We start from the raw sequence: 61372 nt of genomic DNA on the forward strand, positions 1-61372 counted from the left end.
ATCTGTTTGGTAGTTCATGAGATATTTTACTAATATATGGTAAGAAAAATGAGCACACACACACAGGCAATTATATGGGCTCCAATCTTTCACGGCAGTGGGAAATAAAAATAAAGTCCCCTGGTTTAAGCAAAGAATGATGTCAGTGTTTTGAAAAATTCAACTTTACTGACGGTTCTCATTTAGATGTCCTCATTAGGAGGAAACAGAATTGCCTAATGTAGTATGTCTACTCACAATGTGCTTTCAAAGGGTTAGGATTTTCTGTTTTATGACCAGGCTGGTGGCCTTATCTTTGTCTTACTGATAACCTTTTGTTAAAAAGTCTCTCTCTGACCGTCTTAGGTTAAACAGATCCTGCCAGTTGCAACTGTGGAATCCCTGAGTTTTTCTGCTTGACATTTCTTTTGTAATAAATTCAGCAAATTGGATCTTTCTGTCTCCCTTAGAATTTCTGCCACAACAGTCAGAAGAGAGGCAGGAAGAATAACAGACAAAAGACTCAGTTGATTAATGTTGACTATTTTCACCTGTGGTCCCCGCAGTTAACAGCTTTGTTCAGTTGATGAAATAGTGACAATGTAATAAAATGTTGCACAAAAAGTTATATTGTGTAAAAAGTCTGAATACAGCACAGTTTTGTGTTTCACATTTTTGTGAAATGGTAGAAAAATTCTCTGGTTAGTTTGACTCCCTATAAGTCGTCAAGCTAGGGATCTGCCTGACTGCTTTTTATTGTAGGTAAGATACTCATTATGATTATGGTAATCCCACTTGAAAAAAGAGCAGTTCCTTTAAGGCACTTCCACATTGGCTTCACTTTTCGAACCTTCAAGTCTTTTATTTGCACTCGTCGCTTCCTGCCAGCTCTTTAACAATCCATGGGCTGCTGCTTTTGGGCTCCTTGCCTTCGGGATTCTGATTGCCTGCTATGATTTGCTTTCATGACTTTCTGAACCATGGAGTTTAGTTTTGTTAATGAGTTGATAAAAGCTGAGCCAAAATCTGTTTTACTGACCAATTATTACACAAGAAAAAACTTCAAAAGGGTAACTTGATGAACGCAAACAAGAATGTTGTTCTCTGAATTCTTGCAAATCACTGCATTATGAAAAGAAGGGGGGGCTTACCTTTTTTCTACAAATCATTACTCAGATCATGTTTTTAATTCAATAAAATCTTAATATGAGCAGATTTTCTTTCTTATGAGGTGCAGGTTGTGGGCAATGTGAATTATAAAGAGCATGAATGTTCATTTGGTGAAGAAAAACAACAGTTCTTATGTCAAATAGTATAACTTAACCTGGACTTTAGAATGCCACCATAGCAACATTTGTATCAACTTTTTGTCCTGTGATGTTTTGTACTGGGTGGAGGGGGAATTACCATATATTTTTTAAAATCTAGACAAGATACCTTAAAAAATATAACCAGGATGATTTAATTGAAAGGAAGATGATTTAAATTACACTTTTTAAAGATAGTCACATGACTGACATGTATGGATTGCGTCAACATAATCTTTAAAGTCTGATCTAACTTAAACTGGCATAAACATTATTGCCTGCCAAAGACGTGTGTGTGTGTGTGTGTGTGTGTGTGTGTGTGTGTGTGTGTGTGTTTCTATGTCTGACTGTGAGCAAAATATTTCACAAACCACTGAACACATTCAGTATAACTTTAAATGTACATCTACAACTAATAACCTTCTGGACTCAAACCAATTCAAGATGGCCACCACAGCTAATCAACTGCATCAAATACAAAATAGATACAACTCAGTCAATTTTACAGATACTGAGTTAAAAGGCTGGTAATAGCTGAAAGTCAACACACTCTGACCGCTATCAGATTGTGCAAGATCTTTGTTTTAAAATTTTGCTAAAAAATAACTGGAGTCCACTTTGTCTGTCTGTTAGAAAATTATCTCATAATCTACTGGATGGATTTTAATAAAACTCAGAGAGTAATCTTTGGATCTACAACTGATTAGCCACCATAGCACAGCAAAACTTAACTAAACTTACAATTTAGCCAGTTTTAAAAATATTGAGCTAAAATTTGTTGTGGTAGTAGCTGAGAACCATTCACAACACATACTCTAAGCATAGGATCTTGCAATTTCCCATGAGATCAAGCACGTTTCTTATGACGTTTGATCAAAACAGCATTAAAACTCCATAATTTTTAATGTAGCAATAAAGAACCCCCTTTTTCAAGTCCTCTGAATTACCAGCATCTTTCAGCAACTGTTCTGTCAAAAAGTCATTCCACCCTGATTGATTCTTGGTATAAATAAGTGTTTACATACCGATGCTTTAACACTATTGGTTGTCTAATCAACAGTCATAAAAAACATGAATTATGCAGAAATGAAATCAGTTCATTTGATTGTGAAACCTTTTGAAATGTAAAAAAAATGAATGTTGGTAATTTTTGTGTATATTTATCGAATAAGAAGTTTGTCAAATGGTTTGACCAACTTTATTCCTTTCATTTCATTATAGGAGACAGTTCAGTGACAGAACCTCTGAACAGAAAAGGCTAAGTTTGTCTGTGCAAACCTCAAAGTTGCTGAGGGTGTCAAGAATCCTAGGGTCAAACTATGTTGTGACATCTCATTTTGATAACAACTGGAAAGAGAACTTGGCTTCTATCATTTTTGTTTCAGCTCGTTTTAGTGTCTGTCTCCATGTGCTGATTTAGTTAACCTAAGTCTAAAATGTATATTTAGTCTAGCTTTTTTTCCAGTAAACTAAAAAAGAAAAGCAAAGAATCTAACAAATCTTAAGAAGAATCATTTATAACTTAATAGATAAGTTCAGTTACAGAACCTGCATGCCGTGTCATCTTCTAACTTCTGGTTTCATCAGCTTAAAGCTCCAAACCTAATTTTCATTTCATTTCATTTCATTTCAATTCAATCCAATTCAATTCAATTCAATTCAATTCAATTCAATTCAATTCAATTCAATTCAATTCAATTCATAGTGCCAAGTCACAACAAAAGTCATATCAGGGCTCAATACAGAAACCTTCATAAACATTATAAAAGTTACTTCACAACCTCAGATAACGTTGGACAAAACACTGAACACTAACCATCAGTAAATTTTGGCCCCAACTTGCCTCCTGGCTGTGGAACTGCAGAGGTCTGATCAACCTCTGGAGTGCCCCAAGACCTCGATCTGGTAAGGCACATGAAGAGAAAAACAATTTCAGCCTGGTTATGACCTTTAAGTTGATAAACAAGTACTCGTTTCTAATTTGATATAAAAGTGAAACTATTTATCAAAATAGTCTAAACTGTCCAAATTCTTGCATGTATAATTCCTACCATATATCCTAATTCCAAATATCCTGTTCAAAAGATTCCTGTATTTTAGATAAACTTATAATTAGTCTTCTTTAGATTGTAAAGGGTTAATTTGTGCTTCAGAGTGGTATCTTCAATAAATCTTTAAAGATAACTGTTTAAATCAGGTTCAGAGTAATTACTTGATTCTAAAATTCAGAACATTATTACCAAATTCTTAGTGTTAGTTTTATTTTTTTTTGTATTGATTTAATTGTTTGTTGCTGATCTTATTTTGATTTCATTTATTGTTTCTTCTTTTGGTAACTGTCATGATCTGACGTTAAGGCAAAGGAGACGAACCCAGATTGCAGACTCATTTTAACCCAAAGAAACTAATTTATTAAACTAAGGAATATCCAAAACAAAGAGCTGACGAGGCAGCAAAAACTAGACCTAACAAAATCCAAAACACAGAGGAGCAAACAGGAGGCGAGACATGAAGCAACAAAGGCGTGACGAGGAAGTGACAATGAACCGGCAGAGAGGTGGGGAACGTGACCGGGTTTTAAACACAGAGGGTAACGAGGTAAATGGGCACAGGTGAGTGATGACGATTGCAGGCAGGTGAAGTTGGGCATGGCAGGAGAACGAGAGACTGACTGAGGAGGAGGGAATGTAGTACAGATACGAGGAACAAAGACGGAACCAAGACCAGGATAAACAAAGATGACAGACAAGAACGAACTCAAAATGAAACAAGACAAATACAAAAACACAAGGAAAACCCAAATCCTGACAGTAACATATTATGAATGAAGATTTCCTGTAATGAATAGATTCAGGCCTCAGCTGTTGAGATCTGATAAAAAATAAGGAAGAATAAATCAAGTAATGTAAATGTTGTTGATCAATAAAGTAAATCTGGTGCCCCCTTATAACAAGAGCTTAAAAATAGCAAAGTATTACCCTTATTTTTTCTTTCTATCCATCCATCCATTTTCTCAGGATGAGAAGCCATTGTCTGGCTTTGGGTGTTGAGAGGACAGGAATAAGATTCAGTCAGACAAACCCAAAGATTTCAACAGCGTATTTGTCTTGAACACAAAGGAAAACCCCTGGGTAGTGGATCAAACTTGACAAACTGTCTTAAGCTACAGAAAATTGTTTTTATTTTTATTATGTTCCTGCTTCTTTTACTTTTGTATGTTGTGTCGTATGATACCTTGTCATTTCTGTGTAATAGTGTTTCAGGTAACTGTTTTAGTTTTTCTTGTTTGTCCTTTCCTTCTTGCTTTACAAGAACTTGTACTTCCTGGTTTATACTTTAACCCATGTTACACCGCAGGGTTTGATTTGCTGGTTGGAAATATCTTAGGTGTTGACTTGTTTAACCCTGATAAAATACTGGAATATATACAATTATACTGCTGAAGTACAGCCTTACTGGACATGAAAAACACAAGTAGGACATTTCTTATAAAAACATTGATCCATTTTTTGCACAATGGAAAAAGCTGCACATTCCAATGTTTGAATAGGCTAAATATAGAACAGTAGTCATCAATCAGTAACAAGACCCATGGTCTAAATCTGTTCTACCACTCATAAAACCCCATGCAGATAATCTAATAACTGAGCTGCCATGTTGAGAAAGATCCAAAAGATCAAAGAAAAGACCTGCATGAGCTTTAGCCCCACCCACTGACTTTTACTGGGCAGACATTTAAATTCAAGATAATCCGGAGCCACGAACTAATGAAATAAATGATACAACAACAACATATTTCAGTTTAAATGAATCAGTGGAATATTTGAAATGTTTTATTCTTGTTACGTTTGCTTCTAATTTTAATTGAAGACATTAAAAAGACTATTTCATGACCTATTTATTGCTTAGCTTTCATTTCATTTGTTGGTGGCGGGTGATCGTGTAATTGTGTGTATGAGTGCGTGTGTGTCTGTCTATCTGTCAGTTAAATATTTCATGAACTACCAGACAAATTTTAATAAAACTCTTAGTTTGGGCGTGCATGTACAAGTGATTAACTTTTGTAGTCAATCCTGTTTGTCTCTTAGCAAAATATCCCATGAACAAATGGATGGATTTTAACGAAACCTTCAGAAAGTTATCATTGAATCTACATCTAGACTTGATTAGTTTTTGGAGTGGAACCAGTTCAAGATGGCTGCCATAGCTATTTTATATTAGCTATGGCAGCCAAAGATGGCTACAACTCAGTCAGTTTTACAAATATTGAGCTGAAAATTCAGGTGGTAGTAGCTGAGTCAGTTACATCTTGTGATCTTGTATGAGATTGTGCATAATGGGTTTTTTTCACCAAAGCTATTATGCTAAGCCTTTCATTACTAAATTGTTTTTTGTTTTTTCCTGAAGCTGAAGTTTGCTCCTCTGTCTGAAGTTTGTTGTTAATTTTAGAACTAAAATGGTTTCTTCGTGTTTCTTCCTCCTTGAACAAAAGACACGAGGACCTCTTTGTTTTCAGCAGCTTCTCCTAAATTTGTGTGGAAGGTAAGAATGCTTTGTGCTGTCAGTGCTGCAGGGGAAAGCTCCGACAGAGCGCAGACTGTTGAGCGCTTTCACACAAAAATTACATTTATTGATAGCAGGACGAATGAATCAAACGGTCTCACGCGAAGACAGTTCCTCCAGATCGGTGGTGTCGAATTCTGGACCTGGAAGTGCCACCATTTTGCGTGTTTTAGGTGTTTCCCTGCTTTGACACACCTGACTGGAATGACTGACTGATTAACAGGCTTCTGCAGAACTTTAAGACACGCTGAAGAGCAGGGAAACAACTAAAACATGCAGGTTAGTGGACCTTGAAGGCTGGGATTGGACACCACTGCTCTAGATAAAAGACATCCAGAGTCAAAGTGTTTACATCATGCATAAGAGAGCTTTGACATGTGTCTCTGTAAACACACAGTAATGGGATGGTGCAGCCTGCACCGATGAGGACCTGTCTGTCTCCAAACCTTTTAATGCATCTTTTATTGGCAATATGACAACTTGTAATGTAACATGCCCCTGCACACTGTTCCATCGACACATGTCGTTATGTTGTCTGAGTCCCACTAATGCTCTGCTCATTTTGTTGACAAAAGCTCCAACCCTAACAAGTTAGCTTGTGAGCCAAAAATAAATCTTTTATTGTTTCAGCTCCATGTCTTGCAGAATCGATGCAACCTGGGATTGTCTCACATGTCATTTAATGTTTTACCAACGTGGTCACGGGCCAGGAGGGCTGTGGTAAAAAATCATTGCAGACGTTTACAGTCCCTATAAAAAGTATGAATGGTTTATGTTTCATTGCATAAGTCAGATGTGGCCAGTATACATTTGGCCTTGTTGACAAAAACAAACAAACAGCAACAACAACAAAAAAACTTCTTAAATGTCAATGTGAAATCAAATTTCTACAGAATAATGCCAATTAATACACACACACACACACATATATAATGTTATATAAGTGACTGCATAAATCCCCCAACCCTTTAAAGACTGTCCTCAGACTCAGAGAAAAGATTACTGAAAAGTACAAGGCAGGGGATGAATGCAAAAGGATTTCCAAAGTCCTAAACATCCCCAGGATTTCTGTTAAATCCATTATCAAGAAATGGAAGGAATATGGGACATGTAAATCTATCAAGACCAGGTCGTCCTCACAGACTGAGTGAGCGTGAACTTTTCTACTTTATTTTCAAAAAGGCATATTTATATTGACCATGACTGATTTATGACAGTAATAAAGGGGTAAAACGTCCAAGAGGGTGAATACATTTTATAGGCACTGTATAAAAAGCAAGCAACAACAGTTATTGATAAGAAAGCAGCTCATTATCATCAGTGTTTGAAACTGAAACATTGTTTGTTTGAAAAATTATCATTGGGTTGGGAAAGCATTCTTATCAACCGGCACCATAAAAGATGGGGGCTCATGCAAATTCCTGTATCTGTGTTTGTTGGTAAAATGTCTCATGAACCACAGGATAGATTTTAATGAAGCTCTGAGAAAGCAATCAGTGGATGCACATCTACAACTGATTAACTGATGGAGTCAAGTTGATTTAAGATGGCTGCCACAGCGAAATTACTTCAGCAAACAAAACTGCCTTTAACAGACATTCTTAGAGATATAGACATATAGATATAATTATTATTTTAAATTATTATCATAATTATTATTATGATTTTTAAAATTTTTTTGGCTGCTCCCTTCTTCAGGGGTCACCACAGCGAATGAACATACACGAACGATTTGGCCGGATGTCCTTCCTGGCGCAACCTGGGCTTGAACCCACAGCCTCAAGATTATCAGACAGCAACACTTGACTAGCCCTTTAACTTATTCATGTAAGAAATGTATTTACGTAGGAAATTTTTGGGTGGAGTTGTCATTTCTAATTCTTTTAGAACTTGATTATTTTATGTAATTTCTCTATTTGATGTTATAATGTTATAATTGTTTTAGTTTTAGAGTAATGCTGTAAACACCTTGTAGGAACCGATAATGTAATAACGTTCAATAACGTAATATCTACCAACAGCGTATTAATGGCCCTTTTAAATACAATGATGTTTGTAATATTTTGCCAATAATGTAATAACATTTTGAGCCTATACTGTAATATAATTTTGCCTAAAATAATTTAGTGTTCATTGTGTATTTTGAAGGACTCGAAAGTAATCATTGACCAGAGTGAGATGTTTAACTGTTTTAACAGACACTTCATTTCTGTGGGCATCATCTCAAACTTTGTTGGTGTTTCACAAACCGCCCCACCTGTTTGTTTAGACGGTCATGTGACAGTAACATGCCCCTTTGATTATAATCAAGTAATGGTTACAGAGGTGCACAATGCCATTAGAGTTTTAGATTCCAAGAAGTCAGCCGGTCCTGACCATTTGGAACCTTAGTTTTTAAAGTTGGCAGCTGATTGCATTGCACCACCTCTAACTTAGCTGTTTAATCTCTCCCAGAACATTGGTGAAATTACTTTATTATGGACATCTGCTTATGTGCTCCCCTTGTACAAAAGAGGCAACCAGACAGAAATAAACAAATGCAGGCTCATTTCTAAACTGTCTGCACTGGCCAAGGTTCTGGAAACCTTGGCATGTGAACGATTGAAATATTTTTCTATTTATTTCTTTTTTAAAGCAAATAACACTTTGTCAAATTCTCAGTCTGGTTTTAGGAAAATGCACAGCACTACAACAGCAGCCTTAAAAGTACTTAATGATATTATTGGCATTTTAGATTAAAACACTGTCCGGCACTTTTATGGCTCTGTCAAATACCTTTGATACTACTTTGATACTATAATATTATGACACAGAGGCTGGTTGGTTTGAAAATTCCTTGATAAACAGATCTCAGTGTGTTCAAGTTGAAGGTTTAACTTCCACTTCCCTTCGCATAATTAAAGGGGTGTCTCAAAGATTGGTTTTGGGTCCATTACTTTTTATTTTTTACATTGACTGTTTGGATTATAAAGTACTATATGCAACATTTAAACTTTACATTGATGCCACTGTTATTTATTGTGCTGCTTCAACACAGAGTAAAGCATTCAGTCTTCAACAATTAGCCTTTAACACCACCCAGAGCAATTTCATCAGCCTTAGACAAAACCAAGCTAATAATGTTCTTTAACTCAAAGGCTAAGGCATCTTATTTCCAAGCAGTTATTACATTTTAAGGTATTCCTATAAAACATGTTTTTCAGTATAGATACTAGTATATTACACTTGATGCTGTTCTCTCCTTTGCACTACATTTTAAATATCTAGTTAAAAGGCTAAAGTTAAAACTTGTTTTTTACTGACTTTCTTTCTTTGCAAAAGAATGCAATTTGTTGCTGCTGCTTTTATATCAGTTCTAGTCTATAGTAATGTTTCATACATGCATGTGTCTTCTTAGAGTTTAAGGTCACTTTTGTTTTATTATCAATCTTAAAACCTTGACTCTTCCCTTTGTGTTGCACACCTGGGCTGGATGATCCTCTTTGTCCATCCGCAGGCTAAATCATTGGTATGTTCTTATATATAAAGCTTTCCTAGGACTATTACTTATTGTCTATATCTAAAGTCAGGGAGAAAAGTTCTTTCAGTTTGCTGCTCCGTTGACCTCGAATCAACTTCAATCTAGTGTAAAAATGAGGGAAATTAGTTTGAAAAGATTTAGAGAATGTTTTATCCGATATGAATGGATATTTTTGGTCATATTCAGATGCACTCTATTTTAAGGAAGTAATTTTATGGTTCAGGTTTATGGTTATTTCATAGCTAACTGTTTAAGTTTCCTTTATGAAACTTTTGCCAGTTTTGGCCAGGACACTTGTAAATGAGATTTTTAATCTCAATAAGTTTTTGTCTGGTAAAATAATGGAATGAGTTACCTTATTGGCCTAGTATTAAAAAAAATCCTTTCATTATGTAATAACTGCAGCCAATAATGTATTAATACATAAATAGGACTACATTTCTTGCCCCAGTCTATTTACTTTAATCTTTAGTCTTCACCACCCTGCACTCAACCATTGTGCTTCATGCCCTGTCCTTCATGTTTCCTTGCATTTTGTTATTTTCTACCTTCTGCTATCATACCAGCCTTTTGTTTTGTATCATTTTTGTAATAATTAAACTTTTTAGTTTTCATTTGAGCTCCTCATGTTGGTCTGCATTCCTGGGTCCAACCTCTCTTGTAACCATGACACAAAATCTTGCTTTATAGTGTTGTTTATTTGCTTTGATATGTAAATTCATAATTTCATGACAGAATTTACGCTGGATGTTGCACTGTCAAAATAATTTACCTCATTTTTTCTTTTCTTGGTAAACATGTCATTAAAGTTTTTTTTTTTCAAACATTTCTCAAAGCAACAGTCCTCACTCAAAATTGCATTTAATTAACTGGGGTGATACTATAAAAGCACCTAAATCCAGTATACAGTAATGAACATGAACAGTCATTCACAAATGTAAGAAAAACAAAACAAAACAGAAATAGCTAAAGAGAGTTGAACTAAGAGGAAAACATCAACATAAAATTGCCATTACTTTTAGACATTTCTCAAGGAAACTGTTCAAACCCATTCAGTCCTCACTTAACCCATGCGTATTACTATGGACATTTTTGTCCACTGGACTTGAAATTTCACATTAGCCATAACCTCATCTATGTTGTTTTATATGGTAAGATCTTTTGTAAGAAGGTTATTTTTTTCAAAGAATTTTGAACTCCTCTTTACTTTTTTTGAATGGGTTATTAAAACACGCAAAAAAAATTTACTACCCCTACAGGTCGCTTGAGAATAAAAATGTCCACTTCTGAAAAATGCTATAAAAATATTACAGATTATTATTTTGTTCACTTTTTGGGGCTCAATCATTCAGTCAACTTTATCTATCAATTCATTTTCTTTACCTGCTTCTCCTTCCCCGGATTGTGGGGGGAGCCGGTGCCTATCTCCAGCTATCACTGTGTGAGGGGCAGGGAACACCCTGGACACTTCTCCAGTCCATCACAGGGACACATAGAGATAAATGAGACAAACAACCACTCACACTTTATCTCTTAGGGACAATTTAGAGTAACCAATGAACCTAACATGCATGTTTTTGGGCTGTGAGAGAAAACCGCAGTACCCAGGAAAAAAAAACATGCGTTCATGGGGAAAACATGTGAACTCCACCCACAGTCCAAGTCAAAACTACCAAACATGATCAAAGTTTCATTATTTCTAACCCTTTATATGCCAGTTTGATTCATGATGTCAGTGTCTTTATGACAAATAAACTAAAAAAAAAACTTTTTTTTAATGTTTTTGTTTTAATACTATTTGACTTTGTCTAATCAAACTGGCTTGAAAGGGGTTAAGTAATGAAACTTACTCAATGTTTCTTCTCAGTAATGTAGCTTTATGGAATTTTGGAGGGAATGTTGTCCATTCCTGTCTGATGTAAGATTCTAGCTGTTCAACAGTGCTGGGTGTTTCCTGAGTTTATTGCTGGATTGAAACACATGTTCAAAAACCTGTAGATGCTTATCTGTCGTAATGTTGCCTTTCCAGATATGTAAGCTTCCCATACCAGAAGCATTGATGCACCCCCATATCATCAGAGAGGCAGGTTTTTGAACTGTGTGTCGATAACAGGCTGGATGGTCCCTCTTCTCTTTTGGTTCTCAAAAACAATTTGAAATATTGATCCGTCTGACCACAGAACAGTTTTCCACTTTGCCTCAGTCCATTTGAAATTAGATCTGGCCCAGAAAAGATGGTGGTTTCTGGATCACATCTGGCTCCTTCTTTGCTTTATAGAACTTCAACCAGCATTAGTGGGTGGCACGGAGAGTTGTGTTTACAGACAAAGATTTGTGGAAGTGTTCCTGTTCAATTGTTGTTGTTTTTTTTTATGTGCTGCTGCCATAAAATTCAAAATCACTTTTATTTTTAAGGTACAATTTCTTAGTTTTATATGTTTCCTACGTTCAACTGTTTATAAGATTTGTAAATCATTGCATTCTGTTTTCATTAACATTGTCCACAATGTGCCCACTTTTTTGTAGCTGGGCTTGTAGAAATGTCAACGTTTTTGGAAAGTGGGAAAAAAGACTTTAAAATTAAGCAGAGTAGTGTAGATGGGGCTGAAAAACAGCCCTGTGGCTAACTCTGGCACATTTACAGTAAAGCTTACTAGTACGCATAGCATTTTATTTATTTATTTATTTATTTATAATTGTTTTAATGATTTAACAAACTTCAACACAAAAAGAGCGAGTCCTTTTTTAGCACGGTGGTTTCTCTTGGAAGTAGGCCTACCAAAACTAAAACAAGTGTTGGGTTATTTCTCATTACCAAACCAATGGGTCTGAAACATGCACCGTGAAACTGTGTCTAGAAAGCAGCCTTTGTTACAGAAAAAAAGGGGAAAAAAACGCTCTTTTATTCAATTCCTGTCCAAACTTAGTTAAGAAGTCAGGTGACGGATGGTGTGTTTCTGCTGTTTGTTTATAAAAGCCTTCATGGCCGTGGTGACACACACTTTGATTCACTCAGATGCTGAGTCATCTGTCCTGCGCGTTCATCTGGCGCACAGGTTTTTGTTATAAAACCGGCCTGTTTTTTTTTTTTCCATTCTTCATTGTATCATAATAAATAAGCAATAGTTTCTGATGTGATACCGAACCTCCCTTTTGGGCTTTTTCTCCGGGGACGGCCAGTCTGGAGAACGTCGCTCAGATGATGATGATGATGATGATGATGATGAGCAGAGAGTTGATGAGTTGCTGGCGGCGGCTCGTCATGAGGGCGGCTCTCTGGGTGCCTGTTTTACGCACCATTATAAAGCTTTAAGTCCCTTCCTCTTCCTGCAGCGCTCAGAGTCTGGAGCTATGCTGCAGACTGCAGACGGGGCTGTCTCACAGCCTCAAGGTTGCACCAATTGAGATTATAAATGTTATTATGTTTTAATTATTTTATTTCATTTCTATTTTTTATTGGTCGCTGTCCGTCTCCTCAGGGCTCTTTTCTCCTCTGCTTGGATACCGCTGATTTAGGCATTAGATATGTGCACACAGGAGGATGAGAACCCCTTTTCTCTCCGTAGAAGTAAAATAAAATAGGCTTTCACACACACTGGATTTACTCCTGCCATTCCATATGAAGAAGTCAAAAGTAAGTAACCACTTTCTGTTTTTTTCTCCGCGTATTTTTATTATATTCTTCATTGCTCTTGCGGGGATAAACAGCTCGGCGGAAGCAGCTACTCCTGCTGCGCTCAAAATCTCCGTTGAAATTTGTTACTTTTTTTCCCCCACAACTCCCAAACCAGGAGAGACTGAGCGCTTTTGCACGCGACTTGCGCGGAGAAGTGAAAGCGCGAGCGGGTCCAAACTTCATCGGCGTGCTTTGAGAGGAAGCAATGCGGTGTCATGAGGAGGAGAGGGGAGTGGGTGGGGGTTATGTGGCACACCTGCTTTCACCGACGTGTCCGAGAACATGTAAATCCCGTGATTTTCAACCTGTCCGAAAACTCGGCGCGAGCCCGCCCTTGTTATTTTCAGCCGTCACGTTTTATTGTCTGGGCTCAGTAGAACTAAACGGAAACACCCTCCGGTTTGTGTGTGGTGAAAACACACCTTTTCACTTCTTAAGCCCATTAAGACCCCCCAAAAAAAGGCGACATGCAAACATGATAATGCGCCATGGTGGGTGAGCGTACAGCCTTGTGCGTACCTGTCAACGGTATAAATTATTAGCCGGACACATAAAAAAGGCTGTATAAACGACACATGAGAGGGCTTTGATCTCGAACTATTTCAGCTCTGCACAGTTCAGGTTTTTAAACAATGTGCCTCCCGCTTCACGACCGACGAAGCCCGTTTTAATCTCTTAATCGGATTAAAAACTAAAAGGACATAAAGCATGTTAATGTGGGTATAACAGACTGTGTGTGTGTGTGTGTGTGTGTGTGTGTGTGTGTGTGTGTGTGTGTGTGTGTGTGTGTGTGTGCACGCAGCAGAAGAATCGAAGTGTCTGAAGTCTCCTCGAAGCTGCATCATTGCCTCTATCAATCATATTTTGTGCAGCAGCAGAGCCTTTCTGCTTCGTAACGAAGTTGCACATTAGTCCTCTGTCTGACTGCTTTACCAAACATTTTTGATTCATGGGCTTGTAAAAGGCCGCAGCTTCCTCGTGCCGTGTGAAAAACTTGTACACTTTTTTTTTTAAATTACTTTTTTATTTATTTACTTTGCCCTTCGTCTGGAATCTGACTTTCAGCATTCCTCCGAGTTAGCCGGATCCCCGTTTGTTCTCGTGCAATCCTTGCAGTACTGGGGTTTCGTAAACTGGCAGTTGTTCCTATGGCGTTTAAAGTCGAGGACAAATCTTTTAGGTAGGCTCCAGCGCAGGAAACGTGTGAAAGACACCAGAGCTGGGGGGAGGGGGGTGAGAGAGCGTGTCCTTCACACCTTTGCAGAACATTTGGTGCCAGTAGGGAGCGCTAGCTTCCTGATGCCAGCCACACATGGCTCTGGGCTGTGAGGAAGGTTTGAAACCCTGGCATCTCGCTTGCAACAAATTGAGATGCAACTTTGTTGCCTTCTTTGTTTACAGTTTAATCCTCCAGCACTTGTTCCAGCTTCTGAGGTAAAAGTAACTCCAATTTGTCCCATTCTTTCTGGCTCCGAGCTGCTTTTCTCATTCAGGTGAGGTGCCGTGAGAGTTTTGGCACAGGAGTGGGGGGAAAAGAAACGACCAAAACAAAACAAAAAGAACCAGAAACACAGGGCAGTAAATCCTCAGCCCCACCGCTCACATAATCCAGGCTCAGTTTACTTTCTCTGTATTGTTGTGACCTCTGGCCTGCTGGGGACCAGCATGCAGCTTTACAAAACCCGCAAGAAAACTGGATCATCTTTATTTTTCCTGAGCTCCAGAAAACATTTGTCGGTTTTTGAAGCTTTGAAGCAGGAGGCGAAGAGCGTGGAGAGAGGGAGGGGAGAGGGAGAGATGCACAGCATCGCATCATTTGATTTATTATGTCACATGTTCCTGGGAAGCATACCGGAGGTAGGCGTCGTAGCACAGAGGGTGTTAATGCGTTCGAATGACACTTTTTCACTGATCATCTCTGAATGATTTAGGTAAATTGGTAATGAGATCATCCCTACAGCAGGAAACAGAATGAAAAACATTAAACAAGAGCCAGCATGCAGGGTGAGGGTGGTGTCTGCTGCACACATCAACCTCGGAAGGTCTTCTGGCGGTGGGGGGAATCGACCACAAATTTATTTTTGTTCATGTTTTGTGTTTTCGGTGTTGTAAATTACCACAACAGTAAGTCACAAACCCTAAAAATCTTTTGAAAATTGTTTTACTTTGTCAGATTTGTTTTAAATGGGTTCCCGTTAACTGAGAGTTAATGGGAACCTGAAGGTTCCTTCAGGGAAAAATCGACCCATTAAAACCCATTATAAATGCATTTTATGTCTCCGGTGGACAGCAGACACACGGAAGTTGTTGGGGGGTGGATGGTCTTCCCAAAACTCTGGACTGGAATTTTTTTGGACTGGTCAAAAATTCTGTTTGAGTGTCCTAAAGGGGGGTGGGTGGGTGTGTGTGNAAAATTGCTGTAAAATAAATATTTTGTCGATTTTTATGAAAAATTGACTTGCGTTGTTTCATAAAACTAATGGTCATAAAGGAGCTAAATGTTTTTTTTTTTAAATAGTCATTTAACTATGATATTTATACTTCAGGCTGAAAAACCTTTAACAGATTGACCAGTTTGTAGTGAACAAAAATGTTAATGAATAGTATTTTTCAGCAGATCTGTAAGGCTGTCCATTTTTTTCAGTTATTGTCAAAAAGTTAAAGGACTTTTTAAGGGTTAAGTGGCTCCCATGACTCAAACTGTCTATGGTTCAGCCTAACTAAACCCCCTCTGTCCCTCGCCTGGCTGATTGTTTCTGTGGAGATGATTTATAATTTTGGAGCCGTAAGAGTGGAGCTGTTAGGTGACCCCGACACACTGGTGGTTACTAATGTGTTCTTGTTGGGAAAAGACCTAAAAGGAGGTTGAGTTGGACAGGAAGAAACACTTGTTAAAGCTACCAATCAGATACTTGCCAGTACTCATGTCGTAGCTGCTCTCTGTTTTTCTGTTTCCCACGTTATTCATTTTGGTTTTGATTGCATCCATGCTTTGGCTTAACTACACGTATCAATACTCTGTTATATATCCATCTTAAGTTGTTTTCGATTGGTTTTTATTAAGCTTGGGAGAAGTTTCCTTGTATCATGTTCTGTGCTTTCCTCTGTGCTTGATCCTTCAATTTATGTTCAAGTTGATGGTTGGGATTGCGATCCCCCTGTTACCCAGCTGTTCCAGCTCCCTGTTCAGGTTGGGGAGGTGGGGTGTGTGTGTGTTGGGAGGGGGAGGGGGGATTAAGTAATTGCAGATGACAGAAAAAGTTCCAAAGGGCAATTTAAGAAACGTCTCCTTTTGCTGGAGCTTTGCTTTCCTCCAAAGGCTTCGGCCTCCTAAAACGTTCCGTGAGTGGAGGTGAGCAAACAGTACGGGGAACAACCGGAACACTTTCATCCGCGCAGACAGCGTAGTCAATCAAGGAATTACAGTTTCTATCAAAAGTAGGGTTTGCAGATCAATGTATGTGTCTATGGTCTTGTTAAAGAGGTCCATCAGAGCACATAAGACTAGTTTATGATGCCAAGAAGCAGTTACCCCCAGGGGAGAGATCCCAGCTGTTCAAATGAGCTTCCTCCATTGGGCGTCTTCAAGATAGGGTGAGGAGGGAGCTTAAAGTAGATCCACTGCTCCTTTGGATTCAAAGGAGTTGGCTAAAGTGGTCCTAGCATCTGATTAGGATGCCTGTTGAACACCTCCCTTTAGAGATGTTTCGAGCATGCCCCGTGGGGAGGAGACCTCAGGGTAAACCCACTGACAAGCCTTTGTCTTTGCACAAGAAGTAGATGAGGTCTCAGAGTAGTAAAGCACGCCAGGAGACAGAAAGTTCACTGTAGGAACTTACATCTATTAACTAATTAACAAACTTTGAGGGCCGACAGCCGGGAATTCCTCTCAAGATTACCGGTCGGATCACTTATTGGGTCCACGGTGCTTGACATTGAGTTTGCACTGTATGTGCAAAAAGCACTTGTGATCATGTGAATACAAACATCAGTGGGGAAATCAGTGGCACATGGTTGCACTTCAGAAGCATAGCCAAGCTTTGAGTGGAGCAGTTTTTTTTTTTGTTGTTTTTTTCTTCAAGTATACCGCAAGAACATATTTTTTCCAGATATAATAAGCAGCAAATAACATGGCATTAAGTTAAATGTCTTCCACCATTACACAAGAAAAAGATGAATAATCAAGTGGAAACTTTTTTTTATTATTATTTTCTCCTCTTTGAAGAACCAACAGTGAATCTCACAATGCCTGTTTGACATTTGGCATGGTGTATTCAGTGTCTGCAGCTTGAAGCCTCGTGTTATTTATATGTTCAAGCAAAACTTTTATTTGGACGGTAAATTTTCTATGTAATGAACCCTCAATGTAAGGAGTTGTGCCATGTTCCTTTCCACATATGTCAAATTATATGACTAATTTTAAAACATCATTAGATTTAACATTGACTAGATACAAGATTTTACTAACATTTATCAAAAGAAAAACAACTTTTTTCTAGATTCTCAAGCAGTATTTGCTTCTTTTCTTGCTTCTTCATGTTTTTTGTTTTGTTTTGTTTTTGTAGTGTTTGCCACAGTAAAATCTTTGTGGCATTTAAGAAAATTGCTATGGGCTTTTCAAGCTATTATCTGATACTTAATTGCCTAAAATAGTGTTTACTTGTAATAAATGAGTGGTAATTGTTACTAGCCTACAGCAAACAGATTCTGAAATTCTGAGCTGAAATGTTGACTCACTTCCCACAGCTGCTTTGGAGGGCCGATTCCATCAATGCAGAGTTTTTCATGTATTGTCCTTTTATGAAAGCAAATTTTAATTCCTCTAATAAGTACAATTTGTAGTAGTTGCAGATGTGTTTTTTTCCCATTTAGTTCAGAGACAGAATTAAGTACGTCTACTGAGTGTTCAAAAAAATATTGTCCTACAATATAACATAAAACCCAACACCGAAAAGTTTTATTCATGTTTCAGCTATAGGCAAGACTCATAAATAGTTAATAAGAACAAGCTATTGATGCACAGGGCTTTATTATCCTAAACTGAACCTTAAGTTGTAAAAATAATGCACTGGCTCTACTTTGAAAGCACCTTTTTTTAAAAATTTCAACACTACAGCTATATATAGTGAGACTTTTATAATTTTACTAACCCATATAGTTAAGTTAAACCAAGTTAAATTTAAATGCAAAGTTTTATTAGTCCTAACTTGTCTAATTACTCCATTGAAGCCATTCTACTGTATTTGTTTTGATAAATTCTAACTAGAAAAGTCAGGCAACTGTTGCATGTTTATTTACATATAGAATGATCTTTTATTGGCTGAAAATGACAGTTTTAGACTTGGAAAAGAAGAAATTACTTTTGCTTGGTTAAAACTTGTATCCTAACCTTTAATTTAATAACTACTAATTTTTAAATTTGTACAACACAAAACACTTTTTGTTGTCAGCAGTCCTTAGCTAGCTAACGGTTAGCATTGTGACTTAGCTTACAGTTGTTTTCAGTTTTATTTTTATGTGAAAATGATTTCCTTGCTCTGTTTCCATTAATAACTTTTTAACAAAACAAGCGTAGGAAAAAAAAGCCCTTTTCAGGCAAAACAAAGGTTTTTTTTGCTGTTCAGACTTGGTTAGGCAAACTCGGTCGAGCTCGTGATTGTGTGATTTTTTTTTTTTTTTACTTAATTCATTTTTTAATCCTGAATAAACCCTAGAATTTATAGCAGTCAGACAAAACCAAACAAGCCTGTTTTAGTTGGTCCTTGATTTGTTGACGCTCAGAGGCTACAAAGTTCGGCCGAGTATCTTCAAAGGGCTGTAGATTTAACCCTCGTCTTACCTCGTGTTGCTGATTAAAAGATTTTAGCTCTCCAAACGTGTTTCGGGAACAATTCCTGAAGTCTGGATTACATGGTAAAATAAAAATCTGTCATTTGACAAAACTAATGCTAATTTCTCCCAAGAGGCCTCATTATATTTACTGTACCTGCTTTAAATGGCATTTTGGGCAGCAAGAGGCTGTTTTGTTTGGTGTATAAATCTAGGTTCTAATTTAAAGTGATTCCTCTGGTCAAATTGTCCCAGACAAAGTGAAACATTATAAATGAGGTTCATTAACAGGTGAGAATACCTGTGGAAAGTGTTTAAGTACAGTTTCTGCAAAGCAGTCATCTAATTTGACTGGCCCACTGGTGACACTGTTGTCTGCCCGTTTTCTGAAGCTCCTGTGAGATTGATAAGTCGTTTTGACTCGTGATTAAAATAAGTCCCAGGTGCCTGAAACCCTGAAAGACCTCTGGATGTTTTTACAAGCACTGACTCATTCTGTGTGAATTCTCTCCAGCGGCGATCAAACCGAGCGTTCGCCTGACTCACAGCAGTCGCTGGGGGCCATTTAGATTGGGTGGCCCCCTTTTTGTTTAGCTAGTTTTCACATCGTCGGTTTGCCTTCAAGGCAGGAGAGGGAAAGAGGGAGCACAACTGAAACAGAAGGTCCAATTTGATTTCACTATATTTCACTGTTACCTCCCACCCCCTCGGGTAGTTTTTGGCTTTTAAATTTCACCTGAAAAATGTCACTGATTTGTGTTGCAGATGGCTCCTCTGCTACGAAGCCAAAACAAACAACCAAGAGCATATGAGACCCTTGGGAGAGTCATGGAAAAGACCCTGAACGAGATTAAAAAGGCTGCAAAAGTGCCCACTTATTGGGTTAAGAAACTCCACCAAATATGACCCACTGAACATCAATCCCAACACCATCGCAAATAATTTAGTTGCATTTTACACGTTTTTTGTTTTTTTTGCAGGGTTAATAACACTGCATAACACGGTTTTCGTTCCTGAAGAGTGTTATTTCCCACTTTCTGTTATTGCAAATCAACAGAAAATGCCCATTATTCCTTTTAAACTTTGCTTTTGTGGCTTTTTCTTCTTTTTTACAACATTTTATCTGTTTTGTATCAATTAAACAACAACTTTGGCAAATTTCCTGAACTTACGGTACTTGAAAATGAAAAGTAACTGGTATTACATCATAAAATCAAAAAAAGCAAATTTGTAAATTCATTGTTCTGACCACAAATCCACAAGTCTTTTTTTTCCTTTTTTGTTTAGTTATAAAGAACTGAGAGGTTCTAGATTTAACCCAGGAACAAGACAATGGGGAAATTTCGTTTCCTCGTGTAATTGCATCTAGGAATCTTTGGCTTGTCTGCTGTGCTAAGCGTGCTTAATAGAAAATGCAAAACATATAGCCGTAACTGCAACCGGTTTTACGTAAAGTTTTTTTTTTTTTTTTTTTTTTGCGTGACAGAATAAGGACAAGTTCTGAGGTGTGAGCTTTACGAGCAGCTTACTTTCCCTCTGTGAAAGTTGGAACGCAGCAGAAAGAGGCATCATCCAGATTAGCTCTGTCTGAAGAAAGGTTTATTTATTTATTTATTTTGTTTGTTGGGTGGCACATTCCTCCCCTTCTTTTCTTTGGACCTGTGTCAGTCACGGTTGGCTTAAAAAAAGAGCTTAATCTGTATTTTCAGCCAACCTCCTCATGCCTGAAGCATGTCACTGATCAGCAGAGCTGGTTTTGCTCCCTGAGTGACTAAAGCACACACCACTATAGATGAATAAGATTGGAATAATGTTAATGACACTGTGATGATGATTATCAGCCAGTCATGCATGTCTCAGGATGAATCACAAGTTTCTAAAGAATTTTTCAGACAGCTTTCTTCTTCCATTTATATATCCTAACTGTCTTTTATAGTGAAACTGGGAACACACTAAAGACAGTAGGCACTTAATTACAGCCTTTGAAAGTGAATCGCTAACGATTTAGCAGGAAGATGACAATAGAATTCAGCCGAGCTGTTGGGTGAGAACTCGTGAAGGTAAAAACTTGGCAGGACATCTGGTTGGAAAGCTGATAACAAGCACAGTTGCACAACTTGGCTTTCTTCCTTGTCGGCCAAGACAAATTTCCCTGCTGCAGTCAGTACATATTAACTCGATCCATCCTATCTCTTGTTTGTTGACACAGTAAGTAACGCAGCTATGTAAAGAGACTTTAAGGGGATTATAAAACATCACATTGCTTTTCCAAGGAAAACAAGGCTGGAGCATGCTGTCATCAAATGCATTTTATCTTCATTTTCCCCACTGAAGCTTGAGATTTTGTGCCGGACCCCAACAGGACAGTGTGACTGCAGACAAAGCATTGGCAGTTCAAGTAAACATGGACTTTTACCGAAGCAGCCATTTGTTTGAATTAAATTATGACTGGGTTCACTTCGGGGCTCCATGTCTGTATCAGTCTAAAACTGTGCACATATACAAATGCATATCTGTCATGTTGCACAGCAAAGTTTTAAACAAAGAGCTCAAACATTCTGTTAATGTTCAAAGTATGTGTTGGGAAAGACTCTAAGCTACTAACACACCAAATCTGAACTTAATAATTGTAAATTGACTGACTTATAGCCATTTTTAGGTTTGCTGAAGTCAATTACTTGTGGTGGCCATCTTGAATAGAGTTGACTCCTACAACTCATCAGTTGTAATTGTATGTCCACTGATGACTTAAAATTAACATTAAAATCTATCTAGTGGGTCATAAGATATTTTTCTAACCGACAAACAAACACAGAGACAGGCATAGCATGATTGCCCAATTTTTGTGGTAATGGCCCTTTTTTGGGGGGAGAAAACAACCCCCTGATGTCTGCATCATTGTCAGGTTAAAATTCTCTATATGTTTGATTATGTATGAAAGGCTTTAAACACCATTTTTAGAGTCACAAGAATTCCCGTTTTCAGATTATTGTCCTCTCCCGTGGAGTTTAGTTTGTTGACACAATAGTTTTCCGTCCATCCATTTTCTTTTACGTGCTTCTCCTTTCCGGGTCACGGGGAGCTGGTGTCATCCTGGACACCCTCACAGGACCCATCACAGGGACACAGAGACAAACAACCATTCACATGCTCACTTATTGACAAATTTAGAATTGACAATGAACCTAACATGCAAGCTTTTAGTCTGTGGAAGAAAACCAGAGTACCCGAAGTAAACCCACATGAGCACATGCATAGTCCACCCAAAAAGGCCCTGGGTTGGGAAGCAATCCTGCAACCTTCTTGCTGCCTCGCTGTGCCACCCCAATAACAACAGTTTTTCCTAACTTAATAGACTTAATAGTTAAATTTGTATATATGTATAAAAAAAATCCCTTCTCACCCTCCGCGGGTGGTCTTGTTTCATCCTCTGAGCTCGGGTCCTCTACCAGAGGCCTGGGAGCTTGAGGGTTCTGCGCAGTATCTTGGCTGTGCCTAGAATTGCACATTTCTGGACTGAGATGTCTGATGTTGTTCCTGGGATCTGTTGTAGCCACTGCTCCAGTTTGGGGGTGACTGCCCCGAGGGCCCCGATGACCACAGGCACCACTGTGGTCTTTACCTTCCAGGTCTTTTCCAATTCCTCTCTGAGGCCCTGGTATTTCTCCAGTTTCTCGTGCTCCTTTTTCCTGATGTTGCAATCACTCGGTATTGCTACATCCACCACAACTGCTTTCCTCTGTTGTTTATCCACCACCACAATGTACGGTTGGTTCGCCATTACCATTTTGTCTGTCTGGATCTGGAAGTCCCACAGGATCTTAGCTCGGTCATTCTCTACTACCTTTGGGGGTGTTCCCCACTTTGATCTCGGGGCTTCCAGTCCATATTCTGCACAGATGTTTCTGTACACTATGCCAGCCACTTGGTTATGTCGTTCCATGTATGCTTCCCCTGCCAGCATCTTGCACCCTGCTGTTATGTGCTGGACTGTCTCAGGGGCCTCCTTGCACAACCTACACCTTGGGTCTTGTCTTTTATATATATATATATATATATATATATATGTGTGTGTGTGTGTGTGTGTGTGTGTGTGTGTGTGTGTGTATAAAATTAGCTCTAGATTGTATTTAATTTTAAAAGCAACCAATCTTCAATGGCAGCATTTTCTTAAAGTAATAATTTGGTGATTTTTTTCTTCAAAGTTGTACAATTCAGTCCTGTTCCAGAAAACAGTTTTTTTTTTTTTTTACATCTACATGTAACTTTCTCTTCTGATTTCTTACATGTCTATAGGGAACATTTACATGTAGGGGTTGCTTTGGTTGTGATTTGCTTCATGTCTTGTGGATGCTGAATAAACTCTATTTCTTAATCAGAGCTGTTTTGGAAACTAAACCATCTTTCTGGCACTTGTTTAGTCTCTGGCTTTTGCATTAAAATTGCAAGAGTGAATGGTAAACCCCGCCACCAATCCCCCGGGTGAGAGTTTGTGTGGTTGAAACGCATCTTAAACACCTCCACATTGCTGTTTCCTGTTTCTCTTGTTTCCTTAGCAGCAATATAGTTTTTGTTTTTTTTCCCATTAAAACCTCTAATCCTCCTCTCCAGATTACTCATATGTGGACAAGACTGAGTTGAAAGGACATGTTTTGGTACATGCTGATCTTTGGATTAATTTGTGAAGCGAAGCAGGGACTCAGGCTCATGTTGGGATCTCTTCTCATGAGACACAACAGAAGTTTATTTTGTTTTGTTTTTTTCTTCTTACAGAGTTACAGACACAGCAGAGCCAAGTGCATTCAAGCTGGATGAAACAAGCCGTGTCATCAACATTCTAACATTAGGAAGAGTTAAATGTGACATCTTGCATTGTTGTTGTTGTGGTGGGTTGATTGATCTCAGGCCACATGGACTTTGCCTTGTCTAAGCTCTTGGTAATATATTTCACAGCTTTACACTAGTCTGTGGGGGTGGGGGGTCAAAAATGCCAGTGAAGGCCAAGTTACTACACTCCAACACCATCTCTGAAATAAAAGTTGTTGTCATGCATGAACTCATTCTGCTGAATCAGGTTTGGCTAGATAATCACTTTTTTACATTAGCTGGGTATTAACCAGACTTACTGTGTTTGTGTTACTGTAAAAACTATGTTTTCAGTGCCACAAGTTTTAAAGCACTGTCAGTGCAACCACGGCCATCTTTGCCACATAGGACCAGATCCCAGTTCATTCTGGGGTCTAGTAAAACTATTTACTTAACAATCATACATCCGACCTCCATAAACAATGCAAAAAATGAGCCAGAACATAATTGGTCTGCTTATGGGCTCCGTATTACGTGTGATAGAGAATGATAAATCATGACAAAACTTCCATTGCGAGGTTGTGGTGCTTTACCATCATGGTGGCAGTGTATCTGGGTCCTGGGTTGGGGTTGGGGTGGTGGCAGCATATCCATGACATGGGGCTCGTGCGCACCAACATGACTTTATTGTCAAGTATTAGAAGCAGGGGCAGATCACACCGATCTTATCCCTGAGCTACCGCCACGAACATCACAAGGTCGTGGAAACAACTTAACGTAGACAAGATACCCGTGACATTAGCCTTGTGCTAGCGTGGTGTGATCTTCTAGTAGTCTAAGAGAATTGTGCCAGGGTGGGCGTATAGTGAGCAGGACAGCGTCTTTGGGATGCAGATAACAGCAGGAAAAACCTATTTGGTGTGTCCTGAAGGTATAGTTGCATCAGTTTGTCTTCACACTGAAGGTTTTCTAAATATAGCACAATCCAGTCATGTTCTAATAGGTTGCAGAGGTCATAACTGTGTTGTCATCTTGTGGGGAGGACATCATAGATAACATGCAGTTGTGATAATATAGTTGAATATATCCATGGAGATTGACAAGCTAACAGCTAGTTTGAGCGAGGATAAATCCAAAGTGGATTGCTGCTGTCTTAAATCAGCTCTAACCTCAATAAAATTAAGTTTCAAGTGAACACTATCTCAGAGACCTTTACACTGCCGTCAGTTTCTTAATACATTATTTACGTTGAATTTCATGCTTATACACAGGCGCAGATAGCGCCAGCAGCAGCTAGTTGTTGCACTCACGGTGTAGCTTGCATCAATCCCAGCAAGAATTTCAGCATATTGCTGTCAAATTACCCATGTAATCCTAAACTGCTGGCAATGTAAAGGTTAAAAAAATTAGTCCAAATGTTGAAGATTTGAAGGAATTGAAGAAATCCAAATGAAAACAAATGCTTTGGTCTGATTAGCCATCATTAGCTTGTCAGTGTTCTCCAAGCTCCAACTCCACTTTTTTTTTCTTTAGATTTCACTGCAGTTCTTGTAAACGCTATAATTTGAACCTTTACAACACCACAAGATTTGAAAGTACTCAGTTTAGTAGAGATCTAATGAAACGCCTGTCAGAAGTTACCTGTGCTACACTGGTAGTGCTACAGCTAGCTGCCGCCATAGCTATTTATGCTTGGAAATAACCAAACATTTCAATGTTATTAACTGTGTATTGAGAAGCTGATGGTGGTTTAAGGGTCTATGGAATAGCATTTTCAAGTTTTGAGGTTTGAGCTGTTGTAAGATGGCAGCAATCCACTTTTGTCGTGGTTGCATTCGGAGTAGCTCATTGTCAAACCATATTTCTTCAAACTGATGTCACGCAAAGAGCTATTTTCAACAAATAATTGTTTATATATTGTTCATAACTTTTACACAAACTACCACACAAAATGGCCAAATTATTCTTTTAACTGGCGTTTCTTTACCACATGGAGAGATAAAGAGAAAAAAAAACCCCACCACAAATCCAATCAGAGGTGCACCAAGTCTTAGTTAGGATCAGCTCTGTAACATCTGGACAAGAACAGAAGCCTGGCGTTTTCCCTGCACGGCCTTCATCGCGTTCACCGTTTAATCCTTATTATAAAACATGAAAACTGAGGTCTGATGGGCAAAATTCAAAACAGTCATGCAGGCAGAAGATTAAGATAAAATATCCCTTGCTCTGACAAAGCAGGCCGCTATAGTGAGCTAATGTCGTGCAAGGTCCTGGGTTTCGCTTTTATGAGATTATGCGGAGGAGAGGGCCATGAGACTGGCAGTCTGGAGAGCCTGTTCAGCTAATGACACCTCAGCTTCAAAGAAGTGCTGGAAAACAAGACAAAGGGCAATGGTCCTCCGCATCAGAGACAAGCACACCCCAGGAACTAAACTGTCCCTGACAGTGTTGGACACGTGTAGGGCTATGTCTGTACGAACCTGACATTAGCCGCTCTAGAAATAAAAGTGGTTGATTTAGTTATAGTTTTCATCAGGCTGATTTTGTTTTTTTATCTTGTTACATCCCGAGGGCTGTCATTAACACTGTAAACAGTTTGATTCTCTCTGAGGGGGCAGCTGGGTGTTTAATCTCACAAGGTCAGCGAGGGAGCGCTGGGGAAAGATTAGTGAGCTGAAGTCGCAGCGCTTTTCTCACTGAGGCCTTGCTGTTTGTTGATGTATTTGGCACAAGTTGTGTTTGGAGGCCGGGTACCTCTCTCTCTTCTTTTTTTTTTTTAACATTCAGAAACAAATTATGTTTGCTTTACATGATTATAATATAACCGAGATGACTTGTGATCTAATTCCTTGCTGAAACAAGCTCACAATAAGAACTAGTACTACTCTAAGTGCAGGTTTTACGAAAAGGACACTTGACGTTTTGAAAATTTAAAGCAGTAAATGACTAAACTAGTTACTGGACTCATAAATTGACTTAGTCATTTAAGTTGCATTGTGGTGATAGGCTGTAAAGCACAGCTTTAAAGTAAATATTTTCAACTGTTCATTTACTGTTAGTATGCAGCCATCAGACGTCCAAATAATCCCACAGTTTTATTGTTTGATTGTTTTATTGCAGATTTTTGTGGCCACAAGCCACCACACTCAGACAGTTTTATCGATTTTTAATGTTCTTACGCTGCTCGTCAAAGGAGTGTATATTGTTTTAAAATGTTGTGCTTTTCACAGAGTATTAACTAAGTACACCGTGGTTCTTTCAGCACCACCTTGTCTAGTTTTACTGGCCAGCAGCCCATGATAAGCATGGTTGTTCTTCAATGAGCTGTATCTTATCCAGTGGATATTGGCTTTAATTACTGGCTTTGTGGAGCCGTAACAAGTTTAGCTCAAAACAGCTATTCCTTGTGTTTTAAATAATTCATGGAGGACGCACATTTGCACATTTAGGGACATTTATGTTTAAAAATTTGTTTGAGAATGCATCTTTGCAGTCTTTACAAGTTCAAAGGTTCGGTGACATCAGCAAAAGATATATTTGGACAAACCAGTGAAGCTGTTCCAATCAAAGGCCGTTGCCACGTCCACTCAAATTCTCCCTATTTTCTATACATTAAACCATCACTGAATCAAAATATTGCCATAGCCTGAAGCTCATTTGGTTGCCAGTTTGTGGGATTGAAAAAAGTTGAACAAAGTTTGCATTCCTTAGAATAATGTTAGTTTACAGCAACTTAGCCAACGTTTCATGTGAACCAAACTTGAGCTCTAGATCCATGGTTACATTCTATACAGCCCGTGCAGAGAATCCAGTGATTCTTGTTTCCTCCTCGGGCTGCAGGCCAAGCTTCTCTAGTTTAATGGGATGTTTCCCCTTCAGATCAGTAAAAAAAAAGAAGGAAACCTGCTATTCAGTTGTTTCAAAAAAACAACCTTGAACGGAAGTCCACCAGGTATGGCACTACCACAAATGAATGGTTCAGTGTAGTGCTGAGAAAACAAAGAAGCTTCACTTTCTACAGGAAGTATAAGTAGTAGGAAGGTTTCCTGCATGGTCTCAGGTTCTTCTCCACCCACACTGGCGCTCCCTTATATTATCTGGTTTACTTGTCTCTTGGTTTCTGTCCAATAATCGTCACCCTGCGGCCTGAATCAGACTCTAGTCTAAGTCTGGCTACCCAATGAATGTGCCCCCACTGTTTCACTCCATCATGTGAGGGTGAAGGCTGGGCCCAAAGTCCTGCTTTTGAAGGCTTTGATGAGCTTCGTGTGAGGAGAATAAATTCAGTTTTGTTTTTGTTTTTTCTGGTTGAGCAACTGAAGTTGGCTGGAATCTCAGAACTCTTGTCTCTAGTGCGGTGCGATTGTGTTGTCCTAGCTTTTCCTCAAAAACAATATCTACACAACTAACCATGTGTACTAACACTACTGAATGCATATGGCTTTATATGGCCATTAGCTGCCCATCATGGAGAAATAAACAGCTTTGACATCATCACTATATGACCTAAATATCTCAATATCCATGTGTTTGTTTGTTTTTTAGATTAATTCATTTTTATAGACGGTAAGATGTTTTGCTCTTACATATAAGTTTAAAAAAAAAGAATACATTTAAAAAGGACCAAGCGTTTGAAGAGACTTATAATGGAGGATTGTAGCGGTAAGCAGAAGTGCCCTGCTGTAAGGACCCATACACTGCAACAAGCTGAAGAATAGATGGATGCTTCCCTTAAGTTTGCAATGAAAAAAAGTCAGCTTTTTTTTTTTTTCTTCTGGCCGAGCAGCTGAAGGACTGTTGGAAAGTTGGAAGTGTTACAGAGAGGGAGGTGTGTTTGAAATCTCTGGAAACCATGAAGCCATGAATTCAGGAGGGTGTTGTGTTTGCAGCTGGGCAAAGCTTTTCTCGCCCCTGTTTTGTAAATCCAGTTCACAATGGTACGCATGCCAGTTTTCTAAAATGGGAAGAGTCAGGCGGCAAGAGTTGGCAAAGTTCCCTTTTTTCCTTCACGGAAACAAACAATTGCTTTGAAACTCTAGCAAACTGCGTACAAGCACCACTTGCAAATAGAATATGAGTTGCAGTTTCAGCAGGTAAACCTGGGTGTTAAAACTATTCAAACAGCATTGTTGAGCCTTTTCCTTTAACTTTGCTCCCTCTGGAGTTTGCTCTTTGATTTCATTGAATCTTGAACTTTAAATCAGTAGTGACCAACTGAGGCCATGGTTCTCAACCAGAAAAAGGTGAAATGCTCTTTCTGAGTTGATTGTGAGTCTTTACCTAAAGCAAAGGAGATCCAGTGTTGTCAAGCACCTCTATAAGGGTGGCTGGGCTCAACCTTAAAGATAAGCTGGGAGACTAGGAGCTAAGTGTGGAGACGCTGCTCCTCCACATCCAAGGGAACCAGCTGAGGTGGTTCAGGGATCTCCTGAGGATATTTTCAGGATGTAGAGAGGGATGTCTGGTCTGTTTCCAGACACATTCCTTTGGGGAGAAGATCCAGGGGCAGACCCTGAGCTTGCTGGAGGGATTATATGTCCTGTTTGATCTAGGAACACCCCCAGAAGGAGCTGCAGAGTGTCACTTAAGAGAGGCTTCCCTCTGAGGTTTCCCTCCTCCACCTGTTGCCTCGGTGACATGACTACAGATACAGGGAAGAAAATGGTTGGATGGGTGTTCAGTAGATGACATCATGATGGGAGCCCAAGAACATCCTATGTTCCAGAGCAGAGGGATCTCATAGGAAAACTAACATCATCAGTCTTGAACCAGTTTTATTAAGCATTAAACTGTTGGTGGTATTGTCTGCTTTATAAAACTCAGTCGAGCATAAACCAAGAACATGAACAGTTCTAAAGGGCTGCAATGAATGTCAATCCAAACTGTTAAAACCAGCGAAGTCTCTCAGCAACTCCTTGACAATAATGAATTTTTTGCATCCCAGAGGGGAAACCAAAAAAACTCTGTATTCTGGAGCTACTTCAGATCTGGGAATTTAGATTTTGTTGTAACATTTATCCATTACCAGTCATGCAATCAGATTTTCCAACATCTACTTGATTTAGTAGATGTTGCCTCATGTCTTATTTAAGACATGAAACATTGTAGAAAAACACTGGTTTACACGTTTTTTTTTTCTCCACATTCCTTCCTTTAACTTGAGACCTTCAATAATGTCACGTGGTTTTAAAAGAGGTGGGCTTTTGAAGAGCACAAACTTGCGTCACACAGGCGTATTCAAGCTGGGCCGCTGTCTCGTTTAATCAGATGCCCTCATCCCCAGGGACTATCCGCCCTCCAAAACTTATAAAAATATGTTTCCAACAGCGACTTCATAACTTGCCGGCACCAGGAGGTCTGGTGAGAATTGAACCTCTTGGCTTGGAGTGAGAACCCGCAGGAAGCCTGGGAAAACCTGGGGAACAGCGGCTGATATTGCTGTCATCACTCATCAGTTGTGTCAGATCCTGCTGGGTGCCCTGCTGTTTTCATTTGACTTTATTTGCTCACAAAAAAGAAGGAAGAAAAAGCCACAGGGATGACCGTTTGTTTCAGAGGTGTAAAAACGCAGATTCTCTACTAACAAGTCACATCTGCTCGGCTTTCACGAGTGCAGATGTGCAGCGCATTTCGGCTTTATGGCCTTTATCAGAACCACCGATGTTGGGTTGATGGTTCGACGTCTTTTCAACTTCTGCTGGGGGAAAACAACTCATGCATTACTCATCAGATGACATTACAACAAAGGTGCAATTTTTACGGCAAGCACACACTTTTAGTGTATCTAACTTGGGAGGGGCCATATTTCCAACTAAAACTTGTCTTTCTGGTTCCGGCAGTGTTTCAGGCTGACAGGAGCCTTTCCGTGCTGCACTTAGTCGAAGTGAAATTGGCATTTATTTTGGAAACAGATATGTTTACTTAACTAAATGGCGTGATTTTACTTTCTAATCCAGCCATTCAGAACAAGCATCACTCATTTGCAGTCTGAAGGTTGTTTGACATTCAAGGATCATCGGCTATCATCTTGAAATGATCCTTTAAGACACACTATTAACTGAAAAACAATCAAACTCTCTTGAAGATGTAGTTCAAGTGTTTCTGAATGGGGTATTATGTTGCAGTATGTATAGAAAACTATAGTCTTTTGAAATAGACAGACCTTTTCCTCTACAGGCTGAAGCAAAAGTTTTGATATGTTCCTTTAAGGTACAAATCGATCAGTCCCGGTAACTAAGTGGCTCTATTTCCTCAACCAGTCTTCAGCGGTTGTCAAAATGTAATTCATGCATGAAGGGTTCTGGGCAACTGTATCAGAACAGCTCATGGCGGTTTGGCATATCCTCGGAACCATTTTGCTTTGGCGTTTTACAAACTGGCTAATTTTACAGAAGACACTGTTTATACTGTTGCACCATTTGTGCATGGAGCCCTTTATCGTTCTTTCTTTAAAGGTGTTGGATTGGGTTGCGAGACGCAGCTCAGAGCAGCTTGATGAATGCTCTCTGAATTGTCGTCTCGTGATGAAAATATCCCATTAATTTCAGTTTTATTGCTGTGGAAATACAATTAATGTTGCACTGAGGTCTTGGCCTCAGATGATTAATAACAATATGTCATGTAGGCCCCTGCCCCCACCCAAATGATGGCTTTCTTCATGTTCCTGTTTGCTATCTGAAGATGATGAGCTGGAGCTGGAATCAAATTCAATTACATTTCATCTGCCCTTTACATGAAGCTTTTCCTTCAGCTTGTCCTGCTGTTGATGGATGATTGTTTTTTACCCTTCCTGTTGGTGATCCAGCAGCCTAAACATAGTAACACATTCATTTAAAGATTTTAAATATACTAGTCTAAATCTACCTGGTTTGCTTTAAAAAAGAAAAAGAAAAAGATGAATGTATGGACATTAGGTTGCGAAAGAGAAGCATGCTTTTCAAAACACTGATTAAAAAAAAACCTGTAGAACTAATCCTGTTGTTTTGGTTTAGGGGCCTGGAGCTCTCACGGCTCACCTAACTGTGATCTTTTTATTCCACTCTCTTTTAAAATGCGCCAAAGCTTTATTTACCCAAGGGCAGGTTCACATGCAAGGTTACTGAATCGATTCAGGCAAGGCTCTGATTGGCCCTGGTCTATAATAAGAGGAGAACTGCAGGTCTGTTGCATAATATGCCCGGATTGGCACTGAGTGCAGGAAGGAGGTCAGCCAAATGAAAGGTAACAGTCGGAGCACGAGCCTGCAATGTAACCGTGGGAAGTTATGTTTACATGAAGTGGACATAGCGACGGGTATTGTGTCTGTCCTTGAGGGTTTCCAAACCAACTGAAAGCCTTTCCTTCCTTTAAACAAAGCCAGAGTCTAAAAATATAATGTAGAAATATTGGAGTGTTTACATTTACCTTTGCTATCAGCAGGCTTTTTGTTTGCTGGAGTTCCCTATTCACGGTCCATCAGCAGATCAGCATATAACCCCAAGGCAGTGATCATGACCTGGTGGAGATCAAAACATGGGGCTCAGTCAGAAATAGTTTGCTGTGATGTTTGGTAGCACTATATTGTACGCTGTGGATGGAAGTTTACAAAAAACTGCAAAATGCCTCAAACACAACTATGGCATTTTGGTTAAACAAGTGGGAAAACCCAGTGCTGTTCTACTTCACAGTAGAAACATCAAACTTAAACAACCTATTTAGCCCCTTTTTTTATCTTTCCCAGGTTCTGCAAAGCATTTTACATAGTTTCTCATCCACCCATTCACACACAGTCATACAGTGCTTTGATTTATACTGTTTTACACACTACACACAGCACCCTTTTATATTCTCACTCACATATCGATAAGCACATCGGAGGGTAGTGGAGGGAAGGTATAGTGTCTTGCCCAAAGACTCTTTGGCACGCTGCAGTGACTGGGGATTAAACCCCCAACTCTACCTCGTGAGCCAAAAGTTTGTCTTTACATGTCTGAACTGACATTTTGATGTATTTTAATCTTTTTTACATAATCAGAGTTGAGGTGTTGTGAACTTTGGAAATTTTATGACAGAATGTTCAACTTGTAGTGATGTCCTGCACTCCAATTTAGGAGTTGTCTAAACTTTCCAAAACTGGGTCTGGGTTTCCCTCCTGGACCTGTTGGCTCCACAACCCGACCATGGATAAGTGATGGATGGATGGATGGATGGATGGATGGATGGATGGATGGATGGATGGATGGATGGATGGATGGATGGATGGATGTTTTCGACATAAATCAGTAGACATTTCTGACCTCTAAAGTTCAAAAAGTTTGTCAATACACCTTAAAACCTTTGCTCTTTAAGACTTTATCTCTGCATTGCTTTTCTATTAAGAGTGCCATGACAGAGTGACAGACACAGGAGTGTGGTTACCATGGTGACCTTAATGAACCACTGGCAGAAGCTTTATTTTCTGTTGAGCTTTTTTTTCTTTTTTTTTTTTACACTTCTTCTACAGTTTGAACATGAAAACGAATGAAATGTTGACATCTCAGACTATTACAAAAGGAAATCTTAAATTATTTTGAGGCTTTGTGGAAGTAAGTTATTGGATGACTTTAGAGTAGTAGACACCATTAGCCCCTTTTAAATGTTCTAGTTTCTCACAGAATTACCTAATTCTGTAGTGCTGTTTGTTGTTGGTGACCTGTGCTCTACAGTGATAGCAGTGAAGAAAGGTGCATTTAGGGCCTCATTTATAATTGGTAAAAATCGCTTTCAGTTGACCTAAACAGTAACAAAAGATAAAAAGCTGCTAATATAAATTATATCTATTTTTGCTGTTATTGAAATATAGTAATTTGTTTTCCTCTTTTGAGAGTGAATAGACATTTATAAGCAGAAAATAAAAAAAATAATCCAAGTTATAAAACTGGGTGGTTAGAAAGATGAAAAAAAAAGTTTTGCATGTACTTTTAAGTGTAGGTTACTGACTTTGACATCACCTTTAGGACCTGTTGACAAATGAATGACACACTTTCATGAACTCAGACATGTTCAGATACTCCTTGATCAGAAACTCTTCATTCATGTGACAGAAGCTATTTGAACGCCATTCAACAGCTTTCATTTCGTTTTAATTAAACCTTCGACATGTAATTGACTTTATTGAAAGTAGAACTGATGTGAAACCTAATCTAATTAGGTTTTGATGCTTTGACAGAACACACTATAACTTTTGGCACTGTTTAAAAAAAGTCATCCAGAACTTTGTGTTTTTAGCAAGATGAGTCTGAGGAAACAAGACTTCTTTTTTAATACTTGAAGACACAGTTTTGCTGCCTTCGATTTAGCTTGGCATACAAGTTTCGACTACTTTTTTTTACACAACTGACTGTGAATGTTTGTCTCTCTTTCACTTTCAGAGTTGGATACACGTCTGTGTCCGTTTCCTGCTGTTCATCACACTTTGGGTACATTTAGCCACACTTGAAGCTACCGACGTGACTGATGACACTAAAATAATCCTTCCTGCTTTGGTAAGCTGCAAACTTAAACACTAAAGGGGATGTTTGAAGTGCAGTACCAGCGAGTGTAAGCCAAACTGCTCTACCACTGAACAGTTAGTAACCAACAACCTTAGATCCAAAGAAAGGCTGCACTGTGGAAAGTGCTGCAAATAATTTGGATTTGTTTAAAGGTTTTGCAAGAGGCGTCATTTTTAGCCCCAACAACCGGTTGTTGCTGCAGTTTTGATTGTAGCATTTCTTTCCCCAGTATTACTCAATCTAGACTTTAAGTCTCAGCATTTTGTTTGTCTGTTAGCAAAATAGCTCATTAACCAGCAGATGGATTTTAAGGAAACTCTAAGAAAAGAAATTGTTGGACATAACCCAGTGCAAGCTACCTGACTTTCCTGAACTCAAAAAAGGCTACGACTCAACTTTACAAACATTGTGCTAAGATTTGGTGTGGTAGTAGCTGAGAGTCATCCCCAGGACATACTCTGAAGGCTAACAGGTTGCGCAAGATGTTTGTTCAAAACATTGGCATTAACTGATGCATCCAATCTTGTCTGTTAGCAAAGCATCTCCTAGCATATTACCCATGGTAATGTACAGGGGTTAGACAATGAAACTGAAACACCTGTCATTTTAGTGTAGGAGGTTTCATGGCTAAATTGGACCAGCCTGGTGGCCAATCTTCATTAATTGCACATTGCACCAGTAAGAGCAGAGTGTGAAGGTTCAATTAGCAGGGTAAGAGCACAGTTTTGCTCAAAATAGTGCAATGTACACAACATTATGGGTGACATACCAGAGTTCAAAAGTGGACAAATTGTTGGTGCACGTCTTGCTGGCGTATCTGTGACCAAGACAGCAAGTCTTTGTGATGTATCAAGAGCCACAGTATCCAGGGTAATGTCAGCATACCACCAAGAAGGACGAACCACATCCAACAGCACAACTGTGGAAGCAAGAGGAAGCTGTCTGAAAGTGATGTTCCAGGTGTTTCAGTTTCATTGTCTAACCCCTGTATATACCTTCAAGGAATGTTACTTTTCTTCCACAGTGTGCCAATTGTTGTCAGCTAATGACAAGTCTGAACTGTTGTCAGGTCAGTTTAGCGCTTGAATTATTCACCTTAGTCATACAGTCATGAAATGTGAAAAATGTGGATTTGCATGTATGATAATTCTGCAGTTCCCTCTTGTTAGTAAAAAAAGCACAATGGTCTCCTTAAGCAACAAGGAAGCACTGGCCAACATTTCTAAAAACAATTTCTGATTTTGATTTGGCATATTGCTGAATAATCTTCCATTTCGCCTCACTTCTTCCTGACTGTTCTCAGGCACAGAGAGGCTTGCAGTGCTGGTGAACCTTTTGTTTTGTTTTGTTTTTCTTCTTTTAACCATTGCACACACACTGATATAACAAGTCCAACTAATGTACCTGTCTTGTTTATTTGTTTTTTTTACAGAAACAAAATATTCCAAAAGATTACAAAATTCCTGTAGATTACATTCCAAAAGAAGTGGTAAGGCAACATTTTATCTCCCCATATAAAGTTTTCCATTGCGTTGCTCTGTAGGTGCACCTTAGATTGAATTCTTGCTTTTACAACTAAAATCACCATTATTTGTACCAAAATAAATCTTTTATGTGTACTTTTGGATCTAAAATAAGAAACAAACCTGATGATAATGACAGACCTTTTGTATTTAGATATATAGACAGCCATAACATTATGACCACTGACAGGTACAGTAACACTCGTCAACCTGCATTATGGCAGTGGAATGAATACTACTTTGACATGTGCCTCCAACAAAAACACTGATGTAGGCCAATCACACACTCTACATGCCCCCCCCCCCCTTCCCCAACACACATACAACAACCTGATCAAAGTAGGGCAGTGATGGGCTCTACCAAAACTATTTCAGGAAGTCTCTTAGAAAGCAACCAAAGGTTGCAGCGTCCCCCTGCCTCTAAGTGATCCATATGCTGAAATGGCATCTGTTGAAGCAAGTCTGTCCTACAAAGACCCCAGTCCACCACCTGTAACACTCCAGGATACCACTAGATGGTCTTTGTCTAAACCCTGACTGGTTAAAACTATAATGGTGGCAACAGAAAGGCTTGATATCAGGCAGGTGGTTGTAATGTTATGGCTGGCCAGTGTAGCTCCTGTTCAGTGTTTTACTGTGTGTTTGAGCTTGCTAGGAGTATGGCTTTGATAGACATTCACTGTCCTTAAAGTTTTCTTATTGACACTTTGGTAAATGTAACCTGCATTATGTTATGTGTAAAGTATATGTTAGACACAGTACATAAAATTTTATGCCTTTTTTGTTTTTCTTCTAGGCTGGGATGTGTTGGGTGAAATTAAATATATACAACTTGGAGAAGAGTTTACAAGATTTAGCTGATAAGTTTGGGAATATTTCATCAAATAAAGATAACATTAATTTAGTCATCCAATATCTTCATGATGTGCGAATAAAAATCAGGAATGAGTTAGAACTGGTAAGTTAATATTGTTTGAGTTTTCCCTAATATCGTTCTTAAAGCTGCCAGTAGAGAAGCTGTTTTTTTTTTGTTTTTTTTTACACAACCTCCATGATTACATTTTTTTTTAAAATTTGGAACAGTATTCGACCTTCCTGCGCAAAGAAAATACCATTTAAGTGAACTATTTGCCTATTTACAGGAAATGTACGAGTTTCAGTGCCACAGCAGAAGAGAGAGGTGGGAAACAGAGAGATACTTTGATTTTGTCAAAAATCTCTACGGAGCTGCACATCATCAAGACTTTTCATATGAGTGTGATCCTCCTCCCTGTCCCAGTACACCACCAACAGGTGAATCAGTGTGACATATGTGGAAGGTATTGCGTTTTAGCAACTTAGTTTGCAGGAAAATTCTCAAAAGTTGAATGTTTGAACTATTACTTTGTTGTAATAATACAAGTTCTGCTTTATTTATTTGTACTATTTGTTCACTGGAACAAAACACAGACATCAGCTTTGATAATGAATCCATAGTGCAGATCTTTATGAGGCATAAATACCAATCATTTCAGTCATTAACTTCACCTCCATTGTGCATACATGTGATGTTTGCTGCTTCATTAATAAATTTTGGTGAAATGTTGATGAAACATCTGTAGTGGGCGTCCGTCTTAAAGAAAAGGTTCTGCAGTACTGAAGTTATTTTCTGTGGGAAAGGTGTATATGCATTCGTTAATATCTTCCTCGTTGCAGCCAAGACCAAAGTGGTTTTCACAGCAATTAATTCAAACGCTATTTTATAAACCTGTAAACTGTTGTCAATTTCACATTACACGACTACGTGTAATGTGACAAAAAAATCCCACGAAATTCACATGTGATCACATGTGATCACATGTGATTCCCATTTTCCACATGTGGTTCACATAATCCACAAAAAAATCACATATTTCCACATGTGATTCCCATTTTCCACATGTGGTTCACATAATCCACAAAAAAATCACATATTTCCACATATGGTTCCCATTTTCCACATGTGGAAATGTGGGAATCACATGTGATTCGCATGTGATCACATGTGAAAGTCACATGTGATTTTCATGGGATTTTTTTGTAAGGGTGGTGCATCCTGGGGTCACATCTGGCAGTAATTACCTAATAAATTTGCTGACATTTTAAAGATTTTTTTTTTCTTTTCTTTTCTTTTTGGCTAGTCCCTTCTTCAAGGGTCACCACAGTGAGCAAGCTCGTCTGAAAGTTTTGGCAATCATTTTACGCCGAAAATGCTAGTATTTCAATCTTTACGCTGCTATAAGTTTACGGAGTTATGTGGACAGAAAAATAATAGGACATTCATGCTGGATGTGGATGCTGGGGAAGGTGCTGTTTATTGGTTTGAATAATCATATATATCCAAGTAAATCACTGTATATTTAATGGCAAATTTTCATATGAACCACCGTGAACATTTGCCACTTTATATCTTTCAAGTTTGAGCTGTTTTAAGGCAACAGTCTTCACTTTCTTCTTAGCTATGGTCAGACTACCTGTTCGCTCACCAGTCCAGTCAACTTTTATTTCTCCAAGATGCTGCTGCTCAAGAAGCTAAAACTGGTGAGATTTTAATTATTTACTGTGTGTCCTTTATACAGAATCCCACTTCAGCATGAATGAACTTTTCCTTTAAGCACAGTTCTAAAAGAAAATTACATTTCATTAGGCTCGGCGAAGGACAGAATACTGCAAAACCTGAACATCTACATCCCAAACTTAACTCTAAACCCTGCCATTTGGGATGTATGTAGTTTGACCTTCTTTATTAGCACACCAATGGCTTAAATTCTTGTCAGACAAAAAGCAGTGTTTTCTTTGCTTAAGGAGTCTCTTAACATATAAGTCCTACATGTTATGAAGTCAGAAAGACCCAAACACACACCAGTGTTTTAAAAAATGAAACACAGATGTGCCTTGTTTTATTTTATGAAAAAAGTTAGACATAAACTGCTTGGAATGACATTTCATGCATTATTCTCTTTGAAAAAGAGTTGTAATATACCCACGTCCCCATTTCATCCCATCTGGCATATGATCCTGGAAGCCAAAGACGCAACAATAAAAAGATGCGATTGGCAAGAGATGGAGCAATCTGTACAGATCTTCCCGAGCAAAGTCGTTCCTGTAAGTTGTCTCAAAATGACATTTTAAGTGGGCACGCAAAGTGTTTCAATGGGGAATTTAATGGAAGGAAATTACCATTTTGAGACAGCACTTCAGGGTTCTTTTTTTTTTCAAATATTAAAGTCTGACAGGTGAGAGCACTGACAGCTGTTACTGGTTAAAACAAAAACTCTCAATTTCAAGGTTCAGATTGGCTCACAATCAATCTGGCTCATGAGTTTGTCAGGAGAGAGATAAGATTGTTGGAATGGCATTTGGCATTACATTTTCTATATGATTTGTGTGTGTGTGTGTGGTTTTCAAGACATAATCCTGAAAATATTGCTCAAGATTTATCAGCCATAATTTAATAAGAAGCAAGTGTTCTCAAGAAGAAACACTTTACAAGCACATGTAGATGTAGTACAAAAACAAGACTGCTGTGGGTTTTTGGTGCCAAAAATCCCATTTTCCTTCCACAATCTTTGGGTGGCAGGTACAAAATCTTAAAAATGGCTACCAGAAATCTTCAGCAAACTTTCTACTAGATCCAGAGGAACTTTTGGTTCCTTTAAAGTTGAAGGTGTTTTACTGTTTAAAAAAGGAAGGAAAAAAAAAACATACAACTGTGGGCTACGCTTCTTTTCGCATTTATTGAGACCAATCTCAAAATCCTAACCAGCAACATTCCAGCCTCATGCTCACGTCTGCTTGTAAAACCACCACCACCTTCTTTGGACCATTGTGAAGGAGCTATTTAGGACAGATCTCCTGTGGCTGTTTAGAGGAGCTTTTAATCTGGAAGCATTATTTCTTTACGAGAACTTTGCAAGATAAAAACTCTAAACGGTCTCAGTGCTTCCCATTGAGATGCCGCTGAGTCACAGGACTCAGAGAAGATGTCCCAAGGTAGTGCATGTTAAAAAGAAGAAAAGGACTGAAACCTGATTGTGTACGTGTTGATTACAGAGCAATCTTCCAATCTTCCCAAGCGCTTTTCTTTTCTTTGCCATAGTTGGATCAGGCCTTTTGTGTGAGTGTTAGAGGGAGGGTAGAAGAGGTGAAATTGAAGTGACTTTTTTAACACCTGACAATGAATGTTTTCATCATTAGACAGTGACACTCCATTCTCTCTTCTTTGTCTTTGCATTTTGTTGTCACCTCCTCCAAGCCCTGGACACCCCTCCCTCGGTGTCGCCCGCTCCCTCAGAGCCACCTGCCAGCAGCAGTCAAAGCTCTTTACAAACAACCAAAAGGTGTGCAACGGACTGCCCAACATGTACGTTTCCAATTTTCTATTTATTGTCAGTATTAAAAAAACAGTTACAAGTGAGAGAAATGTTCTTCTTTGTTTGCTGAGTGAGATGGCATGGGTTCACAGGCCAGAACAAGGTAATTCAATCCAACCTTTAGAGTCCCCCTGGTTCAAGCATTTCATTCACAGTATTTTTCGTTCCCTTTTGGTTTGTTTCCAGTCTGCAGTGGACTATAGGAGAACCAAAAGCCCTAGGTCGGAAAACAAGTAAAAGGGTGACAGGTCCAGGACTAGTAAAGGCTCACTGATGCACTGTGGGAACAAAGGTTGGCCCATGTTGTCAGAAAGGACTGAGAAGTTGCTTTAGCTCAAACTGCTGAAAAGGTTTAAAGTGGTTCTGACTGTATGGACTTTCTTCTGGTCCTCCCACTGTATAAAAACATGCATGTTAGGTTAATTGGCAGTTCTGAATTGTCCCTAGGTGCGAGCGTGTGCATGGGTAGTTGTTCACCCAATAACTGCTGGACATTGGCAGCAGCTCCTTGTGCCCCTGAGCAGGATCTAGTGGGTAAAGAAAATGGATTGTTCCAATTAAAGGGGTCCGAACAAAGTTTGTTGCACATGTTGTCTGCTTAAAAGGATAGCTCAGTCTACTTTGAAGTGGTGTTCTGTCTAATAGTTATCAATAGTTGTTACTCTATCAGCCGTGACATCAGTCATGGGGTATGACAGAAGTATGGAGAAAGAGGTCTCCATGCAGGCTAGGGTAATGGCTTACCAGATGACTTTCTGTTTTTTGCTTTGTTTTGTTGTTTAGTTTTCTTTATTTATATAACTTTACAGGTTAATAAAAGAACTTTTTCTCAAAAACGACAACACTACATCAGCTAATATTAAACCTCTACATTTTTGTATGACAGTGTTTGTTTCATTTGTCATCGTTTTTCTAAACTAAATGTCTGCATTGCTGCGCAAATGTATGTGGGCTGAGCGTAGACCATTATATGCTGACAATGCTGAGGCTGCTGAATGTTTTAGTCTGCCAGGAATTGAGTAAACTTTTGGACTGGCTACATGCGTTGAACTGAAACATTTCAACAGCTTTTGCTTCATCGGCATATAATGGTTTATCTATGCCGTACACATATTTGCGTAGTAACACAAACAACAGAAAAAAACATGACAAGCTAAACAATCAGTGTCACGCAAACATATAGAGGTTTAATGTTAGTTAATGTGGCTTTCGTTCACCATAGTAAACTGCCACTCATTTGGTGAGCCATTGGCCTAGCTTGGACAGAGACTTTCATATTTTTAGCAATACTTTGTCACGACTGATAAAGTAATAATTATTGAAAACTCTTAGACAAATCATCACTTCAAACTTGACTGCACTATCCATTTAAACTTAGATTTGTCCAGCTGTCCTTGATGATGCATGCTAAGTGCCAAAAGAGTCTAAAAAGCATGTGAGCATCCAGATGGGACATCAGCTATGAAGGATGGTGGCCTGTTCCAATGAATCACCCTTTCTTTTACATTTTAGGAATGGTCCTTGTGTGTCCTTGTGGTGGCCTATTCCAATGAATCACCCTTTCTTTTACATTTTAGGAATGGTCCTTGTGTGTCATTTATTGACAACAGGATGCCTTATGGGAAGAAGACAAGCTAGCAGGGACCAGATGTTTGTGTGGACAGTGTTTCATTGGAAATCCTTGGGTCTTGCCATTTATGTAAATGTCTGTTTGTATCACCCACCCAAACACTGTGTGGGACAAAATATACATCTTCAAAGAGATGTGTTTTCTTGATGGTAGTGGACTTGGATAGCATGCACTGATACACTTTAAAAATGGTTTCATTAAAAACAACATGTTTGAGCTGTTGACCTGGGTAACATATCCAATCAAGCGCCTGTGACATGTGCTAGATAAACATGTCAGTGTGTCAGAAGATGAAAGCTTGATGCCAGGTACCATAGCAGATAATTAGATACCTAGTGCAGTCCAGACATCAACAGTTCAGAACTGTTTTTCCTTGAGCAGGGGTACCCTCACAGTACTGGGAGCTGGTCATAATGTTATACCTGATCAGTCTACGCAGATGGTTGTGTTTGTCAAATGTTAGACATAGTCAAAAGAAATCAGTAAAATATGAAGTAAAAACAGCTTCGTTTTTAGGTCTTATGCAATGTTAATTAAGAGCAACAACTTTAGCAAATGTTTCAAACTACACTTGATTATAAAGAGATTTTTCTTCTTTCTTTTTCGTTAGCTCAAGGTACACTACAAGGAGGAGATGTTTTTGACACGATGAAGCTGATCCTTCCCTCCTTAATGTTTGTTCCCCTCCTTGCTCTCATCCTTCTGCTGGTGTGGAAGGTGAGCTGATGTTTAACTGCTGACACCAAGCTGTATAACTTTATGAGTTGCTCCAGAGATATAAAGTCACAGTGGGTTTTTTTGTATTGTTGGAACATAGGACTTTCTTCTGTGGGATTTTTTTTACAGCTGGTGGCAGTCTTTCAATTTTCTACAGAAGTCATAAAGCTGTTAAGCTGAATCGTGTGCGTGTGCGTTTTAAAATAAATTAATTATAATCATTTCCCAACCTGATACAGGTAAAATCAAGAAGGAACAGACAGGATCATCCACAGAATCCTGGAGAAGAAGAGCTCTTTACAGAAACAGAAGGGGGGGCATCTCCGCTAAAAGCTGAAACACCAGAAACGTGAGCTTTTTTTTTTTCCTTGTTGCTGCTGTTGTTTTTCGCAGCTTGTTCACAAGCAACTGATTACTATTATTATCTTTTTTTATGATTCTGAATCATAGTGAAATCCGGTCCTGCTGTAGGCTTGTTAAAATGTTTTTGAGTTTCTTAGTTTTTCTGCTGGTGCCAAATGCCAAATTAGGTTTCACTTGATAATATTTTAAGAGCTTGTTGTAAGTTCTTGTCCTTTCACTATGTAAAGTGTGAATTATCGAAAGAAAAAAATAAAACTTCTAAGACTAACAGAGACAATAAAGGGAACAGGAAGAACAGAGATCATTGTGTATTGCAACTTGATAAAAAACATTTGTGTTTTGGAATGAAGAATATGCATTGTAAAAGCACTGAAGTTAGTGAGAATTGTGAATTTTGCACAAAGCATGGAAAGATTATGTAGTTACATAAAGGGAGGTTTTGTTGCTTGAATCAATCATAGACGAGACCATACATCTGGATCTCATGACCAATGAAAAACGTACAGTAATTAAGCTACATAATAATTCACATTGTCTACATACATTACTGTGGTTTTGCCACTCATAACACAATAAATTGGTTTCTGATGACTTTTCAAGCCACGCTGAAGAGAGTGTGAAGTTTTGATATAGAAAAAGCTGAACTTGTATCATTCGAATTCACAGGAAAAACGAGGATTACGTGGCTCTGCCTCAGCTTAGCGTTGATTGACCACACACCCAGCCAGTTTCCTCTCCTAACTTGTCCCATACTCATTCTTTGTCAGGAGCCAGTTCAACTGTTAGCACTCAGGGCATACCCATATAAGGTTGGGCATTTACATGGTGTTCCAGTACTTCTAAAACCAGTAATGATACCACTATAATTACCTTTAATTAGAAACACTATGGCTTAACCTGTTCATTTTATAGCCTAATAATATGGCTTATAAATGTCTGCAACGGCAGAGCTCATTTAAATGTACAAAAACCTAATCTATCAGAACAAGAACAATGTACACTATATGCATTTTCACCAAAGGATAGGAGCCATCAGAGTTGAAGCTGATGTTAATCCCAGCAATCAGCATGGAAAAGGAGAGGTATACCTTTGACACGCTGCCAATTTATTGCAAGGTCAGCACAGACACACGAGACAGATAACATTGCACACAAACTCTTGTCCAAGGTCAATTTAAAATCTCCAGTGAACCCAATATACATGCTTTTGGATTGTCGGAAGAAACCAGAATACCTGGAGACAACCCACACATGAGAACATGCAAATGAAACATAAGTCCCTGGCAAGCATGTTTTTGTTTGAAGTGACAGTGTTAACCAATACACTACAATTACTTGTTCTATGTGTTATTCTATATGCTCTAGATTATCCTTAAATGCCCTAAAATTACAAGCAACAAAACAGCATGACAAAAAAGACGGTGGTTTTGTAAACTGGTGACTAATGTAAGGTTATTAAATGAAATAACACCCAACTCTGTCGCCGTAGCATAACTTTGTAGCACTCAAGAAACTCCCTAAATGGTGAAGTTATTGACTCAGAAACAACAGCAGCAATAAAATGTTTTTAGAAACTAATCGTGTTTTCCTAATCCTAAACAAATACTTGCCATGTCCTTTCAAGGAGTACTTGAGCAAATACCTGTGAAGAAATATCCAAAAATGAGAAAAAAAAGGTCAAAAGACGTGGAGAAATTGGAGTCCCATGAATAGTCTCAAACTGATTTTTTTTTTTTGTTTTGTTTTTTCTATTTAGCTCTTTTGACAGACACATGAGGCTCTTTTCAGTGTGTGATAGGTTTAGTTCGGACTAAGACACAACTGACACAGCTAAGCTAAACTGAAGCACTGTTAAGTACCCAGTAGGTGGCGAGAACATCCACATCAGCAACATATTAAAACAAAAGAAGGGATTAAATGTTCCTCGCAATAATGGGGCACACAACCATTCACGCTCTGATTCACACTCAGATTTGCCAATTACTGTAACATACTTGTCTTTGGATCGTGGAAGGGAGTCAAAACCCATCCATCCATCCATCACTTATCCATGGTCGGGTTGTGGAGCCAACAGGTCCAGGAGGGAAAGCCAGACATCCCTTTCCCCGGCGACACTCAGTTTTGGAAAGTTTAGATAACTCATAAATCGGAGTGCATGACATCACTACACAAGGTTGAACATTCTGTCATAAAATCATCCATCCATCCATCCATCCATCCATCCATCCATCCATCCATCCATCCATCCATCCATCCATTCATTATCTGCTGCTTGTTCTGGAGTTAGGTTGTGGGGGCACATCCACCTCTTCCAGCTCTTCTAGAAGATCCCCAAGGCTTTCCCAGGGCAGCTGAGAAACATAGTCTCTCCAACGTGTCCTGGGTCTTCCCCCAGTTTGACATGCTTGGAACACCTCCCTAGGGAGGCCAAAGTGTCCGGAAAAAATGCACGCACTGGAAAAACCATGCAAATTCCACACAAAAAAGCTGTGGGAGTGAAACCCAGGATCTTCTTGACGCAAGGGAACAGCTGTACCACCATACAGCCCAATGTATGATATAGATTTGTTGTTGTTGTTGTTGTTAAAAGCTAATGTGTTTACTTTACCATTTTTTTCTTAATGATTAGTAATCGTTTTTAACCACTATACATCTTGTTTTTGTAACAGCATGAAAACAGACACTGTGCTCTGTTAGTTTAGTGCTGGAGCAGCTCTTTGAAGTACAGATCTCATATCTCACTCCTTCGCTGTGAGCTGCCCGCACAGTTTGAAAGCCAGACCCTAACAGCAGGAAACAAAAACAGCGTCATCTGAATCTCAGGCTGCATTCTGCCATAATTCTGTCATGGACAGAGTCACAAGGAGACATCGCTGCATTACCGATAACAAGAGCCCCAGCAGATTAAAAAGGAGATAAAATGTGCCACATAACAAACAGAGGCATTTGTGTGGTGAAATTTCACAGAAAACAATAAAGTTTTATGCTTTTAAAAGTAATTTCCTGAATCTGAGTAAAACGCACGCTGCACACTGCTCAAGCGTAAAAGGTTTACATAGAGACCCAAGTAAACGCAACACATTAATCAGTCATTTGTGCAGGAAATGGAAACTCTTTGCTTGTTTTGCTTACTGTGTCACAATGTTTTAACAAGATGAGCATAAAAGCGTTCAGCTTTGAATGCAGAGAACAGTATAGAAATAAAAATATCTTGTTGATAGAACTGTTTTTTTCTTTCTCTTATTTGGAAATAATGCTGTCCCGCAGCACTGAACTGCTCAAGAAAATCTGTAGAGCAGCGTGCTCGGACTGTTTCAAATTCACCTGATTACCGTAAAGCCTAATCAGCAAAACCTAAAACCCTTGAATTTGAATGGAGTTCTTGACTCTTGCCATGTTGAAACAATTTCTGCTATTTTTCCCTATAAGGGAATAGTGTTTAATAGTCTTCTTTCTATTGCAGAATTATACTGAACGTCATTGAAACTGTGTAAAGTTCTGCCTATCAGTTTACATCAGCACAATTGGTGAGACTTTTTGCTTCACATCAAACAGAGAAATTTAAAGGAAAGAAAGAATCCTTCCATTTTTTTTTGGCCTAACACATTTTTCCTCCCCTTTTCTCTCCCACAGGGCTCTAGTCTTTACTCAAGTTGGTGTCCAAAGGTGAAAAACAAACCCAAAGCTGAGAACTGCTGTGAAATGGCAGAGGTGAAGGACTTCTTGTGGACTGCCCTCCACTCTCATGGTGGGAAATTGCCTTTGCCATTACCACAAGTTGACTGGTTTGATCGAACCTGATACCGTTTGGATACTTGCCTTTCTCGTAAGACTATATTAACCCCATGCTTTTGAAAGTGATAAAGCTCTAGCTAATAACCTACACCCTTCTAACCCCACGCCTCCAAGCCCTGGATTGTCTCACTCAGAACAGTCATCCATCATCAGAACCTGCTGCTTCTTCAACTATGTGGGGGAAAACTTTGCTTATTTATCAACTTGCTTCTCCAGTTTCCTGTTGATTTGGGGCTTCAAAGAGCAAAGCTGAGAGTGACTGATAGCCGCGATATCTTGTTGGAACTGAGGCATGATTTACTACCTCTGGTGACCCTGATGTCAACCACATCCTCAACAGTTTCCCAGTTTCCTCTAAGCCTGAGGTTTCCCAATGGAATAATAGTGTTAAGCCTGGTCGTTCCAAAGTTTAGTCTGGTTGAAGTATGCTCCCAAGGGGGTGTATGATGATGTATTTATTGATTGATGGTGGCACTCGGCTGCTACTGTTCCTGCAGCAAAAATGTTTTAAGTAATCATTTAAGAGCACCTTTACTAATGGGTCACATAAAAAAAAATAATTTGTCCACTAACACATTGTAGGCCTAAAAGAAACACATTCCCCCTGAAAAGATTAGTTTTCCTTGTAGATTGTTGTTGGAAGATATGGCGCTGGAAACTTTGAAGGTGTGAATGAATTACGTAACCTAAAAAAAAACATGCTGCTTTAACTAACTTACATTTAGACTGTTAAAACCTGCAATGAAATTCTGCTAACCAGCATCAGGAATGACTTCTGTGGATCGACATTTTTGTTATAAGTCTAAGGTGAATTATTAGAAACGTAGGCATCGGGCACACAGAAAAGAACAATGGGCCTACCAAAAGAAAATGTTAGTTCAGCGATGCCTTTATTTTTTATTTATCTCACAATATATGCTTTGCAAGGCACAGCTTGTTACTCGAGACTTTTGATGGCCATTCCTCTATAAAAGCGAAGTAAACCAAACTAATAAAAGGATATATGGTTTAAAAACATCAGACATAGTACTTTTGTATTTACAAATAACCTAGAGTTATTTTTTTTTATAGGAACATGTTTGTTTTTGACTGTGACATAATCAAATGTAGTCGGAAATCTAACTCGTCCAATCTTGACTGTTCACTTACAAGCATTGGAGGCAGATTTACTAAGGCCGTGTGCTTGTTGCAAAGTCAGTTTTGTAGGGGTGGAACGGTACAAATACTTGATCTGACAACAGGGTCCAGTACCTGCAATCAAGAGGAAGATTACTGTAGTCGCCACGTTCTAAAAGAAGATACAAAGTTGTTTGTTTTTTCCCCTGCTTTTTGCTAACTGTCGTGACAACAAAAAAAGAGGATGGTGCTATCTAAAGCAATCTATGCCAAAGCAAAGCAAGAATAGATCAGATACACAAAATAGCTGTTTGTTGCAGAACAGTAGTGTGGAAAAGTTTTACGTTTCCAGTGACCCACCGCAGCAGTGGAGTGCACAGCAGTATCAGCAAGAGGTGGATGTATGGAAAGCCAAAACGGTCAAAATTTGGGGGCTTTAAAATGCCTTCTGGTGTCTAATAAACTCTGGTAAATATGCCACCAGGCATGTAATAAACGGTGTGTTGTGTAAACTGCAGACTAGCACCTACCCAAGAAGGCTCAAATGTATTAACATTTTATTTATTTACATTTAGAAATGGTATGTTATGTTCTTGTTTTACATCAAATGAATTGTAACCAGCAGTTAATTTACCTTTTACTTTCGGAGTTCATCAGACTTTCTGTTTGACACATGGCCTGTAAGACACTTTACAGTTCAAATTGGATAAATAAGAATGAATACTGAGGTACATGCCAAACTGTGATTTGTGTGTACCGTTGCACCCCTACAAGTTTGACATAATTTTTTTGCATTTAATTTCACTAAAGCAGCTCAACAATACCACCCAAGTGATGTGGATACAGTAATCTTTGCATCCTACCATTTTTTCGTTGTGAATAGTAGTTTACCCTTTCAGAGTGCAAAATTCAGGGAGGGTTGTATTCGATGAAACACAAAGATGTTCTTATTAAGCTTTATGCTGAGCAGTCAACTGCCTTTTGTGCCATTATTTACCAACAAAAAAAAAATACAAATCTTAACTTTTGCGCCTGATGTGACTTAGTTTCTGCAAAGTGGATGCAAAGCTGTTGCTTGCAGAAAGACAGTGAATGAAGGCTGAGTTTTTTCATTTGTTTAAATGTGTTTAGAATGCCAAAAGACAGTGTTTTAGGAGACAATAACTACCTGCTGTACCAAGTTTTTAGTAGCCTCTCGTGTTGTCTTTTTTTTTAAATATTTGAATTGTTTTATTTTAATGGATGCAATTCTTTCATTATTAGTTTTATCGTTCCCTAGAGCAGAGGAATTATAATGTTACCATATGGCTTTTTCAAAAATGTTTTCTGGAATGGTAGCTGTTTATGGATTTGTCAGAGTTTTACAGTAGACTGTGGGTGATAGTTGGCTGCTAGGGAAGTGCAAAATAGTTTGTTTGTTATTAGGCTACACGTTGGGCTGTAATGAATTTTATGCACATGTGTGTGCAACATGTGTGAAGGTAGTTAAAAGGAACAGTGAGGTCTTGTGACATCCATGTGAATGTAGGTGTTTATTTACCGAAATAGATTCAATAAGCAGTCTTATTTTAAGCAAACCAAAGAGCACATCTTAATAAACTTAACATATCATCAGGTTCTTGTGTATCTGACCTGTGCTGTAGTCAGAACGAACGAGCTGCATGTATTGTTGGTAATTTATAGACTCCTGATGATCAACTGGTCTGCCTGTTTTCAACTCTTCTCTAATTTATGCTGCATGTAGGTTTCCCGTTATGAAATGAACTTTTCGGACCTGAGTTTATAAATCAGCAGTTTTGGAATCTGACCTGCAGAACCAAATGCTCACACAGGCGCTATTTATGAATTGCAACCAGACGCTTAACTGCCCCAGATAGTAAATCTGCCTCCTAATCTGTTCCTGTTGACTTTGTCTACAGTTTGCCGTGTTGGTGTTGAGCTTGTATAATGAAATCCTTCATCAACAAACTTACTCAGAACATTTATCAAAACTCAAATGCAAAAAAAAAAACAAACTGGTGAGAAATTATTGTAAAGTTGATAAGAATCTCTGGCAATCCACCTTATTTATGCTGATCATCCACAAAGCTCATACCATTGGAATGCCACGTAAACCAAGATTTCAGTTTTGCCCTAAAGTAGCACCATAACACACACTGAAAAGAAAGTGCACTGTCATCTCTTTCCCACAATAAACAGCTGGATATGGTGTGTTTTAAACAGTTTAAATTGAGTTTTTTTCAAATAATACAAAAGTATCAAGCTATAGCAGCTGTGAGATTTTCTGGCCTGTTCTGATTTTGTTTGATGGGGTTGACTTGTTGGCACTGCACATCCATTAATCCACTCTGATCTGTTAAGTAAGGAGCTGCAGGTGCACCCCTTAAAGTCCTAACACACTACAGATTCATTATCTCAGATCTTATTCATGAGGAGAAAGGCAGCAGGGTCATATAAAAAGGCAAGAAACATGTAGGTCAATAATAGATTCCAGACATTAAAATGGTTATCTTTGCTAATATTAAAAAGGTGTGGGAGTGTGAACTGGGCACGCTGGCTGTGACCTTTTCCCGTCATTCAAATAGCAGACAATGACAGAATTAAAGTGGCAGGTCACAAACACTTGCTTCTGGATTTAGTTTGAGTGTTTCTATCATATTTGTGGTCTTACATTGTACGATGTCCATTCCATGTTATGTGCCTTGTTTAATGAGTGTGTTTGACTTGTGTGTAAAAGTCAACAGCCTATCTTTGTATTCCTGTGGTAGCAGAAACCATCGGACAATCCCTCGCTGTTTCCTCTGTCAAATGAGTTTAACTGGCTTGACCTGTGACCAGTCTATATTTTTTCTGGTAAAGCAGTGCTTTGGTATGCGAAAACTATATCAGCAGAACAAATCACAGTGGTTGTAACATTTCTGTTCACTTTAGCCTTTGTAACCTTTAGGAGAACCATTTCAGATAGTAACTGCTTTTTTTCCTGTGTACTTGGACCTGTATACTGGGAATTTTTCTTATAGAAGAAAAGAGTATATTGTGCAACGTTGAATACATGTTTGAAAAAGGTATACCACATTGGTGTTCATATATTTCTAATGAGCAGTACCTTTCAGCTTCAACAGCTGGAACTTTTTGGTGTGGTAAAGTATTGTTCATTGTGTTAAAGTGCAAAATGACAATATTCATACAAAAATTATTTTTTTTATTAAAGTTATAAACAGTAATCCATTACCTGTGCCATATTCTTTATGGCAGTTTAGAGTTTTTGTTACAGAAATATCCCCCTTTAAGGAAGCAATATATTGTACTTTAAGCAAAAACTCAGAATTTAGAGAAGTGGTTAGAAACAAAAAAAATACTTCAGTTTTTTCACATATATTTGAGGATGCATTTTGTAAGCAATCCTGGTGTATACTATAGATGACAGTTTAGACCTGAAATTCTCTCTTCCATCATTAGTAAATGCAGTATCTGAGATTCTGACAGAAGCGCAGGTTGATCTAGCCTCCAACTACCAAACAAGGCAAACTATGTCAAAAGATTCTTTATATATATATATATATATATATATATATATATATATATATAGTCTATGAGTATAATGAGCTGGTAACAGGTCTAAGCTGTGAATAAACACAAATAAATACCACCATTTTCCTGTCTATTCTAAAGCCAGAAACAGTTGAAAGGTTTGACGCATAGAGGCCAGAAACCAAACTGTTTTGTTCGTTAGTCGAAAGTATGACTGCCCCTAAACACTGTTCCCATGTGTGTTGCTGTGTGGCCCAAAAGAGAGCAGAGCTGCATCTCGAATAGTGCTTTTGGGCACGAGTTATCCAGTCCATCCCACAGAAGTGGATTGATCAAATGGCTCTAGGCAGGAAATATGTCTGGGTGCCAAAAAGCAAATGTAATTATTGCCCGGTGGATATTCTGGGTGAAAACTCTACTGTATTCTGTATTTTTGTGTAAATGTAAACAAACAAAATATGAATAAAGTACATGTATCCTAATTTTATTTGTTGACTGGTTTGTCAAAAACTTAAGGTACAGTTTTGGAAGGTTATGCAAGCCTGTGTTTATCAGCGACTATGAGCTATATTCTTATATGTTGATGACATGTTGGTGATCACCCATGTCATCAGAGGAGAACAAAACTGTCATTTTGCATATTTTTGTTGATTATTTTTTCTGTACTAAAATGCATAACCACATTAACCAGTAGGGTTACATTTGGCAAATTCACCACATATTCATACTTTTGTCATGTTGAGACCATGTCTACATTTGTAGATATATGGTTCTATTATAAAAATGAAACTGGCATCCCTTGAAGGACTGCATATTGCCCATGGTCTTGCATGCCAAAGTTTTAAACAAAGATCATGCTTGATCTATTCGTACTCAGAGTATGTGATAAATGACTTCACCACAAAATTTTAGCTGAAATAGTTCACTAACAGACAGGCAGAGTTGACTCCAACAGTTAATGCCAAAGTTTTAAACAAATTTCTCATGCAATCCATTTGTGCTTGGAGTATGTTTCAGGAATGAACATCAGCTACTAGCACACCAAATTCTAGCCATTTTTGTGTTTGCTAATATTCATTACATGTGGCATTTATCTTGGGTCAATTTAAACAATGTCAGTGTCAGGATTCAGACTATACCCAAGTGAGCAGCTCGGCAACAGACAGACGCAGAAACCAGCAGGTAACGGTAAGTGAATTTATTTACAGTGCAATGGAATATTTACAGGGGAGAACCGGAGCCAGGACCTGAGGAGCAGAGAATGAGGAGAGTATGGGATCGGTGAGGAGAGGAACAGCAGGTAATATTCCTTGTAGTAGTTCTTACAGAACAGGGACGAGTCCAGAACACAGAAGAGAGGACGAGATCAATCCTTTACCAGCGGTGGTCCGGTGTAGGTTCCAGAAGGCGGGGTCCAGGTGAGGGGAGTATTTCCCCGAGTGCAGGTAAGGTGACGATTCAGAAAGCGACTGACCAGTCTTGGGATCCAGGAAACAGTAGTAGCAGGAACAGGCAGGTTCAGTTGAGCAGGAGAGTACTTAATTAGACGGCAGGCACTTAAAGGCAGACCAGACTGGTTCCAGACGGACAGGTAATCCTGAACACAGGTTTGGGAATACAAAAAACAAAGACTCAGATTACAACAGAGAGTACACGAAAAAACACAGCTAAGTCTCTCTCAGGCTCTGCACTTTACCGCATGGTAAACAATGCTCCAGCACTGGTCTGGTTTTCACTGCAGCCTTAAATACTCCTCCACTTCTTAACAGCCTGATCAGTCACAGGTGTGAGAGGAGTGGTGATGAGACGTCCGTCACCTGCCCAGGAGACACCCACCAGGAAGCACTCACACACACACACAACCACCAATCACCACAGTCAGTTTATTTTTACATCATTATGCAAAGAACAAATGTTGTCCAGCAAAAAGGTTCAGTACAAAAAATAAACAATGAACGTATTTAATACCATTAACATCTCAAAAAATAGAAAAAGATAAAAATAGTAAACTCATTAAAAAAAAAACACTACAGTACAAAAATACTGGTACAAGTTGACAAGCTCTGTTTGATTTTATTGCCAGTAAGTAGAAGTAGGTCTTTAATAGCACCTTAAAGTTTTCTGAGGTCTGAGCAGATCATATCTTATGAACTGCCACATGCACAATTGCATTTTTTATAAATTCACACAATAAAACCATGTAGTCTGAAGTCTCAATCCAAATTAGGAGATCAAAATGTGTTCACAACATGCTTGCTCCAACAATGGGTCTTTTCTACTCGGGAACAAAAATGTTGCCAGATTTTGACCCTTAAATCACACTGAGCTCCAGGGACAGTTTTAGAAAATGCAGCCTCCAATAAAATGTGCCTATTTGATAGGCTGATATAGAAAAATCTATCTTCTTTTGAAAACTGGTAAATAATTTCTCCTGGCTTGTAAATTTGTTTAGCTGTCTCAGATAGCTACAGCCATAAAACTGAAAAAAAAAAAAAAAAATTAAATGTACCGGTAGCTTTTTCATGAGCAAATTCACAAAAGCAATTATACCTGATGAAGTAGATGGCCTTAAAGTACTCCATGTAAACCAGTATCTCACAGTTTAGTACAACCTTGATGATGTTAGCGCTTTGGTGCAACAATTTGCGCAATTGTTATAAAGAAAGATTTTTTTATCATCCCTAAAGGTGAAACAACTTGGGTTTTGTTCCAAAATCCAAGTGGTTAAATGGGTCAGCATAGCAAAGTTTTATTTTATACTGACATATAAGTCACTCTGGTTCCAGCCAATGCTGATCACAACAGAAAAAATACTAGAATAAAACTTATAGAGCTTTCATTGTTTATACACAAACATGGCTACTCAGTTTTGACTTATCTGCTTTATGTTAAAATACATTTTTGACGTTTATGTAACATTTGAGTTCCCAAAGCACATCAGTGTGACAGTACAGTGTATAGAGCCATTGCCTCACAGCTTTAAGAAATCAAAACTGGGTTGGGGCCTTTCTGTGAAGAGTTTGAATGTTCCCCTCTTGTATAGTTTTTTTTTCTGTACAATTTCCTCTCACCCATTAACTGTTGAAGATCAGCTCCAACATCAGCTCTCTGTGACCTTGAACAGGACAAGGATGGTTGAGAAAGAAGAAGAATCACTAAATATTTATCAATGAAAAACACAAATGGCTAATCAGCCAATCACATGGTAGCAACTTATTTCCTTTAGGTATGTAGATGTGGTGTAGACGACTTGCTGAAGTTCAAACCAAGCATCCCAATAGGGGAGAAAAGAGATTTAAATTACTTTGAACATGGCATGGTTGTTGGTGCCGGATGGGCTGGTCTGAGTATTTCAGAAACTGCCGATCAATATATACACCTCATAAAGTTAGCATGTAGGAAAACTGTAATTGTAAAGGTTAAAGTTAGGAAAGAAAATGTAGTGGCTAAAGCTTAAACATAATATAACTGGTTAAAGTCTAACTTAAAAGTCGTGGCTTAGCTTTACATGTCATAAAACAATAGGTGTAAACATTATGCATATGCTCTCAAAAACAAAGTGTTTGTATACCTCTGAAAAACTTCCACACAGCATAATGATAGGTTTTGGAAATGGAAAGATTGCTGTCTTTACTCTTTTGACTCTTTTTGGGCCAAGAAAACAATCTGTGTAACAAGATTTTGGGGAAAATTTAGATGAATATTGTAAACAAGTTACCTGTTCAGTCTGTGAGCTTAAAGAATCTCAGTGCCCATAAGTACATCTTCACTTGGTGAAATGTTCTAATAGGTTATCGTTCAAGGAATGTTTGTGACCTGATTCCTTTGGTATTTAACTGATGGAAAAGCAAGTGAAGTGAGTTCCTATTTTTTTCAAAACTATTTAATAGGTTATTTTAATAGTTTTCTAGCATAAATAAGTATATTTCTGTCTTAGCTGTGACCAGTGGATTTGTCTGTGTACCTGCTAGTATCTTATATTACCACAGAGCAGTCAATAGACTTTCAGTAGGACTGTTTAAACTTAAGCACATAGAAAAACAGGAAATTAATTAATCTTTACAGTTCCATTAAGCACATAGTGGTGATCCTTTTCTTTCTAACTTAGATCTAATCTTTGAAGTTAGTATTTGTGAGAAGTATTTGATGGGGATCCAACAATGTTGACAGAGTACACAGTGTGGTAAATCTTATGTTGAAAGGTTCTTGACCAAGCATCCCATATGCTATCAGTTGACATTGAAGTGTCCTCTGGCACCAAATTTATTCCTACATAAAAAGGAGTAGTCTTTATACAACATCTGGTTTTCATATGTGTGGCTAAGGATTCAAACTGCAGCAAGATAATGAGCAAGCAACACAGATGGAGTTCTGACTGTCATGGACTATGGACTGTCCTCCACAATAAATTGATCTTGTCCCATTGAACCCACACTTGAGCTCTAGCAAGATGTCAGCTTATGCTGGAATATAATGAATTATGTAGATTTGTCCATGTGGGCAGCTGCAAATTTCAGTCAAGGTGTCACATTTGAAGCAGGGGTTTCTTTCTAGGAGGGCCCCTTCTCAGTCCATGATGATGTAAAACCGGCTTCTTTGTGGACAGGGACTCTGGTTTTCCAGCAATTCATGGAAGGCTTGAGCCTTGGTGGTTCCAGGGTTGTTCCTGAACAACCTATCCAATTTCCTTTCATCTGAGGGTGAAATATGAGTATTCCTTAGTTCAATTAGTGCTAGTGCTGCAAAACAAATCATTTTCATTCTGGCAAAAAAAAAAAAAAAAAAAAAATACCTGTTGCAGTCAATCATTATAGGAAATTGATATGTTTTGGTCTTGTCAAGTTAAAAAAAACATTCTAATACCTTTAGCACCACTTATTAAAACATATTAATATGTGTATGCATATATTTGAACCTGTATGCACAATTTTGACCCTGTGTTGGTTGATAAATAGCCACAATAAATGTAAATTTCTGCAACGAGATCTTGTTTTTAAAAATTACTAAAGCTGTATGTTTTTTTTTTTTCCATCCTGGAAAAAAGAATGGTTCAAATAAATTGTTAAATGCCCAAAACTAATATGACAATTCTGACCCCAACTGTATAGCTGATTCATCTAATCTGTAATGTGTCATGTCAATGTGGCATATTATTCTGACAAAATTATTTGCACTGAGGAAATGTTTTACTTAGTCCTGTTTAACACTATCAGCAACAACCCCCAGTGTCAGACATTTGAGGCTTTGGTAAATGTTATTCTAACAGTTTGCACCCTATCAATCATGCTTCATCAGATAAAACTTTAAAGAGAATGGCTCCAGCTTGGTTTACTTAATGTTTGGAATTTTCTATTGAATTGGTGCATCAGTTGTTTTGTGGAAGCTGTGGGAGTACACATAGGGTTTACTTTGGCTTCACTAACAGGAAACAACGGGGAAGGCGGTTGCATCTCCATTGCTCGCTGACACGTTACAGTAAAAAGTGCTATTCTAGCTCTGCGAATAGACATCTCACAGCATGACTTAAAGAAGGGTGGGAAAGGTGAAACGAACAAGTCATCTGATCACCGCTGGACGCATCTATCCAGAAAATGTGGCAGAGCTGTTTCCCATCAGCTAACACTACTGTAGCTAGGCTGTGGATGATGAACGAAATAACGCAACCGTCGAACTGCTTCCCATAGAAAACCTACGTGGTATGTAATTACCTGCAGAAGGTTTTTGTCAAGCAACACACAGACATGTGCAGACAGTTAGCAGTGCTAAGGGAAATTTATTGCTGCATTTGAATGCAGTCAGGGGGAAAGTGAGCGAAGAAGGAAGAAGAACAAATGCAAACAGGGGAATCACCTGGTGCTAAAGTCTTGGATCAAAACACCTGAGGCAGAGCCTCTGAAGGCTGATCCGTCACACTGGGGCCCAATGGCTGTGGTCTTTGCTCTCCGCCCTTTACTCGTACCCAGGCACTTAGATATTTTCTCTTCCCCATCTGCCATCTCACCGTGACAAAACTCACCCATGTGACCCAAGATGCCATGAAATCAGACTTCTGTGAAAATGCTTTCCACTGAGTTGATTGCCAGTTACAAACTTTTACTTTGTACTATTAGTTAGTCACGCATGGTTATCATCACACTGTTTTCTTTATTGGTCCCTCTGCAGCTATTTAGTGTCTGTCAGTCATTTACTACATTGAAAGCACAAGAAAGAAAAGGCAAAGTTTAACATTCCAGGAAGTTTTCTCCTAAGTAATTTACCAGTTTCTTCAAAAGTTTATGTACTGTATATTCCGGTCTATAAGGCGCACTTAAAAGCCTTCAATTTTCTCAAAAAACAACAGTGCGCCTTATAACCCAGAGCACCTTATATAAGTAAGAAGTCGTAATGTTTTAGCACGACTTTGATAAACTACAAAGCCGCACCGCTTGCAGCATTAGGCCCCCACAAGCTCAAGCGTACTGTGTTTACTCCGTGAGCTGCGTGGATCTGCGGATGGTTAAGACTTCATACTTGAGCGTACATATTACCTAAAATTCTCCCGTGACATCCGTCACCGGATGAGGAGGAAGAGCTCGCTTGCCTGTTAGCTTTAAAAAAAACAAAAGAAAAGAAGGTGTCTTTAGCCCTGTTTCTTCACCACCAGGGCAGCCATCACAGATCTGTCAGTGCTGCACAAAGAGCAGCAGTCATGCTGCGGGCTGGCGCCGATTCTTAGCTGAGAACGGTTGGTGTTGCACACAAAACAGTTCTATGTGAACACCGTTTCTTGCCGGGCAGTTTATTGTGCGACACCGAGTATGCGTATGCAGTCATAAAAATTTATCTTTGCGCAGACATGTCTATGGTTGAGTCGGCCTCAAGTATGCATTGACCTCTGCGGAGTGAATCACACCCAAGTATGTGGGGGCCTTTACATCGGTGCAGTACTCTCCAAAAAGACAGGGGGCTGTTTTGTTTCATTTAATGCACCTTATAGCCCAGTGCGGCCATCCTGCAGAGCCATGATGGCTGTGCTTTGGAGGCACAGGCTGGTCTTGAAGTCCTAGGCAATCTCCCGGATCAGGTGCTGGAAGGGCAGCTTCCGGAGGAGCAGCTTGGTGGACTTCTGGTAGTGGTGTATCTCCCTGAGAGCCACAGTACCAGCCCTGCAGAAGTGAGGCTTCTTCACTCCGCCGGTGGCGGGCAGCTTTGATGGCAAGCTGCTTCCTGGGAGCTTTACCTCTGGTGGATTTACGGGACTTCAGGGTTCTTCACGTTTATCACTTGTTGTTATGGTTAAGCATCATAACAAGATGTCCCAAAGTAAATAGTTTCAGTAAAAAAAATCCTTGTAGCTGCACAGCATCTGATACCAGAGGAAATAATCAATTAAAAAAAGTGATTTACAACTAGAAAAAAGAGGAATTAAATTTTTTTAAAGCACTATCTACTAAAGATTACTTTCTGAGAGTTTCATTCAAATCCTTCTAGTGGTTTATGAGATATTTTACTAACAGTCAGACAGGGTTGATTCCAATATTTAATGGTAAAGTTTTAAAGATCTTATGCAATGTTACAGCTTAGAGTTTGTGTTGTTTTTGACTAAGGTTGATTCCCTGTGGCAGATAGATAATGATAAAAGAAGGGTGACACCTTTTTCATCAACTTACCACATATTTAAGCTCCTGTTAAAGCAGGGGGCACCAGGTCGAATATCAACCAATAACACATTGATTACCTTATAGGAATTCAATCACTGAATTTTTTAATCTATTTAATCTATTCTGAGTCATGGGTCACACTGTCCGTCTGGGTGCTTTGCTGGCTGATCATATCAGGAATGTCACAGGAGAAGACAATATACGGCCAGGACTTCGTGAGGCCTCAGTCAGCATTCATCCGAGGCAACAGGGAGTCAAGGTGAAGTCATCACTGGTCTACTGGAGCAGCTGATGAGGAAGGCGCCGGGTGACAAGGAACCGCTACCACCGGCTTTATCTCTCAAACCTATAAAAGTCAGCCTTCAGGTTGTTGAATCTCTCTTCCTGCTTCCTTTAACTGTTTACACTCTGCTTGGCTTTTCAATTAAACAATTCTAAGAAAAAAAGAAAAAAAAGGTTTTCTTCTTTCAGATTAACTAACAAAAATGGAAGATGAGTGGGAACATCTATACATGACAGGAACGTAAAACAAACTATCTCTGAAGGCTAAAACACGCTGAACACCATCCAGGGTGAAGGCCATTCTGAGTGTTTATAAGCGGTTGATGATACTCTCTCCAAGGCATCTTGGTGCCTTCGGCTGAGATAAACTTTTCTGTCTTGTTTAAAATTTAGAGTTAAAAATGGGTCATCAATTTCTGAAAGATAAAAGTAATAAAGATATGTTAAAACACTAATACAATAATTTCACACAAATAATGATCAATAACCATTTGTCATATTTCAAAGGTTTCACAATCACATAAAGAGATTTGATTCCTGCATAAATCATGTTTTTCATATATGAGTTTAGATGAAGCATTGGTCATCTTTAACTAATTAAGTGTTCATGAATGGTAAACGCGTCAAAACAATCAAGAATCGGTGAGGTCAGGATGAACTTTACACAGACATTGTAGAACAGTAAATTGAGTTCAAAGAAGATGACAAAAAAAATTCTCTACGTGCAACAACCGTCTGAATAAGGTTGACTACAAAAGATAGTTGTAGGTCTACATTTAGTGATGGTTCTCCAAGAGTTTCATTAAAATTCATCCAGTAGTTTTTTAGGTATTTTGCTCACAGACAGACCAATAAACACACAGCCACATACAGAGGCAAAATATTATCATCATAAAAAAGAATCTTCAGGCCAATCAAAACAAAGCAGGTGGATGATGTTTGTATCAAACCCTAAACTGGGAAACCACAGAGCAATTGCAGTGCAAACATATTTTAAAACTGCACATTTAAGAGAAATTCACAGTAAAATTATTTTTAAAAAGGTCACACTGATCTTAGAATCTGTATCTTTATTGGCCTGAACATATTCCATTTAATTTGTTAAAACTTTACAGGAGTTTTCCTCTCTGAACTGTCATCTCAATTCCGTCTAATTTGGCGCTGAGCATCAAGAGAGACTTCTGGAATATTTGGTTACTCTTTGTGGACTCCTGTGGCTCGGTCCACTATCAGAAGGTCAGTGATTGGACCTCAAACCTCTCTGCTCTGCGTCTCCACACATCCTGAGGTTAGATAAGAAACCCTAGTCATCTCCAGTGAGTCATTTTTGCAAGTGAGTGTGAATGACAGAAAATATGCCGTGAATGATTGTGTCTTGTGCTGGGCTGTGGAACACTATGAGCTGTCAGTAACAACACATTTCTGTTACACGCTACAGCCCGCCAGGACTTGACATTATTCTAATCTTAACAATAGGTAAGAGAACTTGGAGCATGATAACATAACACTTTGTTTAAATTCCAGACTTCATTCTTAAGTTGCATTTGACTCAATAAAAAGTTAAAATGCTGTTCTTTCTAGCTCCTCTACATTATACATGTTGATACTGCTGAGTTTTACAAGGCCTGGAAGTTTTGCCCTTCTTTGTAGCATGGTGTTTTCTTATTCGTGTTTTTGCATACGTGTCTTTTTAAAATAAAAACAGATACTCCAACTTTGAAGTCTGGGGATTCTGACTAAGTGTGTAACTATCATTTTGCAGTTTTACAGTTAAGTTTGTTACAAGTTTGTAATTATTTTATATTTTTTTAAAAATAGATAACAGAGTGTTAAAGTGTGTCAAATTTCCAAAATGGGTGTTCCACAAGGTTTAATTTCAGGACGCCTGCTTTCTTGCTTGTACATTAATGATTTGCCTGAAAGCTGTAAAGATGTGCTGTCAAATGCATGCAGATGATGCTCTGCTTAGGGTTGACAATTGTCCTTTAAGATAAGAAATTGTACAGCCCCCCTGCTTTCGGAACTTCTTTTTTACATACTCCTCCAAACATTTTTGGAACTATGGATCTGGTCAGCTGGTCTCTCAACGCAATTGATCAAATTTTCTCCACGGGAAGACTGACCAAAGGAGAGGCAGCTTGCCCTGAGAAGACATTCTTCGCTGGATACACATTGGATTCCTGGAAACGTTGG

The 61372-nt window shown here is 38.7% G+C and overlaps 1 protein-coding gene across 1 annotated transcript; it reads left to right on the top strand.

The window, feature by feature from the left end:
• The first annotated feature begins 12690 nt into the window (after window positions 1–12690).
• On the top strand, window positions 12691–51739 carry kitlga (kit ligand a). Its single transcript, XM_017440019.3, has 10 exons — window positions 12691–13003; window positions 34069–34182; window positions 35624–35680; window positions 36511–36672; window positions 36857–37007; window positions 39988–40095; window positions 42346–42452; window positions 42692–42801; window positions 46279–46342; window positions 46449–51739. The coding sequence occupies exons 1-9, from the start codon at window positions 12989–12991 to the stop codon at window positions 46307–46309; spliced, it is 855 nt and encodes a 284-aa protein (XP_017295508.1). The 5' UTR covers window positions 12691–12988; the 3' UTR covers window positions 46310–46342; window positions 46449–51739.
• The last annotated feature ends 9633 nt before the right edge of the window (window positions 51740–61372 follow it).

The sequence above is a fragment of the Kryptolebias marmoratus genome, linkage group LG11 (genome assembly GCF_001649575.2).
Source record: "Kryptolebias marmoratus isolate JLee-2015 linkage group LG11, ASM164957v2, whole genome shotgun sequence".
Classification (NCBI taxonomy): domain Eukaryota; kingdom Metazoa; phylum Chordata; class Actinopteri; order Cyprinodontiformes; family Rivulidae; genus Kryptolebias; species Kryptolebias marmoratus.

Bases quoted from the DNA above. Each gene is read 5' to 3' on its own strand.
- kitlga (XM_017440019.3), top strand. The intron at 37,008-39,987 runs GTGAATCAGTGT...ACCTCCTCCAAG, and splicing joins TCCCAGTACACCACCAACAG to CCCTGGACACCCCTCCCTCG. The intron at 42,453-42,691 runs GTGAGCTGATGT...AACCTGATACAG, and splicing joins TCCTTCTGCTGGTGTGGAAG to GTAAAATCAAGAAGGAACAG.